Below are 63,952 nucleotides of genomic sequence, written 5' to 3' on the forward strand. Positions count from 1 at the left end.
AAACATTAGGAAACATGTTCAAAAATGCAAACGCTCGCATTTTAAGGACAACTTGTTTAAAGTTTTAATTTCGGTTTCCTAAGTGGGGGAGTGGTAAAGGTTTTTGACAAAGGGGGGGCAAAGTGGATATTAACGTAATTGTGAGTTTTTGCCTCAAAAGTGGGGGGGTGAACCCCCCAGTTGTGCCGCCACTGCGCTTCTGGTTTAAGGCAGTTCGGAGGGGCTGAGTGCACTCAGACAAATGAATAAAAGCTGATGGGCTCTACGGGTATGGACTCCCCGCCCCACTGGCGCGGCCTGCATTCCCTCGGGAGGAGGAAAACGCCAAATGACTTTTGTTTTGATGCATGGCTCCGAGAACCAAGTTCAAAGTAATGTGCCTGTATTAAAGTATTACAGCTGACTCGTTTTCAGTATAAGTATTAAGATCAATGCATAATAAAGAAGTAGGCCATTTTTTTTCTGTGTAAATCAATTTTTGTTTGTTTTTTTGTGATTTATTTGGTTTTATTATTTATTTATTTATTTATTTATTATTTATTTATTATTTATTTATTTATTATTTATTTATATATTATTTATTCACTTATTTATTTATTTATTATTTATTTATTTATATATTTATATATTTATTTATTTATTTAAGAAGTAAAAGTATCACAGACAGCTATACAGTGCTCGATACCAATAAATGGTAGAGCTATTTTAAAAATATAGACACAGATACAGATTTAATAGATAGACGTGACACAGACACAGACACAGATAGATATAGACACAGACACAGATAGACGTGAAACACCGTGTTGTGAAATGTATTAATATCTGTGTCTATATTTTTATTTATTTATTTATTTATTTATTTATTTATTTATTTATTTATTTATTTATTTATTTATTTATTTATTTATTTATTTATTTATTTATTTATTTATTTATTTATTTATTTATTTATTTATTTATTTATTTATTTGGAAGAAAAAACGAGTAGTGAGAAATGAAGTGATTTATAAAATTTGTTATTATTTATACTTTATATATTGTATATTACGATATAGGCGCGGCAATAATGTCAGCCCTGTGCATATCATTACCAATCCGGGGATTTGGGTGAAACCAAGATGGCACCCATCGGCGAGAGATCAAATGCAAACGCTGGCAATATGGAAAACGCAGAAGACGAATCGCAGAATTTATGGTGAGTATGAAGACAATGTTTAAATAGAAAATAAAATAGTGTTTCTATCTGGGAGGATAATTCGGTAATGAGTTATTTCGTTTGTTTTCTTTTTAGGACGTCAATTTTGGGCGAGGTGTCTACACATTCTACTTCCAAATTACCATCCTGCAAATCAATTCTCGTTCTCGGTGAGTATTTATTTTGTCTGATTTGTCCATTTTATGGGAATCGATGGATGGATTGTCTTAATTATATATTGGGTATTTAGCCTGTTGAAGTGGATAACAAGTTTGGACAGGATTGGTGTCTGATTGTTTGTGTAATTTCAATCTGACAGTCATGACATTTTGTTTGTTTTGATTATAATATAAACATGTAAATTATAATGCAGCACACTGAATAATCAATTATTTAGACTGCAGCAGTCTCAGTCCTCACTCCTCAGTGACAGATAGTCAATCATTTACTCTACCTGTTGGCCATTTATGTTTACTGGTATATTATTCATGAATGATGGACCTACCTACTTACATTTACAACATATGCGATCATTCCAGTTCCAATAATTGAAACTCCCGGCTCCGACCGGGAGTTCCAACAGGTACTGGGGGTGTGTTTGTATGTGTTTAATGTGCATTCACATACACACTTAGCCGTCGGTACGAAGAAATCGTTGCTCCAAAAATGACTGCAAATTACACATTTGTAATCATTTTTCACCACAAAATATGATATGAAAACACAGGTGAGCAATGTATGAATATATGGAGAGGTCAAACAGGTTGGTAATTATTGTCAATATTAATATTTTGTGATATTTATAATGAAAACAATTAACACTCCAGACACCCTATGGCACCTTCTACAACTTGAGAACAAGTCCTCAAACGTTCGAAATTTGTAGTTACTACAACTGGCGATCATTCATATACCACCAAATGGCAGCAATCACTTGTTCATGTTGATTGTCCTCGCGACTTTTTGTGATTCAACTGACCCTAATCTGCAGGGTCTGCATTAAGGGGGTACTACACCCCTGTGGTAAATTTGTGACTATTTTTGCATTTTTCTCAAAAATAATAACATACTGGTAAAAAAAGTTGTATATTAATGGGGCAAGGAATCCAATTACTCTACTGAAATTTCAGTGACTCAAGACAAGCAGTTCAGTATATGATAGGAAAAGAGGTACATTGTTGCGGTACCTTATTTCTTATCATAATTTATACAAGCCGCTTGTCTTGGGTCACTGAAATTCTAGTGTAGTAATTGGATTCCTTGCCCCTATAATATACATAACTTTTGTTACCACTGTGTTATTAGATTTTGAGAAAAATGCAAAAATAGACACAAATTTATCGAGGGGTGTAGTACCCTTAAGCAATTTTATTTGTGTAGCAAAAATACTCACCAAATTTGGGAGGGAATGCTTATGAATGTTACAAAATTGCTACACACTCAAAAATTGTGTAGCAAATAATGAAACTTGTGTAGCATTTTGCTGATAATCCGAGAATCCATTCTCGCAAAGATTCTTGTCAACAAAATAGCAAGAATCTAAACCGATTCTCGTAATTATTTCAATTTACCATACAAACAAAGTTATATAGCGAGAATCTATGGATTCTTGCAAAATTCCACTGGGAGAATCCAAAAGGTTTCCCGCACTTTGTTGCAAATTTCTTACCCTGCACATTCACACTGTACTTTGGGCTATTTAATTTATTGAACACATTTTAATCTGAACCCAGAGCAGCCAGCACAGATAAACATTGAAAAAATCCAACCCCAACCCTCCCAAAAAAAAAAAAAAAAAAAACAGTGTAAGTTTCCATGTTTTGTTTTGTTTTTCAATATTTTTATGTGCACTGGCTGGCTGCTCTGGTCCTGGATAAAGATTGAAACTAGCTCATCCTATCAATGTAGAGAACTTGATACCACCGGTACAATAATTTCACAAATAAATGTTATTAAATGAACAGGCATAAAAACTGAATATAAGATGTGTATGGCATTTTTGAATATTGAATTTTTTAGGGAGTTTCTGTTCTTCCCAGTCTTTTCTCCATCCGTGACAGATCATAAATTTGTAAAATCATAAAAATTATGTTTATTTTGTTCATTTTAAAAAATGAAAATTATTTGATATCAGAAAGACATGCTTCGTATTCAGAATGCAATTCGATAGGTCTGAGGTGCTCTCATGTCCCTCAAAAAATACTGTCGAAACGCAATAAACGCTCATTCTAGATCCCTTAAGCCAGCGAAAATGGTAAAAAGACTAAAAGTTCATTTGTGACCCCTCGGCACAACTGAGCCCGGATGTCGCCAGTGCCACTATTGAGATATGCTCCATCGAACTTAACAATAAACAATAGGAAACAAAGGATTTATTGACTGTTTTATCGATTTTTCACCACTTAAATGTCAAGTACCGTACTATAGACATGATATACATCATTTTAAAGCTAATTTCAAGCAGAATGTTTTGGTTGAATATCTCAAAAATGATGATTGGCGACTTCAGGGCTCAGTTGTGCCGAGGGGTCACATTTGTGTATAGTCCATCAAATATTACAGAGTAACACAGAAAGTTCATTTCAGTAACACACTAATTTACTGGATTATTCTTATAACATGAACCTGTATATTTTTTGAACAAAAGCTTTCAGAATTAGACTAACCTGCTTTAGGGACCTTTATAATGTGTGATAATTTGATTGTTTTTCAGGTGACGATGAATCGGGCAAAACAACTCTTATAGCTAGGTTACAACATGCAGAAGATCCTAAGAAAGGCCACGCCTTGGAATATCATTATCTCAATGTCAGAGATGAAGACAGAGATGGTAAGTACTTAAGGCCCGGTCACACAGTGACGAATAGGGGTGAACGGCAAGCGACGTTAAGCTGCGAATTGCAATTTTGAATTTACCGCCACTCATCGTGGGTTGCCGTTAGTTGTCGCTGACGAATCCGTCAGCGACCGCGAGACGGTCGCAATTATTAGTCGGGAAATTTTCAACATGTTGAAAATTTTGTGACGACAAAAAAATAGTTGTGATTCCGTTCAAATTTCGTTGGAGACCGCAACCCTCATTTCTTTGACGTTTCCATACCGTGGGAAGCCGTCTCTAGTCGTTTTGAGGTCGTCACAATTTCGTTGGTAGTCGTTGTCAACGTCCATTGACGAATAACCAACGGCAGGCGACGCCACATCTCGAACCCTGACGACACATCGCGCCAAATTACGTAATTCTAACGATCTTGGTACGACAGTGACTTGCGAATTTTGTCCGGAGAGTGACGGATATTGTTTGCGAGTATCGTTTGCGAGTACCTGCGGCATTGAAACGGTGGTCTGCGATGGGTTACGATTTTTAAAAGATGGTCAACGATTTTAAACTTTTTGTGCGATTCATGAGATAGATATATGCATTTGTAGGATTGTAAAAATTAATCAAGTCTTTTTTTTTTATGGTCGCTGACAACGACTACCAACGAACGAAATTGTGACGACCTCAAACCGACTAGAGACGGCTTCCCACGGTATGGAAACGTCAAAGAAATGAGGGTTGCGGTCTCCAACGAAATTTGAACGGAATCACAACTACTTTTTTGTCGTCACAAAATTTTCAACATGTTGAAAATTTCCCGACGAATAATTTCGGCCGTCTGCGACAACTAACGGCAACTCACGATGAGTGACGGTAAATTCTAATCAAGTCTTTTTGTGCGATGTTTGACGTTTTATTGACGTCAGTTCGATTTCAATAGACTACCCGGCACGATGCAATTTTAAAGTTCATATAAAAGAAAAATAATATCAATAATAATCAAAAATATTAATATTTCTGATTATTATTGATAACAGATGATAGTATTTTTTATCATTATTGATATATTGATATTGATATAATAGTTTGGATTATTATTAATATTGATTTTCATATTTCGATTCCTATTGATATTTATATTAATTTTTTTGATTATTTTTGATATGTGTAAATATTTTTTATTATTATTGATATTGATATTAATATCTTTGATTATAATATGCCTAATTGATATTGATATTAATATCTTTGATTATAATAATTGATATTGATGTTAATATATTATTGATATAGATATTAAAAGTTTAGATTATTATTTATATTGATTTTACTATTTTTATTATTATTATTGATATTTATATTGGTTTTTTATATTATTATTGATATGTGTAATATTTTTGATTATTATTGATATTGATGGTAATATTTTTGATTATTATTGATAAAGATATTAATAGTTTTGATTATTATTGATATGTGTAATATTTTTGATATGTGTAATATTTTTGATTATTATTGATATTGATGTTAATAATCCTGATTATTATTGATATAGATAATAATTTGGATTATTATTGATATTGATTTTACTATTTTTGATTATTGTTGATATTGATGTTAATATATTTGATTATTATTGATATTGATATTTTTTGAGTGGATGATCAGAACGTTGTGAAGAGTGGGAACGCCAAAGGGGACTATACGACCCGCACACACACAGGCTTTGATGTCGGCTGCTGAGTCACGTCATCATCACCGCAATCCACCGTCAGTTGCCGTTCCTTGCCGCGAGCAAATCCGCTGCCAGCCGTCTGACCTCGTTGCTTGTTGTCGGGTTCCGTCGAGACTTCGTCACTCATCGCCCAGACAACGTCCGGATTTGGTCGCTAGTCTCCGGTTCCTGCCGCATCCTCTCGTCCCTTGCCGTCGTGTTGTCGCTAAAGGTCGTTCCCACTCGTCACCGAATCTTGTTTTTGCTCTTTTTGTCGTCGCTTTGCCGTCAACATTTTGTGATTTTCACGTTCGTCACCTTTCGTTGCTTATCGTCCGTCACAGTGTGACCGGGCCTTTAGGAGTATAGGATTTTAACACATGTGATTTTGCAACATAAAGTACATGCCTAAGCGTGTCTATAACATTTTGGATTGATGTAAAATGGCGATTTTTTTAGGAGGAACTGCAACTCGGTGGATATGTGATGTGATCAAGCAAGATCAGTCGAAAGTCGGAAATATTGGTTTTAAGATATAGCCAAACAAAGGAAGTATTTCATATTCCTATTTTAGAAACTCTTTAAGGCCATGTGTCTTGAACTCGCCATCATTTTGCGTTGCGCAGCCTTTTTGAGCTGATTTACGCCTTCCGAGGTTGAAATTGACATACAATTTTAAATATGCACTCCACCCCATACAAACTATACATTTCCTGAAAGGAAATTGCATGAGCAATCCAAATATGCCATTAAAAAATTGTAGGGGTATTGTTTGACCCCACCTTTGCCCTAAAACATAGCTTATAAATACCTCTTTACTTATGGATACTTAAAAAAAAAACTGCAATGCTCATGATGTTGTGACTTCCATAGGGATTGTACAGCCCGCTTCCTCAGCCACCGCCAGAGTCTTAGCCAGAAATCAGAAACCACCCGTCCAAGCAGACACCAAAATTTGACCATAAAATCATCTGTTTTAGAGCTATCACATCTGTAAAATCCATTAAATCCACCCGTCTAAAATTAGTTTAGGCCGTCTTAAAGACAGATGGCTGGCTAAGACCTTGGCCACCGCTTCCTCAGCCACCGCCACCCTGAATATTCCAAAAATAAATGGACATATCTCCAACACCCTAAAACACACATAATGAATTTCGCACAGCATGTACATGTACATTGTAGTATGGAGTTTCAGCTTTAAATTCACAATAAACTTATGTCTGTAGTACATGTGGTTGTCAAGTTATAAACATATTTGGCGAAAGGATCTGGAAAAATGCAACGCCGCCACCCTTTTTGCATGTCGAGTTCAAAACACATGGCTTTAACTGCTCACATCTTTTGAACTGGTCGTCCAAATTCAATGGGGTTTTCTGCGAAATGTAGCTTTGCAAATGCTTAAGAAAATTGAACTGTATTTCCTCGAATAGTCGCCCCCATCAAATAAACGCCCCACCAATTTTTTCAAAAATGCCGATCAGTGTTCGAATTTAGGAAAAATAAATGGTTGTCCCACGGACAACCAGATTACAATTTCTGGTTGTCCGTCTAAGTTTTTAGTTGTCCGTAGGCCTACAAATGTGACTTTTGGCTAGATTTATGGTTGTCCGGCGGACAACCGAATCAGTATTTTTGGTTGTCCGGCGACTTTTTTAGTTGTCCCGGGCAACCGGACAACCAAAATTTCGAACGCTGATGCCGATATTTCCATGCTATCTTGTGTAGTAAGCTTACCAAGTTGCACACATGGTCGCTAATGGCATCGACAATCAGGTCGGAAGTGAACCTGAAGTCAGTGTTTTTAGTTTGTAGTTCGTCATTTCAGCGTGAGTTTTTAAGTTTACCTATTTAATGATTTTATCGGGAATTATCATTCTAAAATGACCTCTAATAAACACCCTTCGTTTGGAAAATGCAACGCCCGGGGGGGGGCGTTTATTCGAGGAAATATGGTATGTCTGACAGACTAATTTTGCTTGATCACACCACATGATTAAATTTTATTTAAATAGTTTTTTTTTAATAAATCATAAATGACTCTATAAATTGGCTCCAGGTCCATGGACTCTCAAAATCCGTTAAAAAAACGGAATTGCAACAACAAAAATTAAATTACATTTTCTCTTTATTTTATTTTTATGTCCAAAAATGCCCTTGGAACCCAAATATGTGATTTGGGCTGTAAAAATGCAATTGAATTTTTAATTTGTTTGCCGGGCTCTATTTCATATACAGTAGGGTTCTTAAAAAACCAACATGGAATAAGAAGGTAATACTATTAAGCTTTTTTTTAAGTATACAATGTAAATGTTTCTTTTCTTGAATTTCAGACACAGCACGTTGCGGAGTATGGATTCTAGCAGGGGACGAGGATCACTATGATCTCTTAAAATTTTCACTCACGCCAGATAATTTTGAGCACACCATGGGAGTAATAGTTATAGATATGGCTGAACCATGGACCATAATGGAGAACTTGAACAAATGGACAGAAGTGCTGAGACGGCACATAGACACACTAAGGTTACACCCAGAAAAGATGCAGGATTTGGAACAAAAATGTAAGTCTTCAAATGAAATTGATTCTCATTGAATAATACTTTGTTCAAACAAGCTATAAATTATACAGCAATCGTGACTCATAATGTGGTGGGATATAGAATGGGGTGCACAAAAGGGATAAAAAGCCATAAGTGATGTACTGGCCTGGCCAGCGATTTTGTGTGTATGAAAAATATATTAGTTTCTCATCCCCGCCCACATTGTTTTTTTTGCTGCTGCATCAAAAAAGGGGTTTTTTTTGTTAACAAAAAAACAAAGATGAAATTTCGATTGATTTTCGCTGTCTAGTCTCATTTGCAGTTAGTTTGTATGAAATAATGAACATTTAAAAACATATGGCAGGGCATATGGAAGTCTGCCAAAAAGACACTAGATCTATCGTCTTTGGAGAAAAACTGTTGTTTTGGAAAAGGCAAAAAAAGTGCCCTTATCCTCCTTTTTGAAAAAAGTTAAGATGAGAAACTAATTGTTTTTTTACTTGGCCTTATGTGTACTCGGATGATTGCGCAATCACATCACAAAGTTCCCAAGCAGTGTACTTACTGTAAAAATGTTGCTTTATTCTGTAGAAGTTAGCCAAATTTCATGAAGTAAAGTTCTACTTCAAAAAGACTAATTCAACAGCCATTACAACCACATCATGACTAGTGCAAAAGCTGTGCTTTTCAAAGCCACATTGTAACCAGTGTTCGATTTACCTGGATTCGCATCGCAAAATGCGAGTCATTTTTTACAAACTGCTACCGGTACTCAACTACACAGACCAGTAGCAAAAAATGCGATCCCAAAAAATTGGGGGAAAATGCCTACTTGCGATCGTGAACCACGCTGATATACCATCATTTGCAAGTTGCCATTTGTCGAAATCAAAAATGTTTCCATAAATTCTATTTCCAAGAAAATAATCCACAAAAATATGACCCAAAAGTCCCTAAATCGTGATGTTTACGCCATTAAACTAAATACAGTATCCTCCCTTGTATGCAAATTTTTTTTTTCCATGACGTGTTGTGTTACAAACTTCCATGTATTACCAGATAACTAAAAACGTGCATATTAATTTTATGACGTCATAGAAGTAGCACTGTTTATATGGTGTATAGTTCAGTGGTGAGATGGAAATATTGTGTGTCCTTGGTGACAATCTTCCAAAATTATACAAAATTTTTAGGATTTCATAGATTCCTCACATTATTTTAATGCTTCAGCTAATAAATTAGTGAGTTTCCTCTACTCAAAAATGTAGGACTTCTCTTGATTACTGAAGGAAAATTTGCGTTTAGAAAGGGCACACGATAATCAGCTTAGGAAGTTTAGGTGCGAATTTTGAACCACATTCGGTCTGCAACACTGCAGTTGCATAACATTTTTTTTTCTTTTTTTACTGGGATTGAGTAATCTGTGAGAAGATAAGAAAATACAAAAAATCTATAAAATATGGTGAAAACAAACTGCTACTCAAAATTTTGGAATTGCTACTCAAATCTGAAAGTGAGTAGCAATTTTTGCTACACAAAAAAATAGATGAAAATCGAACACTGATTGTAACATTTCTATAATAAATAAATTAGTAAAATGTTAATTTTTACTGTCAGTGTCAGATGTCCTCTTTTAATTTTGAGACAAATTTACTACCAGGGCCAATGCGTGTTACTTCGTCAGATGCGCTACGGTACGATCCTTTGATGTGTGTGTATGACCGTCCTGCATGCCATGTACATACTGTGTTATGAACATATTTCCAAACTTTCCCATATTTGAAGATATTTCCATCGTAATAATTTTATTCAAAATCTCGTAATTTGGAAACTACAGCACCTAAAGCAGTGTCTGCAATTGTACATACTTTTTTTGTAGCAGTAGCAAAATGCTACACAATTTTCATCATTTGCTAATGCTATGTGTAGCAAATTTGTACCATTCATAAGCATTCGCTCCCAAACTTGGTTAGCATTTTTGCTACACAAATAAAATTGCTTAATGCGGACCCTGACTTGAATTTTGCAGGGTATCTTAGTTTAAAAGTACATTACAATTGTGTAAAAACCGGAATTAAAAAAAATATTGAGGGTGTCCTCCTCAGCAAATGTTACAATATGGTTTTTGTAAAAAATGACATTCCATTGCAAATGAGTTCACGGATGGACACAGAAATCTTCCAGTCCAATTCATACAGCCAAATATCATTATATTTGACATATTGAAATATTTTGACTATAATCATAATTCAAGGGCAAATTTTTCATTTTTTCTTTTATGTACGTCGGCAATTTTGTTGACGATCTAAAAATAGAACTTTTGTGTTCTGAACTATAGAGGGCATGAGTTTTTTTAATTTGATTTTTTTCCGGCGTTTTTAAAGCGTTTTGTGGCATTCACACTTTTCTCGCTTTTTAATATTTTGAATCTTATTTTTTACTTCTTAAATATTCTGCCTAGGTTTAAGTACTAGTGTTGCATTCTGGGTAGCACATTTTTTTTATTTTCACCCTCCTATATCTAGGTAATTTTAACTGCAGTATGTACAGTGTATTGGTGTATTTTTAAAGGGCCATTTTTAAAGCTGACCCTTGCCTCAGGTGCTCTATCAGATCGCACAACTTTGATGTGAATATTCCAAGGTCCAACTTGGGCTCCCACAGAACCAGATCATTTCTCCCACACTCTTCAGGCATTTGGAATGCCCTATCAAACCTGGATTTACAGCACTTTTATAATTTAATGCATAGATTAGCCTTGATATTTAAAAAAAAAAGGCTAACATGTACATGGATGTGTATGCCTGTGATCACATAGGGCTGGTGACATTACAATCTTCAAGTTTAGTATGTGGCGATGAAGAATACTCTCAAGATGTTACCAGATCCTGATCTGTGTTGTCATCTGTCTATTGGATATAACAAAAAATACAATTCAGGCCTTTCAGTAAATGGTAGATTTCAACCAAACTTAAGGGTGAAGTGTGCAGGGGTCCAACCAGGGTGGAGAGGCAGGAGGCAGATTGCTCTTCAGAAAGGGGGGCTTGAAATACAGATCTTAAAGAATTAAGTTTTCATCAGTTCTCCTAAGAATGTTTATTCATGTCAGGGGAGCAATTTAAAACATTTTAGTTTTATTACAATTGAGCTACTCTCCTGAAATTTAGGAGAGCTTTTAATTTTAGGAGAGTGATTGCTTTTACTCCCCTTAGTCCAGGCATGTCAAGGATTATCAATCTGTACATATATGTACAAGTCCTTTTCTCCAACTGCGTTTTGCTCTCCTAATGATGTTTATTGCTGTAAGGGGAGTAAACATCATGGTTTTATTTACTTTACGCTACTCTCCTAAAGTTTAGGAGAGCTTTTAATTTTAGGAGAGTAATTTTTTTTATTCCAGGCATGTCAAGAATTCAATTGTCAATCTGTCTCTTTTGGTGATGTTTATTGCTGCACCTGAAGTAAATATTTTGGATTTATAGTTAATAGTTAATAGTTGGCTAGTTGCACTACTTTCTTGAAAAAAGGAGAGCTTAAATTAATTCTAGTAGAGCAATTGCTTTCACTGTTTCTGAAGTTTAGGAGAGCCCTCATTCTCCTCAAAAGTCAAGAAATGCCAAGGATTTAGGAGAGCTTTTAATTATAGAGTAAAGTGATAGCTCTCATTCCTTAAAAAAAGAAGTCAAGGAATGGCAAGGATTTAGGAGAGCTTTTATCTTAGAATTTCAAGTGATTGTTCTCATTCCCCTCAAAAGTCAAGGAATGCCAATGATTCAATTCACTGCAATGTCTCTACAGCTACACATGATTTGCTGTATATATTTTAGTTTTATTACAATCTACTCTTCTAAAGTTGAGGAGAGCTAGTTTAATTTTAGGAGAGTGGTTGCTCTTGCTCCTCTCAAAAGTCAAGGCATGCCCAGGATTCAGTTATCATTCAACAGGTATATATGGGCAATTCCAAGCAAAAGTGGACATGACTCAAAAAAATGAAATTGCCAATATATATTTCTTTTAACTTTTATATTATTCCAAACAGATGTAAGGTTCAAGTTATAAACTTTTTTCGCATTTTTCTAACATTTTGGGTTTTTTTAAAGTTTCTTTGGAGAGTGTATTTTAAGTGAAAAACTCCTGTTCAACTTGGATATTTTCCAAGTGGGCCTATTTTATTAAACATGGGCACTTTTCTTTTAAATTTGATACATTTTATATCTCTGAAATATGGTCTTCAAGAAACATCCAACACATTTTAAATAATCCCCCACTAATTTTTTTCTTTCATTTCGTTTTCATAGCACTAAATATGGCGTAGCACGAGTTACCGAAAGATGCATTTTTTTATGTATTTTCAAAATGTTGGCAATGTAATTGATGCTACTTGTTATTTTCCTTCTACTAGTAGTGCCTTGAGTAAAAATAAGAAATTAATATACAAAACACTATCCATCACATAATAATGACCCATTAAAAACTGTAGCACGAGTTACCAGTAGCACGAGTTACCGATGTAGCACGAGTTACAATAGCCCACTTCCCCCTGTACCAGCAAAGGTAATGCAAAATCTACCACTTGGCAGCAATAGAGGATCTCCCAACTACATGAATATGCATTTATATGTGACCATGGTATTGGTAACTATTTTTTTTTTCATCATTATGATGCGTTTTCATAGCACTAAATATGGCGTAGCACGAGTTACCGAAAGATGCATTTTTTATATATTTTCAAAATGTTGGCAATTTAATTGATGCCACTTATTATTTTCCTTCTACTAGTAGTGCCTTGAGTAAAAATAAGAAATTAATATACAAAACACTATCCATCACATAATAATGACCCATTTAAAACTGTAGCACGAGTTACCAGTAGCACGAGTTACCGATGTAGCACGAGTTACCATAGCCCACTTCCCCCTGTACCAGCAAAGGTAATGCAAAATCTACCACTTGGCAGCAATAGAGGATCTCACAACTACATGAATATGCATTTATATGTGACCATGATATTGGTAACAGCTTTCTAGCAGCAGTGTAGCCAGTGTGGGGGGGGGAGGGGGAAGCCTGCCCCATGAGAAACTAGAATTATGCAGTTCGTAATTAAGGTGCCCATACACACACACACAAAGGTTTGTAAATAAAAAATAATATGCAATATGCAAATAAGCTCATTAATATTCATAAATATGCAAATAACATGACACACAATTATACAGCACATCAGGCCACCATATCCAACCAAACCAAGTTTGAAGTTGATTGGTTATTGTGTTTATAATGCTGCAAAGTGGATTAATGAAAATGTAGGCAAAATTTGTAAATAAGCTCATTAATATTCATAAATATGCAAATAACATAACACAAAACTACACAGCACATCAAGCCACCATTATTCTATCACCATACCGGTACCAAGTTTGTAGTTATTGTGTTGGAGCTGTACAGTGGATTAATGAATTTGCTTCCGCCCGGACAGCCAAACAAAGAAAGAAAGAAACAAACAATCAGGCAACCACACATGTGTGGGGGCCAAATATTAAAGAGAAAAGTGACCTCCTGTAGCAGGAAAATTAAAGTAAAAATATGGAAGGCAAAGATAGAGATAAGATTCAAGGAGCCAGTTTCCACCCCGATCATGTGCCAAAATAGTGTAAATTTATTTATACCAAATTTTTGCACACACCAATAAAGTCCTTTTTTTAAGCTCAAAGGCGTTACATTGTACAGTCTCTCTAAAAAACATGCTATTTAGCATATATCCCACTATCAATACCTGGTCAAAATGATGCAACCAAAATTTTTAGCCCTCCACCCCTAGGATCTAGCCTAAGAACCAATCAATTAATATGGGCCTCATGGAAGAACAGAGGATACCTTAAAACATCCACTGAATGAGTAACCGAGGCAAAAGAAGAAATAAAACAAACAAAATAGATACTGGAAATCCTGAGATTAACAGCCACAGTGACATTGTTGATACTGAGATTGGTATAGTTCTGAGATTTGTATTGGAAATTGGTTTGTTGTTGAGTGTAATGAGGCTCATTTTCCAGCTTGGTGAAGTGATTGAAATCGGGCAAACTAGAGTATTTGCACCAAGCAGGAAATGGTCTCAACCAAAAGATGACCAAACATTCTATAACTCAGAAAGCAATTTTTAAAAACTTACAGAGCAAATAACCATGAACATTACAAGTTTTGTGAGGGAATTTAGAGTCAAATAACATGGAAGTAAAAGTTTTATCAATTGTTGACTGTTCAATTTAACTGTTTAAATTTAAGCCCTAGAACAAAATATCCAAACAGGATCAAGCAAGGCGTATGTAAGGCTGGGATGTTTGTATGTAATGTGTGTGGTACATTGTATGCTGGTACATACACTGAATAGTGTTATTTGTACATAGATGGGTTATTTGGGGGGTTATGTGTACATAGATTGAGTTATTTGATCATTACACCAGTTGTTGAGGAATTGTTATCAAAAAAAAATTGACATTTAGATGAACAATACCATTTTATATATGGCCGGACAAACTGTAGCACGAGTTACCGTAGTACGAGTTACCATGTTTTTTGCCAGTCAATGTAAAACTATGAGGGGCACAACTTTTTAAGGTATACCAAAACAAACCTTATTATAGCAATTACTTATCATATAATCAATAAGGCTTTAGTGTTTTTTGTTTTAGCACACCATCAAAATAAAAATGAGTGATTTTTAAGCATGTCCTCTGCTCAGTAGCACGAGTTACCGATTTTACAGCTGTCCCATACATACAAAAGTTGATATCCTGAATTAGCAATACTATGAGGATCTAGCCTTGAATGTTGGGTATTAAAATACAAAAATACAGATTCCAATCAAATCAATTTAAAAGCTGGAGCACAAAGTATGTAAAAGGACGCCATAAAGTGTAGCACGAGTTACCGTGGAATTGCCCATATGTACCTTATAATGATTGTGAGAGCTTCTAAATATGTTTCACATTATGATTCATGAACACCTATTACATGTATCTCCAGCCTTTATATTTCAAGTGTTCACTCCCACCTTACTGTAAATCAGTATGCGAAGGTTTTGCTGTTTTTGGCTTGGCTTCCAATTAGGCCTAGCATTATAGTTGTAATGTTGTATACAGTATAAGGGGGTACTACACCCCTGGCCAATTTTGTGCCTATTTTTGCATTTTTCTCAAAAATTATAGCGCATTGGTGACAAGTAAGGTATATTATATAGGGGCAAGGACTACAACTACTGCACTGAAAATTCTGCAACTCAAGGCAAGGACTTAGTTATTGGATTTATTGATCAAATAATGGTTTTCCCTCATTTTTGACTGTAATAAAATTTCCAGTGCAGTAGTTGTAGTCCTTGCCCCTCACCAATACGCTATATTTTTTTAGAAAAATGCAAAAATAGGCACACAATTGGCCAGGGGTATAGTACCCCCTTAATTCATCTTGGATTTTTAATCAAAACAATGCTGAAAAGGTGTCTTTTTTTTTTAAGTATACATTTTTTATATGTATTTTGTATTAAATTATGTGCAACAGCAGGTTGACATGTATCGGTACATGTTTGTGTGTACATCAGAGAGATGCATGTGCATGTATACTCATCACACATACACAGCTGTGATGGTTCGTTTATAACAGCCCTTGTGTGTGATATCATGTGCTATAAATAGCTCGCTGCCTGCCACTCAACCGGCGGCCGTAGTGATCATGTGATTTTGTATGCGGTGGGTAGCTTGCTGGAGGTAGATAGTTAATAAAGCGATTTATTGAGGTCATTTGTCTTAGATTGTCACAAAGACTAGACATGGAATTTTTATTTGTAGTTATTGTTGATCATGTAAATGAACATATGATAAGTCACCTAATTCTTACAGTTTTATACACTCATATTTTTTCTTAGCATCCGTTAAATATAGACTGTCACAAAATTGCTCTATAAAAGATGATGCCCTTTATCATCATTGATAAACAATTTAGAGAAAATAATTTATTGAGCATGATAACGAAGCATACCTGTGTGCTTAAAAAAAAAGATTTTTAAATTATTATCATGATGAAAAGGTCAAGTCATACCACACAAACATTTGCAATGTTTGTAATTTGGAACTGCGCATGAACTGTTCGTAAATATTGGTAACCGCTGTGCATTGCATTTTAGTATACAGTGACAAAATATCAAAAATAATTAAATTTTATGCTCACTGGCTAACAGAATATGATTGATTATTGTGTAATACTATTAGATTTATAATTGTTTGCCTCTCTGTCTGTCTGTCTGTCCATCTATTTTTCATTGATGGATGCCTAGTCCAGGTACAGATTCATGTGCGTTGATTCAAAATCTCAGTACATTAACACACACTGTCATTAATTTGATATGTGATACCGTGCCTATAATTGTAGCCTATCATGTGTATTAGAGAGCTTATCATTCTCATGGCTTCAACCAGACATACATACATGTACATGTGTACACATGTATCAGATTTCGTCCATTTCAGTCGCAGATCTACGAAAAGATAACTGTAATGATACTTATATATGTTTCATAATATTTCTTACAATACACTATAAACACAATGCATTGACAATTACTGTATGCATCACGATAATTCCCTCAACCCCCTCCCATGTGTGTACACTGTCTAGCTTGTTAGCGAGTTGATAGAAAATTATGATTTGGTTCCCTGCCCTGAGGGATTCCACGGATGGACACAGAAATCTTCCAGTCCAATTCACTCAGTCAATTCCTATAATGCATCTAGGCAGTCAAACAACCAAGTACAGTGTACATGTAAAGTGCCGTCTAGAACTGAAGCGATGCATTTTAATTAAAAATGATAATGTAACCTAATTTTAAAAGCTCTTCTGTCAAAATTACGAAGAAATTTGGACATTAAATAAATTGTGTGTCATTGTCCATAAATAAATTTACATTTTACAGTCAGCGGGTGTAATGATTAAAAGCCCCTACATTTTGTGTACGGTACAATTACATGTAAGTCCTGACTTGCCCCATTTATGCAATGTGTACAATGCAAACAGTGGACCACAGTACAAGTAAGTTAAAGCAATAATGTACGATGTGTTCACAGCGACACCCTCAATTATGTTCTGAATTTCTACGTTTTGCATTATTGTAAAAATACCCAGTGAAAGACCAAGTCTGAAATGTTATAACAATGAATAAACCCTGCATTTGTGCACTGCCGCTGAATACCCAGCAGCAAGTGGGTTTTCTTTAATTTTACCTCATTAATTTGCATCAAGTGTTAAAATGACCAAAAAACTTTCTTGACAGTAAGTTGTTAATAAAATTTATTTTGGTAAAGAAGAACAAAATTAAATTTGGTTGGAATTGTACATTATGTAGGTTAAGAAATAGGATACAGTATCATAATGTTTTTACCTATTTAAGATTCCAATGCATTTGAAATTGTTTTTCAATATTATAAATAATGGCTATAATATTATTGTGATGATAATTTCTGCTTTATGTTAGCAGACCATACAATGACATTTAACAATACAGCAATGGAATACACACACACATTATACTGTATGTGTCTACATGAAGAACCAGGTTCTGGTCAAATTTCAAGACATTTAACTTAAAACTCACATGTTCCCTTTATCTAATGTTAGAATCATTTGAAATTTCTCATTGGTTGCAAGTATTTGAAATTTAAGACAAATTATGTTCCCATGGCATGTGGTCCTTTAGATCTAGTATATCTTATTCCCAAACTCAAAGGTGAAACGTTTGAGTTCAATAACACATTTACAGGTACTGTTGTAATTGTGTAGGAACAGGACTGGTGCTTGAATGTTGAGAAAAATTGTTGAAAATGACAAGTAATTTAGAGGACATTCAACTTTTCAAGGGCCCTCATCAGTGGCTCAGTGGCCTGCCTTATTTCAGATACCAACATTATTTAAATTTCACATAATCACATCACAAAATATGCACTTTTAACCATACCATACTTTGATATAATAATATTGCTATTTTTGGAAACAATTTTGTCAACGTTCAAGTCTTCAATGAAGCTATCTGCGTGGGGTGGATGAAAAATACGTCAATTTACTAACTATGCACCCGTCTGGGAAAATATGTAATGAATAGATTATAAGGAATCATGTGATGATGGTTGGTGCAATGTGAATATGTATACACTATGGACTACAATAGCCTCACCGCAATGGCATAGTTCATTAACCTCAAGTAAACACTCATAGCTCAAAATTTGACCTCAAGTTGCAGAGTATGAGTTTCTGTAACCAAATTTTCTAAGGTCAGTCAATGAATGTACAAATGTATTGGGGTTAAAGAACTGTGCCCTGATAGATGAACATGTTGTGGATCCTAGTGATACATGTAGTACAAATCAACTATATCATGGAAACATTTTAAAGTAAATTATGGAAGGATGGTTCATGGGACTAATTTGGTAGATAGATGATGGCAATTGTGGTCAGTGTGATGAAGATGAGAGAGTGAACATGGGGCAAATCTATAAACTACATACCAATTCATAGAAACATTGCTAAATATGGAAAGATGCTAAAAATGTGGAAAGATGCTATGACATGTTGGTAAAAGCTAAATGGTATACATGTAGGGGATGGTGATAATGATATTGATAACAGTAGATGGTGGGGCAGATGATAATGGAAACGATATGAATGGCAATAATAAATTTTAATTGAGGCTTAAAAGTGGTATTTTTAAACATATGGATTAAATGTTATAATATTTAAATATTGATCATTTATTTTCAATTACTGTTACTGATACCGCATTCCTCAAATTATTTGTAGTAGTGAAAAATGCAGTCTGGATTTTATGTTCATTTTGTGCCAAATGCCATGGTTCTCAGAGTCTCGGGGCCTGACCGACAGAAAGGTGTGAAAAAATACTGTAAATTCAAATGGGTTTATACGTGAGCAGCAGGCAAATTTTCATCATAGACACGCACAAAAAGTTGTCAATAAACTATAGACTCAGTACACCGGTCGATCTTACCGTTTCCGATGTTGATTAAGATACTTCTTGCATCGATCCCGAGATGCGGAAAAACCAATAGTCATTTTGTCCCACATAAATGAATAAATAACAAAACCCCGATCCCCGGTGGACTCACCCAAAAGGTGACGTCACACCATATGATCGACCCTTATCCTCCTTGGTCTCCGACTGACACAGATGTGCCTATCGATTGTTCATAGCACTGTGTATCAATTTCTCGACCAAGGCGAGATATACGGTTGTAGTTTCACACCTTAGGTAAAACCAAACCGGTATTGTTCGGCTGAGGATAGTTTTGACGGCATTTTCTGGCGAAAAAGTGACAAAAAACGATCCAAAACTTAGCTACATATCGTGCCTCCGTCTGTATACGGGACACACGAGCAATTCAAAATGGCCGCTCGTTGACGCCATTCATTTTGTTTCCCACGTAAAACAACCATTGCAGCCTGTAAGTTACAATAGATGTTTGTACATACACATTGTATTTCATGTACGGTAGGTTATTGTTGCTATGTTAGGGTGATTACTCTATCGTTATGTCTTCATTACCGTCCAATAAAGACGAGTTAATCAGATATTCATACGGTGGGGATTGGTAGGGACCCGTCTGACATTTTAGTAATAAAGTTAGCCAGTCCTTACTTTACCACTAACGTTAGCGACCAGCCTCCGTGCTCAGGTTTGCTTACTGGGCTTGAGTCGCGTGTTGGGGGGTAGTGCCCCCTCCCTTTCTCCTCGCTCGCCTCGGCCCTGTCGGGCTTGCCCTGCCCTGGTGACGGCGCGGGACGCGCACCCGCTCTGTTGCACCCACAGGGAGTGCTCACGAGCGTCTAGATGTCTTTCTTTTGCTTAGGACTCTCCGAGTTCCAGCTTGACGATTGGGATAGGCTCCGTCATCGCCATAAGACGAAGAAGAAATCTACCAAGGGCACTGGTAAGGTCGACACGGTGGATTCTGCTGTGACAGCCCCTATGGGTCATGGCAGGTCTGCTTAAGGGGCTCCGGTCCCGGACAAGCAGGCGGTTCCTTCGGGGACTGCTAAGCGCGTCCAAAGGCTCAGCAGCCAGCGAAAGCACTGACTATACGTCGGAGCAAAGTAGCAGGCAGCAGAGCGGTAACCACCAGCTGAAAACCCTAGCGGGTTTTGCAGCAGGAGGATACCAGTCGATACGTCACGGTAGATTCTGCTGTGACAGCCCCTATGGGTCATGGCAGGTCTGCTTAAGGGGCTCCGGTCCCCGGACAAGCAAGGCGGTTCCTTCGGGACTGCTAAGCGCGTCCAAAGGCTCAGCAGCCAGCGAAAGCACTGACTATACGCCGGAGCAAAGTAGCAGGCAGCAGAGCGGTAACCACCAGCGAAAACCCTAGCGGGTTTTGTAGCAGGAGGATACCAGTCCTCTAGCGAAAATCCTCACGGGTTTTTAGCAGGAGGACACCCGTCTGTTGCAGGCATATCTACGGGCTCAAACAGCCACAGTAGTAGCCAGCGACGGGCAGCATGCAAGGGTACCCCGGGCTTGCCTGGGTTGAACCCTAGCATGCATGGGTTCAGCAGAGACGATACCGCGGCTAACGCTGTGGGTGTAGTCTTAGCAGAACCAACTGGGGTTGTCACACGGCAGCGCTTCCATGGCGGGACCGCCGAGTGATACCCTGGGCCCTAGAATAGCTGCTGGCTGTCCACAGGGACTGGCTGGCGATTATTCAGGGGTTGGGCTCGCAGTCTCTCACGGGACAGCGACCCAGGTGCATTCGGTGGCAGCTACAAAGGCGAGCTACGGCTTGACTTCAGTGGTAGCCGCTATGCACCCGCCCATAGCTGCCGTGAGTGGTCCGCCACACACAGCGACCTTGGGCGAAGCTCTAGAGGGTACAGTAAGTAGCTTGAACAGCCTAGCTGATCAACAACCCACTTATGTCCTCGAGAGCCAGCGGAGCGTGGGTGATCCATTACCGTCAATGGGTCAATTACCCTCTCTTGATCGATCACTGTCAAATCAACAGGGCATAGCTCCATTGATTGACGCTGCCTATTCAGGTGGCGAGGTGATTGATCGGGGGTATGCACGCTCAGCTACCCGTGGTACTAGGCAAGCTCCCTCTAGCCAAGGGACAGCCGGTATAACGGGGTACCCATACACACGGCTTGATCCCCTTGCGGGGAACGCAGTGAGGCATGGGTACAGTGGTACACAGCCGGGAGCCCTCACGGGCACCTACACGGGCACCTACGCTAGTACCGCGCCGGTACCACGCCAGCACACAGCTTGATCCCCAAACAGGGAACGCAGTGTGGCGAGGGTACAGCGGTCCACAGTTGGGAACCCTCACGGGTACCCACGCTGATACCGCACCGGTACCGCCGCACCCGCCTTAGTCGCCACAGTCTCTGTGGCAACAAGGGGGAGGCGGTGCTGGTACTGCAGTACCATGGGGTTACCCTGGTGGCGGATCCTTTCAGGGTCAGCTGCCGGCTGGGTATGCCCGTGGTACCCGCCGCAGGGTGTTTCTTCCACGGCCTAGCACCGTGGCAAGTGTCGCCAGCGATGGCCACGCAGTACCAACATCAGCTGTTGACCAGGCCAGCCGGCATGGGGCTAACCCAGATCTTGATCAGGGTAGGCCCGTGCTGCTAGCGCTAGGACGACGGCTGCGCGAGAGCATGCGGACCCAGTGGTGCCATGGCGGATACCTCAGGGTCTTGCGGGAGTACTCCCTCTTCTGCTGGCAGGTAGTCGGCGAGCCACACAGTGGTTATGCCTTCTTACCCGCTTTCAGATGCCCGTCCTCAGTTACCGTCATCATCGGAGCATGATACGGATACTGTGGGCGAGGGAAAGGAGTCGGAAGCTGAGTCCGGTAGTGACATCACTACAATCTCCTTCCCCGCTGCCCCGCGAGGGGAGCAACAGCACTGATCTTCCTCCGGACACCCCCTAAGGGGGAGTCCATGGAGGAGGACCAGGGATCCTTTCAGTAGGATGCTCAGCTGCTGCTTCCTCACAGGGGACGCCTGCACTCTCATTCCGGCAAACCTCACGGGTAGATATCGTGGGGCTGTCGAGCTCAGTAGAGCTATGGCGCCGCGTGCTTGCACGCTTCCTCTGCGTGTAACGCGGGAGGACCACGGGACCTACCTGAGGGGATCCGAGAGGGACCCAGATGTCGTCAAGCGTATCACGCTCAGACAACATCTGAGCTCTTCCGCGAGGTGAGCCTATTAGCGGTGCTAACAGCTAGCCTCAACGAGAGCTCCATGGGCCTAGCCCATAGGGTGTCCACTCAGCGCCGGGGGGAGGGACCTGCCACTCCAATCGCTCAACGCGATGGAAAGGCAGGGTCCTTTTTCTCTTTGGATGCTTCTGCGCTACGGTGGAGGACCGTGCAAAGAAGCTACCAACGGGAGCACTCTGAAGAGGTCGGAAACGGCCCGTCCCATGGGTAGGAGCTCCGACTTCAGCAGGCCGTGCACCACCAACAGTACCCGAGCCCACGACCCCTGCAGCACCCATTTCTGGGAGGCGCAAGGGTACCGCGACCACCGCGGGCAAGCCCCTAACCCGAGCCGGCGCTCTTCCAAGGGAAGCTAGGCAGAGCATTCCTGGGGGCTCAGCGGTTTTTCCACAGGGGATCTCCCAGTGGACGACCGCTTATGGCTTTCACCCAGAGGTGGGAAACCATCTCTTTGAGCGCCTGGGTATGGTCAGTGGTGAGTGGGGGTTACAGACTGGCAACCCAGTCTCCCCACATTCAGCTGCACATTTCAGAGGTCCACAGTAGTGCCGTCAGACGGCCCCCAGCGTCGGGCACTACTGACAGGGATCACACAGCTTCTCACGAAGCGGGCGATTGTCCCGGTCTACCCCCCCCCCCCGTTCTACGGGTGATCTTGGAGCCATTGGCTCCAAGGAAGACAGGCGACGGGAGCCCCATCCGGAACCGCAGGCTGTTGAACACGTTCTTCAGGCCCAAGAGGTTCAGAATGGGGACTCTCGCCTCGGTGCTAGCCTGCCCCATCAGGGGCATGGGAACAACATCGCTAGATCTCTCGGACGCCTATCTGCATATGCCAATCGCCTCTCAAGATCGGAGGCATCTGCGCTTCTAGGTACAGGATCAAAATTACCAGTTTTGATACCGCCATCCGCCTGTCCATCTCTCCCAGGGTGTTTAACACTCTTGGTCAGAGCGGTGGCAGCGTACCTGAAGCACAGGGGTGTCAACATCAGTTGCTACCTGGACGTTTGGCTCATATACGGACGCACTCCACTGAAGACTACGGGTCTCATGGGGTTGATAGTCCGTGGGGTGCGGACCCTGGATTTTTGATCAGCTCAAAAAGTCCAGCGTGGTCCCGACGCAGACACCACTATTTGTAGGGGCCCAGATCACCCTCACGGAGGGGTTCGCGGTGCTCTCACCCGAGCGTGTGACGAGCAGGGTGCGGTGTGCCTGACTCTTGGCCGAGTCTCGGGCAAAACCCGCTGTGGCATGGATGAAGGTGGTAGGCCTAATGGCCAGTATGGTAGACCTCGTACTGTACTGCAGTTTCTACGTTAGGCTTACCCAACTACACCTTCTAGCCTGCTTGCAGGCCCAGTCGTCACCAATATCCCTCGCGTTCCGTTGTCGGAGATCGCGAGAGAGAACTCTGGTGGTGGACCCATCAGCCCAATTTGACCCAGGGTGTCAGGTTTCCTGCACCCCCGGTATGTCACGTAGTGACGACCATAGCGTCAAAACGGGGCTGGGGGGTCCACATCCACGGAGACTCCGTCTCGGGCCTATGGGGGCCATAGAGACACAGAGTTTCACATCAACCTCCCTCGCTTACGAGGAGGGGATCGTGGAATCACATACCGTTGTCCTGACGGATAACATAACCGTGGTAGCCTACCCCAACAGACAAGGGGACTCCGGGCCACCACGATTGAGCCACCACGATTGAGTTCAGGCAGATTACGATGAGAGCGATACACATCGCGGGCGTCACCAGCATCCTCGCGCACAATCTGTCACGAGGAAGGGTGTCGGGACCAGCAGAATGGTCCCTTGCTCAGAGTCGCTCAGACGATCTTCAAGGGATGTACCACCCTCGAAAGATCTGTTCGCATCTCATCGCAATCATCCACTGCCGGTGTACTGCTCAAGGGTCGCGGACCCCAAGCATTCACCGTGGGCGCTCTGTCCATAGACTGGGGAGGATGACAGCTTATGCAGTCCCTCCGATCTCACTACTCATGAGGGTGGTGGCCAAGATCGGGTGGGAAGACTGCATTGTCATTCTGCTAGCGGCAAGGCCGCTGGCACTCCCCGAGGTACCAGATCTACTCCGGATGCCGGAGCGGAGGTACCCAGTCTATCACTAGAGCACCTGCAGTTAGCTGCATGGCCCTTACCAGGGAACACGCAGCGGAGGGATACTTTTCATCAGAAGCTGTTTTTCTCATCGCCGGGGCTAGACGGAAGTCTACCCTCCGTGCGTATAGCCAGAGTCTGGCTCCATACTACGCTTGGTGCAATGAGACAAATAGCTCTCCCGCTAGAGCCTCTGTGCTGCTAGTTCGGAGTTTCTGACAGAAAAGTTCCAAGCAAGACTTCAGCGGGCCACTGGGGCCAGCTATAAGTCAGCTGTCCTCTCCATTCACCGAGGTTTCGAGGCGGGTCGACTATCATAGCCGATGGTTACCTTATTAGTCTACGCCTCGACGGTATGTTCAACGAGTGTCTACCAAAAAGGAAAGTGATCCTCCTAAGGGATCCCAACACAGTCTTAGATTACTTTAAGGGTCACCCTTTTGACCTTCCGTCCAAAGCGACGCTTAAATCGTAACTCTCAAGATGGCTTTCCGGTTTGGCGTTGGCTTCGGACGGCGGTGCTGAGTTGCACACGGTCTCGAGGTTAGCTTCCGTGTTCACAAACACTGGAGCGACACTGTTTCGGCGCTCTGTTCTCGTGACTACTGAACGGGCGCGGTGCATACCGACATTCGTCCCCTCTCCAATCCCCAGGGTTGGGCAAGGTTCGGCTGAAGCCAAAGATAGGCTGGGGTGTCCGATAAGGCGCTGCAGCACTATTTCTTCCGAACACAAGCCTTGCGAGGGACTCACGACCGCATTCATCACCCTTACAGAGCCTTTCGGTCCAGCCGCTGTCGCAATGGCTGGTCCAGGTGTTGGTGGGGTCCGGCGGATGGCGAAGGTTTCGCGTCCCACGACCCACTCGACCTGAGCTATCTCATCATCTTGGGTATACCGTTCGGTTGTCCCTTGAGGAGATCTAGCAGGCGGTGTCCCGGAAGCCACCTTCGCCCTTCTCTACGATACTTCCGCCACGTTAGTAATCAGAGACGGGCGGGAGGTTTACCGGGACATTGTTCGGCGATCATAATACGGTGGTGTACGGGTACCAGGTTTTCAGACTATACAGAATACTCAGCATGGTAAGAACCAGTGTCGCTATTCTTAACCACCAAACTTATTAAGTAAGGAGGTTTATGTCTGTGATCGCGTGGTCTTTTTGTTTCCCGACCGTTGGGGAAAATATTTTCTGACCTCGCGAAAACCATCGTTACCGCTCCCCGATCCCTGATCAGATGCTGACCAATCTTGTACCTCCATCCGTCGGTTACTTGCTAGATCGATCTTTCAGATGTTGATGCAAGAAGTATCTTAATCAACATCGAAGCGGTAAGATCGACCGTGTACTGAGTCTAGTCCCAAACAGAAATGTTTGGTAGACTCATAACCGGTGCGATCTTACCTTTCGATGTTGATTATCCCGACCCCGCCACCCCTACAAGTTTGGTCCGGTAGGGGATCCCAAGTCGGATAAGGGATTTATCATATGGTGTGACGTCACCTTTTGGGTGAGTCCACCGGGGATCGGGGTTTTTGTTATTTATTCATTTATGTGGGACAAAATGACTATTGGTTTTCCGCATCTCGGGATCGATGCAAGAAGTATCTTAATCAACATCGGAAAGGTAAGATCGCACCGGTTATGAGTCTACCAAACATTTCTGTTTGGGACTATTTTCTAGACAGATTAGTCAATTTTGAAAAATACGGAATTATTTCCCCGACATTTCAGGACCTGTGTAGATCTGGTGATGCCAATTTTCTCCTAAGCTTACATCTTTCCAGAGGAGCAGCAACCTGTTTTCCCACCCTGTTGCTAAGTCCTCCCTCAGTCTATACATTTTATGTGGCTCAATTCAAGTTTCGGCAAGAAAATAAGATTTTCTGTATTCACATATTCTATTTCTATATTTTCTGGCTGCTGTTAAAATTGGCCACATATCACACATGTGCAAGAGACTACTAAGTATGTCTGACTTCAGTTAGACTGGTGTGTATTAAACAGCCACAATTTGATATTAATGTTAGCTGCACATATAACATATATAGTATTGATTATAGTTAGGCCCCGGCAAAAAACGCAATTTTTTGAAGTAAAAAACGAGATCCAAAGTATTGAAAAGCGAGATTTCCCCCGGAAAATGGCACAAGAAGCTTTAAAATGCCCCGAAAATACGAATTGATCCGAAAAATAAAAAAATAAAAATACTGTGGCCTGCCCTCTGTTGTTCAGATTAGGTCAATGTCAACAGAACTGAAGTGGGAGGATGTGCTTCCTTTACCGCCTTGTCATCAGTCGGCAAAAAAGTGACAAAAATTTTACCTTGAATTATGTTTTATAGTAGGGATGACCAATGAACCATCAACTTGATTAGAACACTCCCATAGACATGCAGGGAGCTCAACTGTGCACTGCTTGCACAGACATTTCTAAATTGATCCCATTCTTTTATTTTTCAATATTTTTCTGTAAAAATTGGGGAAGTTAATGCCAATTATATTTTGTAACTATCTTGCAAATTACAGCAACATAACCTATTTCATTTTCTTGTAAGTGCGAGTCAAATTTGGTCCATCGCCACAGTGCGCTTAATTGCCAGTGGCTGAGTTCAGCACTGCTCAAGAATGGCACAAAATATTCATGTCAATAATTTCAGGTGAAAAACGTGGCCTACTGAGCTGTAATTTGGCAGAGTTGCCAGTAATACCTCTATCATACCCTCTGTAAAAAAAAAAAAAAAATGAACAAGCAGATCTCGAGTTACAAATTAAATCACCAGCTTCCCTTTGGAATTTCCATACTCCTTTCGAATCATGGTAAGAAGACACCTTTCTGCACATAAATGTGAAGTTTCGTGCCCATTCGATGTATTTTTCACCTGATTTCAACCCTAAACGTTTTCTTATATTTAGGCCTATACCATATACAACTTGCTGCTGGCTATACCTTGTTTAGAACTTTCAAAAGAAGTACCTGAATGTGCAACCATAACTGTTTCAAAATAGCCCGCGAAAGTCATGCAGGTAACCCCGAGGTCATGTATTGAATTGTTTTGAATGATGAATACTACGGGAATCAGCACCTTTTGTTAGAAGTCACACATGAGCATGATGAGTGAAGTGGATAACCTCTATTGTTGTGAATGAGTCAATGACCTTCAATGACACTTAAGATTTAATTTGCATACACCTACTAATTGGTCATATTAAACCCAATAACATTGAAATTTTTGGTTGTGAAAAAAAAAAGTTTACCTGGACTTTGATTTTGCAATTTTGATTTTGTGCCATATCGGCCATCTTGGATGATTTTTGGCAAAATGTTCTCTAAATGCATGATTTCAATGCCTCGGTTTGAAAAAATAATTTATGCCATTGACTAGTAAAGTGCCATTTCATAAGAAACCCCTTTGATACTTTCACAATATGCTTGTTTCATGTTTGCATAAATATGTTAAAATAAAGAAATATATAAAGGTAAATATATGCTTATGCCAATTTTGCTCGAATTGATATTTTTGGACCTTGTCATTTTATTTCGCTCCAATGACCGGTCAGAATGGGAAACTTTGAAAATTCATAATTCAAAAGTTTTTGACCGATTTTGACAATTTAACCACCAAAATACTTCTATTGATGACTTCTATCCAGAAAACAATATTTTGTAGCAATAGGGGCAACATGAAATTTTGATGGTTATCCCTATTTATAGTCAAAATATTCCAATAATTCAATAAATATAACGATATTTGGCCTAAACTTGAACTCATTTGCAATGAAATGTCATTTTTTATTAAGTAAAGCATGGGTTTTGCACAGGCAATGTGGTTGCAATGCTGTTGAATTCTGCACTCTTTTCCGATGTTGAAGTTCATTTCGTGGAATTCAACGAACTTTTATGGCATAAAGCAACATTTTTACAGTAAGTATACTGCTTGGGAACTTTCTTAAAAGCGAGATAATTGGTTAATAGCGAGAATCACGGCGTGAAAAGCGAGATCTTGTTTTTTGCCGGGCCTTAATTATAGTCAGGGTACATTTGTACATTCTTGCAACAGACATTTCCAAAAAAAATGAAAAAGAATTTAAAAACTTGGGAATTACCAACTGCTGAACATAGTAATTAATCAAAGGAAAATTTATAGGGCCCACATCAAACTTTAGCGTTGTCATTAAGTTGCATGCTTTAATTTTAAATGAAGCAAGAGATTTGTAATGATGCTTCAACTGCTCTGATCAGTTAGTGTCATAAAAAGGAAATCTGATTTTGTGGTCTAAATTAGTAAATATTCAGAAATGAATATGATAGTCTCAATATGCGTGGTAAGACCTTTTATCGTGGTATGACCAATTTTCTGGCCTGCTCTTGAACACAGGAAGTCATGATGTCTCTTGACATGGATTAAAATCAGAACTCTGGTTAAATTTAGATGGTACTGCTCTTGAAATAGTAATTTGTTTATTTTCTTTCACAGTAATCAGCCTTTTGTTATAGCATTCTCATTTAAGGTCTTGTTCGTTTGATCGAGGTTTTAACTAATTAACCCCATGAGAACTACCTGCCGATTGGCTAAAATGAATATTATGTCCAATTTTGAACCAATCAAGGAGGGTATTAATAAGATCATCTGCAAATGCAAGTTTGACTATGAATAGTTTAAAAGCCTAGTCGTAATTGGCAATTGAAATGAGCATTTCAAGTTCTCAACCAATCAGAAATGCTGTTAGATCATGTCATGAGTTGATTGCTTACTAATGTTAGTCTCATCTCATTATGAGACCATCAATCATAAGAACTAACAGGTTATGAAGTGGCTAATAAAATACCATTATGAACAGTTTACCCCCGACAAAATGAATGGTATTACCATGATTGCCGCAACATACAAGAGCAATTTAATCCGGAGAGACACAAAATATTGCACAAAATTGAATTCTCGAATCATAAATTGATTAGTCTGTCTGAGTTTGGTGTAATAATCGCAGATATTAAATTGTAAGGAAGGAAGGAAGGGGCAATACGCTTTGTGCAAGACGCTGCTTGCCTCATTTATAAGTAAGCCCAGCTTTGAGATATTAATAAGCGCATGTATATTGGGAAGATGTGGTGAGGTAATTAATGTCTGTGTTGATTCAGTATTTCCGTTAGGGCAAAATAATATAACTTAATACATTCTCAGGTGTTTACTCATTAGGCCTATATGCATACATTTATAAAATGCTTACATTTTTAGAATTTATGTGAGGATGGGGAATCTACCTTACACACTAAGGCTGATAATTCATTACTGATGCAATGCATGATTTTATTTTTGTGGCATATGCTAGGATTTGAAGGCACGTCCCACGATTACACTTCATTTTGTATTGATGAGTTTTTCGTCTACATGTACATCATTAATTTTTTTGATGCGCAGGCTCTTCAAGTGGCCATTGGATGATTAAACAGAACTCAGGCTTTATGTACTATGCAATGCATAAATTGAACACAGTAAAACCACCATTCCTGGAATATTGAGGCTATCATTGTGACTAATGCCAGATGTTAGACCAAGGGTCTTTAGGTGATATAAACATGAAATTACTATCAGCAGTAGCGCACTATGAAATTACTATCAAATTGTAAATTGTCATTTAAATTTGTTTCTATGGCAATAAAATTTTATCCCTGAGTAGAATGTGTGTAAAACTGTCATACTGCCAGAATAAGTACATGTACTCTGTACAGATTTTTATGCTATGAAAGCTAAAAGAGAAAAAATATGTCAAACATGACTGGGAAAAGGTGGGAAACCATAGAAAATTTAAACTTATGGGGGGAAAATTAAATGGGAAATATATGAAATTTGCATCTAGAATAAACATTTTGTGCATGCGTTTTCAGTCTTGTTGCCAATATTCTTGTCAAAAATTAAGGGTGTCAGTAGTGTGTACATTGTAAGAGAGGAGTTAATGAGATCATCAGTGGATGAATGGCCTAATTAATTTTCATCTTTAGACCAGCCTCCCAAACATTTCTGAAAGTTAAGGGGGTACTACACCCCTGTGGTAAATTTGTGACTATTTTTGCATTTTTCTCAAAAAATAATAACACACTGGTAACAAAAGTTATGTATATTAGGCCAATTACAATTGATTCTTAGTTTCCTGTTTCCCGCCCGCGTCCAAAGTAGAGAATTGCAAAATATTTAATTATTTTATTTATATTTTGGATTTTCTCTTTAAAAATAACTTTTAATGACTACCATTTGCTACTTTCTGGTTTTGATCATATCGTTATGAATACGGCAGACGGCCGAATCCAGATTCGGCTTTTGGTAAATTCATTTTACACATGCATTACATTTGAATTCGAGAACAAGGGATCAATGCTATATCTATAGAGGGCAGCATATCGATTTTTAACAGTTGCCGTCGGTGATCGTGACTGTGATGCACCGTCAACTAACCTTGTATGCCGCCTCTTTTGATTACTTATTTATGCTGTTATCATCTGGTCTCCGTTAAAAAATGATATGCTGCCCTCTATCATGTACAGCATTGATCCCTTGTTCTCTAATTCAAATGTAATGCATTCAGAAAATAAATTTACCAAAAGATTTAATCCGGATTCGCCGTCTGCGTATTCATAACGATATCATCTATAATGATGAATAAACATAGAACCTAATTGTACCATTACTTATGTATAAAATCAAACATAGTAGTAAAATAATTAAATGCACGCTCCTTGTCAAAATGGCTTGATGTAGGTTGCGACCACTTGTTTTGAAATAAAGAAAATAAAAGATAATTAATAATTAATAATTAAAAGTCGCCTCATCCCTGGTTTTCAACCATGAAACAGGAAACTAAGAATTAATTGTGAAGGGCCTTTATTAAGAAGAAATCCAATTACTACACTGAAATTTCAGTGACTCAAGACAAGCGGTTCAGTATATATGATAGGAAATGAGGTACATTGTAGCGGTACCTCTTTTCTTAGCATAAATAACGAACCGCATATCTTGGGTCACGGAAATTCAAGTGTAGTAATTGGATTCCTTGCCCCTATAATATACGTAACTTTTGTTACCACTGTGTTATTAGTTTTTGAGAAAAATGAAAAAATTGACACAAAATTATCGAGGAGTGTAGTACCCCCTTAAGCACCAGTAAATAAACACTGTCAAACCATACTGTAGACACTAGGAAACCTGAATAGATTTAAGTGGTTTTCTGGTCGTCCGCGAAAGATAATCAAAACAACTTGCATACAGCATAAAATGACAAAGTGGTTGTCCATCAGACAAGCACACAATTTCTATTTATTTCTTCTTGCCATTTCCAATGAAATTTGAATAACAACTGTTACAAATTACGTAGCATCCAACGCTACCAACAAATCTTTAAACTAGTAGACGGCAGTGTTGTAGGTCTCGAGACCAGGTCTCGGTCTCGAGACCATCTCGAGACCTTTTTTGTAGTGTCTCGGTCTCGGATGTCAAGGTCTCGGTCTCGGAACTCAAAAGTCTCGGTCTCGGACCTCAAAAGTCTCGGTCTCGAACGTTTTTTTGTTCGAGACCTGTCGAGACCTGAAGAAAAAGATATGATTTTCTGTTGTTGTTCATTATTTATTCCTTACCCTAAATTGCAATGAATGTTGAAGAAATTGTTAAGAATAAAGATACAGAAATCAATTTATAAAGTTATAAAAAGTTATAAATGAATCATAAGTGAGCTTGTTCGGATGTGAGCTTCCAATTTCAGTTCATGATTAAACATAGGTGGGCAGGTGGTGGAAGCGAGGATCCCACTTAACTTTTGCAAGGTGAACATTCTCCACAAAAGCAAAATAGATGAACAAATAGTTGCCCTGTGCAGTGTGCATCTTCTTTTCAGCACGAAAAACAAGTGTATTTTGGGCTCAAATATGGTAAAATTGCTCAATTTTGCGTGCTTCACGAACTGGTGTTTCTAGTCCTTCACACACTAGCCTAATTTTGCCTCCACTATCGCCAAAATGTTTGGAATTTTCCCAAAATTTGGAGAACATTTTTAAAAATTAAGACAAAAAGTGTTAACTGCAGGTCCAAATTTCTTGAATAGTTGGTACAACTACAATGATGGGTTCCCTTTCCAATTCTCAGCGGCACACCCCTACCCAAACCAAACTTGAGTATCCCAGGGGATTAAAGCAAGGTCTCGGTCTCGGTCTTGGTCTCGAACTTAGAGGTCTCGGTCTCGGAAGGGGTGGTCTTGGTCTCGGAAGGTTTGGTCTCGGTCTCGGTCTCGATCTCGGACGGGCAGGTCTTGGTCTCGGTCTCGGACATAGAGGTCTTGACTACAACACTGGTAGACGGACTAAGAAATTTAAGAAAACATCCATATTTCAACATTTATTTGTTGTTGTTGTTGTTGTTGTTGTTGTTGTTGTTGTTGTTGTTGTTGTTGTTGTTGTCATTGTTGTTGTTGTCATTGTTGTTGTTATCAATATTGTCATTGGTGAAGCATTATTGATGTATAAATTTCACAGTTTTGATTCAATGATAACACTGTTATGATAACCCAGATCATATAGCAGCAATCCCGGGGATTCATTCAACCCTGAACATATTGCATCAATACTGATTATATTGATTGCGCATATCTGATGTGTTCACCAACAGTAATTATTTTATCAGGAAATATTGATTTTGAGATATTGTCTATAATTATTTACTGTGAAATCTATTCCATAGAATATTGTTGTCAGCAGTTTAATAATATCATAGAATTAGGCCTATAGATGTATTTCGATAGAGTCTCAATCATCTCGATTCAAACATACTTTTTTATCTCTACGAGACGCGTTTCTATCCCGGGTTTCTTTAAAGGCACTAACAGTGATTCGCTATTAAAATCAGAAATTCTAAGAAATCTTAAAAATTCTCAGATTTTGACATATTGTAACTAAAGAGTGGGTGTGCTAAAATATGCTGTAAATGATAAGACCGAAAACAGCATTAGGGAAAAGTTTTAAGCTATTCCTACACCTTTTTATTTGAATGTAGCGGTAGATCACTTTGAAAATGCCAGACTGAAATATTTAATTTCTAAATTCAATTTGAAACAGATGGTTCAATACAAATTAATACAATTTAATTAATTTTTATGGAAAATTTAATTTCACAAGTTTACTTTCAGTTGGTTCACTCTGGTATTAGCGATTGTAAATCTCATTAACATAATATGTTGATATAAACATTGTTTTAAAGCAAGAAAAGCTAGTATAGCAAGCTAATGTACCAATAATTGGTAAAAAGATGAGCGTTGGAAATTCTGTGAAAATAGTAAATTAAATTTGTTTCAAAAGTGAACAGCTCAAAGTATGGAGCCCTGAAGTGGTTGCACAAAATAATGCATTATGCTGATTAAGTCTGAGGATATTATTTTAGTCAATGTAAATTAATTTAACGTTCATTTTAAAGATACATCGGTTGTTTTGTGAGAGACCAGAGCTGGTTCAATTTGCACTCAGCTTATAAAAATTGGATTATTCCCCCAGATGCAAAACACAAGACGTTCTAGTAAAACCAGTGTATGACACAAGAAATCACACAATCAAGTGGTACCTGGCAAGCAAGATCCTTCAGATGCTTGGGTTAAGCTGTAATATGGTCCTGGGGTCGAGATTAGCATCTACATATACATGTAAAGAGTTAAAGTGGATCAGGATTTAGGTCTCAGATGAGGTGCCTGTAGATTAGTAAGAGTTATGGGTTTGGATCAGGACTTGGGCCAAAATTGGATGTTAATTTTGGCACAAGAATTAGGGGTTTGGATCTGGATAATACTAAAGAGTGCTGATCAGGATTGGGACAATGGATTAAACTCCAGATTATTAAAACCTGCTTTTCAAAATTAGTTGAGGGTTGGAACAGGATTGGGACTGGGGGGGAGGTGCTGAGATTAGCATTAATTGTTGGAGACTGTTGGCGAGATGTCAGCATTATCAGGAATGGGGGTGATGTGTAATTATTAACTTAGGGGTGTTTGGATCAGGATTAGGGACAACCCGGGCAAGTGATGAGGTCTGGATCAGAGAAGGGGGGCACAACCACAAATGACATATCTCAAGTTACTCCCTCCATGGAATCAAAACTATGTACGTGTATTTATGTGTCAAAACACTGACTATCGAATAAATTTTCTGTAGTGAAATTGGTTGTTTTCCTACATCAAGCACATATTATGCTATCACCATAAGCTGTTCAATTACTGTCACTATTCTGATTCATATTAACAGTGGCATTGCACTAGTCTTATTTTAGATGTCATTGTCATTTGATACTCTGAGCCGCTGTGGTTTGCTTGTAATAACATTATTTTCACCCTGCTGATATGAAAATGTAATGAAAATAATAAATTCATGAATTCAGTTTTCAATGATAGGAATAACTCTGCCATTTATTATTACAGTGTGATTTACTTGTGTAGGCTTGATATTCAAACTTACAGATCCGGAGCTCTAAAGTCAATAAGATCCTAGACACTATTTTTCCTGTGCTAAACACCTTTCATGGATTGAACATAAATTTGAAAAACAAGCAGCACACACAAGTGTGCATAAAACAATATAAAAAGATGGAAGAAAAAAACCATTCTTCCCATCTGTAGTTTTAAAGTGGAGTAAGTAATGTGATGGGAATAAAGCCAGATGATGTCCAAGATGTTGTGAAAAACCAAGTTTGAGATATTCAAATTGAGAATGCTAATTCTTTTGATTTCAATTATTAGGGCTATAATGATGTATACAAATGTATGTTTTAGAAATTATTGATTGAATTGTCATGTGCATTTCAGTCAAATGTAGTGTTTACAATGTGGTTAAGAAGCCTATGAACAGATCGGGAGGAAAAATTTCTTTTTTATTTTTACCCTAGAGTAAGCACAGTATGGTACAGAAAGACAGAATCAAATACATGTATGGTTGCTATCCAACTCATTTTATAGCGTCATTTTTCCTCAAATAAGCTCATACAAGCTCATTCCATTGAGACAATACAGTCGCATACTGAACAATTTATTAGCAAATTCCTTGATGCAACATTCTCCCATCTGTTATGCCAACATTTGACGAGTCGCTAGGTTTAGGGAAAAAGCATTACTAACTAGGGCAAGGTAGAGCATATGGCATACAAAAATACATGTCACTATGGAGGATGCACATTTGTAATGAACATGTACATACATGTATGTACATTTACATGTATCTGTAGTGTAGGGTATTTGAAATAATTTAAAAATTTCTGATTTTTGTAATGAAATAGACAATAATTGTACATTTTTTACACACTTTCAATAAAATATACATTATTATTTTATTAGCATGGCACTTTGTTTTCCTGAATTTGTATGCCTACATAAAAAATTTGCCCTCTTTAACCTCATGAGAACTACCTGCCGATTGGCCAAAAAGAAGTTTTCATTATCAATTGGCCAATCAGCAACATTGTTAGAATAATTTTACCATGCAAAAAAATTAGGGTGAATTATTGCAAAGCTCCTTTTTGATTGGTGATTAAAGTGAAGATATCATGTAATTGACCACTCAGAGGCAATGTTAGATCGGCAGGTAGTGCTCAGGGGGTTAAATGGGTGTGACCCAATCAACAACCTCATAAAGTATGCACAAATTACAAAATTACGTGAAATTTTACAATTTTAATGGTGTTAAGGTGGATAGATAGTGAGTTGTTTTTGATGAGCGTTTTCATGAATTTGTACAAGTGGTTGTAGAGATCTTGCAAAAATTTAAGCTACAAACAAATTATATTTTTATATGCAAGAGATTTACATATTTTTATGTTTAACATAAATTCTGTGAAATATACAACTAATGGAATTTCCAACAATGTATTGATTGCAAAAAGCAAAAAAACAAAAATAACAGCATTAAAGTATACTTGTGTGTGGTTGTGAGCTGTAAATGTGTGAACTGTAGGTGTTGGTGTTATTGGTTAGCCTGGTTACACCTTTTTCAAAACAAAACAGAGCAGGCAATTGAGGCAAACAATTAAAATAGTTTGATGGTATGGAGACATGCAGTTTGCCAAGGGAGAAGTAATTACAAAGTAAAGTCCCATTCAGACTCCACATCACAGTCCGATATGATGCGATGAAATCAAAATGTACATTTCAATTTCATCGCGCAATACTGCAATGTTTTAAAAGCATGTGGGTCTGCATCTCCTTTTATGGTCATTCTGCCGACCTTGATTTTCCAGTGTGCATGGCTGCAATGTTGAACAAAATCCAACTTCATAGCAGACCGAAATTTCCAATGCGCGATGAGAATTTTCACCACCGAGCTCTTAAAAACCTGGCTCAGATATTCAGATTCAGATTCAGATTAAATTTATTTCAAATTTGTGGCCCGTAGGCCAAATTACATGAAATATTACATTTGCAATGTTTACATTAAAAGACATAAACAACATATAAAATATACATGAAAACACCATAAAATTTATTTAAAAAAAATTTTTTGCACTTGTTGAGGCAAAATCTCAGTCACACAGCACACACACCCCTACATTCTCCACACACACCTTACATACACACACACCCCTTACATACACCCCCACCCGAACTATCAGCCCTCCATATACACACACCCCCCACACACCACAGATGCACTAAAGAATTTAATTTAATAAAACAGTAATTAATAAATAATATAACAATATATATCAGTTTCAAAACATCGCTGCATTGCATCGTGAGTCTGAATCTGCTTTTAATGTAGGATATGAGAAAGGCTATAGGTACAATGCCATTGATAAAACATGGAAATCCCCATATCATTCCTTTTTCAATACTGGCTTATATTTTGCTCAGCTCCAAAGCTTTTAATTGCTAATTAAACCGCTGTTAACAGTTGTTGGCACTGCACATTAATGTACAGAAAGTTTCCTATCTTGCCAAGATTCTGTGTGTTGTATGACATCATAAAATAATTTCACCCAAAATTCATTCCCGTCATCTTCCAATCTTGATGCAATGGAACACTTTTTATTGTGATAGACTTGCGCATCTATGGAGTAATTGCTTTGCGATGACATCTTTGAAGGTGTGTCGATGATGTAGAGCCGGTTCTGAGTGAGCATTTGGGATTTATAAAAGTACTTGTTATTGAATTAAAGGTTTTTCATAACAGGTTGTGTGGACTCAACTACTACTTTCTCATATCAAGGAGCTGATTGTCTGTGTCACTGAATAGATTTTACTTCATGGACAGCATATTGTAAATTGCATAATATTATTATTAGGAACATTTTTCTCCACTAATTTAGGATAGAAAAAAATTTGTACGAGTTTTAAATTGGTTCTCCAGTAATATACCAAGCATGCTAATTACATACATGTACATAGCTACCATTCATTCAGATTCAATAACTGGATTGTCCGGAGACCTGATTTTTCTTTCCCACGGTGAAAAATATGGACCGTCCAGATAAATTTCTAGACATATTAAGAGGACAAAGAAATGTCATTCACACGATAAATCGCTTCAGAATTCATACTCAAAATTATATGCTTCTTGTTCAACGCAAATGGAATGGATTGTCACATTAAAGATTTTTTGAATGACTTTCTCCCAGTAAATCGTTGATGGGATAATATATCATGACTATAGTAATTAGTATGATCAGGTTGTAATCGGCGGGCCTTAAAACATGGCAGAATAATAATCAATATATTTTATTTGGAGAATGGTCTTGTGACATCTCACCAGAAACATCATAAATAATTAATTCAAATCCTATACTTCAAATGTCTACTTTCTTTAACATGCTCGTTATACATGTAGACCAGACAGGTCAACTATCTTACTCTTAATGTTGGTCTACTTTTTGGCGTAATGGTAATTAAAAGCCTAACAATTCCTGTCGATTACGAGTTGATCAAACTGTAGGTGTCCAGATATCAGACTTATCAAAATTGAGGCATGAATGTTTTTACAGATCAAAATAATCATTCATTGTTTATTTTTATCTTTTCTGTGCAGTGGTTAGACAATTCCAAGAATATCAAGAACCAGAAGAAGGAGACGATGCCAAATCACCGAGAAGAACGACAACGTCCAATCCCAGCGGTCCAGGGGGTGCAGGCAGTGAAGAAGATAAAGTTCTCTTACCACTGGGTGACACCACACTCACACATAACCTGGGCATACCATTAGTAGTAGTTATAACAAAGGTTAGTGTGTGCATACATGTGTTTATTCGCTGTCGAAGTGACATATTAAATCGGTTTAACCACCATATAGCAATAGATGAATCCAATTTTGACTATATTGCCCTGCACTACAAGCAGGTTGCACTCATCACCTCATCACAATCATAGATTGAATACAATACCGCTCTTTTCAAAGATACTTATCTTACAGGTGCGAGTGATGATATGGTTCAATGTATAGGTACCGCGTAAACGTCGTGGTGCAAGGCGATATAGTCAAAAATTGTATTCATCCATTGCTATGGTAGTTAATCCGATTATTACGTCACTTGGACAGCGAATTGGGCTATTCTAGTTGAAATCCATACACCCCCTGTGGAAGACATTACCTTAATCTTCCACATATGGATTATGAATTTCAAATAGGGCTTCCTGAATGAGAGATTATATTTGAAATCTAAACCCCCAGTGTGGAAGATTAAGGTAATGACTTCCATAGAGGGTTTATGGATTTCAACTGGAAATCAGTAAAAATTTTGTTAATAAGCATGTGTGCCTACATGTATTAAGGAGTTGCACGGACAAGAACAAATTTGGAAAAGTTTATCAAACTACCCTAAAATTTGTTCTTGTCCGAGCAACTTATGTGCTTATTAACAAATTTTTACTGTAGCCCAATAATTTTGAGTGTTGAGGAGGTAACAAGTTACAGATGTTTTGGGATAGAGCAAATGAATCTTTTACAGCTCAGTTGAGCCACACTTGTGATCGTATAGATAAAGCAGTCACTGCAAGGACAACAAGTTTAGCATTTTGCTATCATATAATTTTGATTGCAACCGATTGCTCTATCAGAAAACCTTCTAGCCAGTATATTGATCAGAAGTCAACAGCAGTTTATCTGTCAATTGCTGACTGCTAGTATGGTAATGTAAGGCATTTACTCAACCTGGGAAAAAATTTACCATTTGTAACAAAGATATGTATACATTTTATATGTTTTTTAATATTTTAAGGAGGATGGGTATGTGATATGGATACATATCATTATCCAGGGATATTTCCAACTGGCTCATTTTTTCATATGAACTACATAACAACACCTGCTTGGACTCAAACTCCTTTCGCTAACTTGACTGCTAACCTTCCATCAATTCTGTTTTTTCACTGCTTAAATAAAATTGAAAAACATTTTATGAACATTACATATTGATGTTGTAACAATGATTGTTTTGTGTTTAATTTGTCTTTGCAGTCCGATGCCATTTCCAGTCTCGAAAAGGACCATGACTTTAAAGATGAACAACTAGACTTCATCCAGCAACATGTCAGAAAGTTTTGCCTAAATTGTATCCTTCATTATTGTGACTTATAGGGAAATTTAGCAATTGTTAGCCATGGGCTCACACTATCATCACACTTTTCCTGATTATTTGCATGTTGATGGTATCATCGTTGGGCAGGATATGTGCTTGTGGCCCCTGAACATGTTTAAAGCAAAACTGCCAACAGGTTACATAGGAGGTTTTGCTTTAAACATATTCAGGGGCCAATGATACATAGGAGGTTTTTCCTGCCCAACGACGTAATGAAAAGGTAAAGGGGACGAACCTGTATTCACAGGCTGAAGTGCCCATCTCTATTTCGCAGCAACTATGACAAGGCTCCTCCTTATGATTTTGCTGCAAGGCAATCGCTACACCTCCTCCACGGCAAGTCAGCTTCCCGGCACTGAATAAAGCTGGTACTTATTCACCATATTATGCACAAGTTGTTTACAAACACACATCTTGCTTTCACCGGCATGCTACTTGTTTTCACTGGCTTTTGGCATTTTCTTGTCGTCGCCTATATTAATTAATGCTTGGAGCAGAAATGCAATAATACTGGTAGTGTTTTTTTGTGTGTGTTTTTTTGCGGAATGTCTCTGTATGTCACTCGCACTTAAAAATTGATTATTTACAATGCAGTTAGAGAACATTTTGTACAAAATGCGCAGAGTGAAAAATTGCCCTTATTTGAAATATGCAATTTGAATAGTCCATGATTTAAATTGGCAAAGTTTGTGTTGTGAAACAATTTTATTTACATGGAGATACAGAACAAGAGGCCCCTCACTTTGCATTAGGTTTTTATTACTAGTCCAGGAATTGTATTTCTCGTAAAGATTTATTCTAAAGCTTACAGTACTTTATTAAGAAGACAATTTGGAATAATAGTAAGAGCTATGTTGCTAAGATTACATCATGACAAGATAAAAGAAGAGCATCATGGCAGGATGAAAGAATAGCAGTCTGTACAGGCTTCCCTTGACAATAAGCCTTGTGGCTAGTCTATTTACATGCCAAGTGAAACTAAAAGCCAAAATGGTTACAGACCTGTCAATTGCACATTGATAACCTGACATATACTGTTAAGACGTGAGCGTGGCGTGACTCTCTGATAACAGACACATGTATATGCTAAGCAGGGTTTTCATCAATTACCCTTAAATTTGTGAATTTTACAACTTAAGTAGGAGAGTACGGTGAATTTATTTTGTATGTAATTAAAAGAACCACCTGCTAAACAAAAATCAGCTCTTTTTATCACTGTTCAACAGATATTGTGTGTGGGTGGTTTCATTATTAGGGCACAGGTGAAATTTGGTGTGGTGTCCTCTTTACATATCGTCGGCCGCATCACATACTGACGTATTTGCAAAATACGCATTTCGAGAAAATCGAACTTGAAAATTTAGCGATTTTCATTTGCCTTATAATCTTGATTAAAATATTATGGTCGATTAAAACCAGGTTAACAGTCATGCAAATATACCATATTTTCAATATAATTCACTTATCACTATCAGAGCATAACTCATTCTGCAAAAATCAATATTAAATAAAATACGTCACTATGTGAAAAAGACTAATGTCAATTTCGCCGTTCAAATGACAAATACGTCTCGCAAATACGTCAGTATGTGAAACAGTTGCGCAAATACGTCAGTATGTGAAAAGGACAAAACAGCAATTTTGCCGTGAAATGACAAAGTCGCGCCAAATACGTTATGCAAATACGTCAGTATGTGAAACGGCAAATTCTTCAAATTGCAGATACGATATACTGGGCTTGCGCATTATAGGTGATCGGCAAATACGTCGTTATGTGATGCGGGCATTTCAAGGTTTTGTAAATACGACATAATTAAATTAATTAATATCTTACCAATTAAGCCATTTTGAGGCATGGTTTTTGGTGAATATATAGATTAGAACATAACAAACTAATATACCAATTTTCTCAAAAATGTTAAAAATGTCGAATACGTCAGTATGTGATACGGCCGACGATATGAAACATTTTTCACCAAGGGTTTAACAATGAAAATATGTATACAAGCAGTTTAAAATGGCTTGGCTCTCTAATAACAGAAAATGCCACAATGAACTAATTGCATTTTGACCCTTTGCCACAAAAGCAAATATTTAATTTTACCTGTATGAATACCTGCAACAATTATTAAATAACATGATCAGAAATTATAATTTCCCTCAAGCTAACCAAGGAAGAAACACTGTTGATTAATGATCAACATGCTTGTTTTGATAGTGCAGTCACTTTGCCTGTGGATTAGACCCAAAAAAAGTTGAAAAGGAAAATTAACTGTTTTCATGTTATCATTGAATTAAGAAGATGGAGTGAATGCAGGGCGGAAGATGATACGAGACACAAATAATATATGCGAGGATCACAAGAATGCGGATCTGAGAAAAGAATAATTAAACACCTTTCTGTTCTTTTAATCTATACCATCTAGGGATTTATTTTCATTGATTTTGTCATCATAAGTCAAATCTATTGATAAATAATATGCATTGACAAGCTCTGTTCTTGGAATAGCTTTTAGTTTCATTGAGTTGTCTCCTACAGCTTCCACAAGTCTACCTTAGCAAGTGAATACATATCATATACTACTTTAATGACTAGCTGATGCTGCCATCAGACCAAATCTTGTTTACTTGTTGAAACTGCATTAATTAAAAACCACATATCTTCCAAGTAAAAAGACAATATGTGCTTTGTTATTAACCAGCAGATATGTCCTTTTATTTTCCGAGTGGACTGATTCAAAATATCTTAATGGAAACAAGGGTACAGGGATGTGCAGCAGATTCAGGGCACATTTTCAGCCATTTTTGGTTGATTGACAGCCCTCAAGGGTATTGTTTCAAAATTGTCTAAAAATTTGCCAATTTCTCATCGTTTTTTTTAGCAAAATTTGCATAATGTTTCAAACAATTGTATAATTTTGATTCTGTTTTCCGTCAAATTTGGGTAGTTTTTCAGAGCCTCAGCTGCACATCCTCACCCAAACCAAAGTTGAGACACCCTCCCCGTTGCAGTATCTATTTTGTTTACTTGTTGAAACTCTTCAAACCCACCTGTCTGTCAAATAAAACGGCAGTGCTCATCTGCTTTCCTATATACATACAAAAGATACTAGAAGTAAATCAAGGAACATAACATAAGAATTACAGAATGTCTCTGACATAAGATGCGTTTTTATCATCTTTTTAAACACGGTTACATTCTCAGTTCTAATATATATGCATAATGCTAGGATTTATTGCAGATATCAGAACTGGGGAGAAATAACTGTGCTTGATTCTTTTTGCATCGGATCAAACTCTTCATTTGCAAATACAATGTTTTATACAGGTTGGTCCATCTCAATTTTTGTGGCTAAATTTGCTCTGAAAGCTAATTGAATATCTCTGAAAATTTAAACAGCTTAATCTGATGCACTCACGCATCATGCACTCATGCACATTAAATCAGTGGTTAAAATCTACCAGATTGTTTTAATAGCTCACATGAATGTTGATTTTAATACCTGCTTGATGCAGGTGACGTAATTGGAAAGCGTTTTAATAGATCAGAGCTAACTTTACAATCACATCTATCTGATTTATATGCTAGGAGTGAACCCAGACTTGACAAGTGTGGTGCTTTGCTACTCATAGATTCAGGGAGTGTGTTAAGTGTGTGCAATTGCAGTGACCTGAAAATTGTAGACGCATATTGCAAAGTATTTCATACAACCATGGACATACATGCACTGGTCAAATGTCTACTCTTTCTCTAGAATGCATAAAATGAAGATGGTTCTTGCCTGTGTTTACTTAAAGTCCCATTTAGTAATCCCAGCGAAAGTGTAAAAAAAATTATTTAGAAGTGAAGGATAATTCATTCAAATAGTCATTTGGTAATTTGGCAAAAAACAAAAGAAAACAGCAGTATTGATGAAGTTGAAGCCCCGTTTTATATATATGGAGCAAATTTATATACTGTCAATATATAAATTAAAGATTCATGTAAATGCCCTATTTTTACACAGCTTTCGGTTGAACCACTAGCATGCTATGTCAGCACACCTATGACAATGACAAAGGCACCAACATCTGATTTTTGCGATTTTTGAGATCGTCCGGATGAGCAAATCACTGAATGGGCCTGGTTGGAGATTACATCAATTGCCAAGGTCCATAGTTTTGTGCGAAATTTCACATCAATATTTGGTGTGTATTTTAATTGACTTAACACCTGTTGCTGGAATTAGTACTTATGAGGAATGCAAGAATGTTGTAGTAAAATGACACAGGAATACAAATACACAACATGCTTGTGTGTGTGTTGGGGGGGGTGGGGTGTGTACATGTATGTTTGAAAAAATAAATCCAACAAAATATTCTTATTTATAACCTGATAATAACAAGACTTACAGACACAGATCTGACCTACTTAAAAAAGATGTGGGCCAGGATATATGAAATGTTAATACCTGTTTCACTGCAATTAACTTGTGGCATTAAAAGCTTAAACCACTTGCAATAGAAAACAAGATGGAAGGGGGGGGGGGGGTAAAAATACCTGATTTTGATGATTGATGGTTCTTTTGTATTCAATTTTTGTGCTTTTGGAAGAAATTTAGGTGGATGTACTGTACTTTGTTTTGATGCTTGGCAGTGTAAATTGATCATTCCATAATTGTGAGTTTTTTCCTTAACTCCTCTGTGTTATCAGATGGTGCCGCCCTGTTTTATGTTTCAGTCAAAGAGAACAAAAACTGTGATTTGTTGCACAAATACCTATTGCATAGGATATATGAATTCCCTTTTAGTTCACCAGCACTGGTCGTAGAAAAGGATGCCCTATTTGTGTAAGTAACATCTTTAATATTTATTATTTATCTCCATGAAATTTGTGCTTAAAATATCGTTATGAACTCGGCAGATGGTCAAATCCGGATGTGGCTTTTGGTAAATTCATGTTACACATGCATTATTTTTAAATTAGAGAGCAAGGGATTTTAGTACAGTCGATACAGGTAAAGCATTAAAATGCTTTACCTGTCTCGACTGTACTGTGATGCACCACTAGCTAAACCTGTATGCCGCCCTCTTTGTATACTTATTACTCTGTTATCATCTAATTTCCGTTAAAAAATTGATATGCTGCCCTCTATTATGTAAAGCATTGATCCCTTGTTCTCCGATTCAAAAATAATTCATGCATAACATAAATAAAAGCTAAATCCGGATTCGGTTGTCTGCCGAATTCATGACAATATAATAGCTGACCATACTTGCTGCTGAGGAACTGAAGTTATAATATTGCAGTAAGTAGTTGCCTTTGAAACCAAGAGATGTGGAGAAGCACACTCTGGGCCAAAGACTCATTTATACTACAAGGTGTATCAAATTAAACTAAACAGTTTGAAAAATACCACTAGATTAACAAACTTGTGTGATGTATTTGGTCAAAATGCTTTAGTTGATAGCTGAATCAACATCTTGTCCTCCCACAACTTTAAATTCACTGGCATGTGACCATTAATAAGGACTCAGTTCCTATTTTTGTGAGCCGAGTAATAATGCACCTGCAAAAAGTCAAATTCTTGGAAGTGGATGGCAAGTATCGTAAAACACCTTGTGACATGCATATCTTGCATGTGATAGTTATAATGAGAGATCATCGATCCTGTCATTGCTGCATACATGTATCATCAATTCTAAATTGCCTAAGACGTTATCTGACATTTGTTTTATTTCCCTTGCAGGCCTTCAGGATGGGACAACCTTCAAAAGATCAGTATCTTGTATGAAAATATGCCTAATATAAATCCAGATCAGCCCTATGAAGATGTCATACACAAACCTATAATTAGAAAGGTAGGCTTCAAAGTTTGTTTTCTTTTGTTTGATGAAACACACATCAACAGTTATACAGTTGTGTAAGTTGTTCTGGTGTCAGTTAGATCAGAATCAGTTGCATGAACAATTCAAGACACCTACCACTGAACAGGAACCTGAACTTAAAAGTTAGCTCATACTAAATTATGATCATCCTCACCAGATACCATTACAACTATTTGAGATGATGACGATGAAGATCAGGATTCAAGGAGCCCATATGGCTCAAACCCACTACCTCTTCATCATGAAGTACCCAGCCATATCAGCTTGTGGAATGTCAGTTGGGGAAAAATGAGGTTGTTAGCTTGTACTAAATTTGATATCTTCCTCACCAGATACCATTACAACTATTTGAGATGGCGATGAAGATGATGATTTAAGGACTCGTTATAGCTCGAACCCACAACCTCTTCATCATGAGGACCCAGTCTCACCAGCTTGTAGAATGTCACTCATGATAAAAATGAGGTTCTTAGCTTGTAATAAATTGTGATCATCCTCAGCCGATACATGTACCATTACTGAGATGACGAGGATGAAGATCATGATTTAAAGAGCCCATATGCTTGAACCCACTACCTCTTCATCGTGAGTACCCAATCGTACCAGCTTGTAGAATGTCAATCGGAGAAAAATGAGGTGAAGCTGCTATTGTGTTGTGTTTAATTTACATGTAATAATTACATGATGTTTGATTGTTATATCATCTTTTCTCTGTATAGCCCTTACAAGATAGTAAAGAGATCAATGCAGAGGATGAGCAGGTCTTCCTGGCAAAGCAACAAACGTTGCTGAGTAAAAGTATCACACCTGGTAAAGGAGCACAGGTAAATGAGAAACCCTTCTGTCTAAAGTGCACGCCTTAAACGGTGGCCATTTTGATGACATCGTCTGCGGGCAATTTTATATAGGCCTATATGAAATGGATAGGACCTAGAGATGATAAAAATGCCAAAATTGGCTGGTATTATGATAGTTGCCACTTCATCCAAAAAATCAGGCTCAATTGGTAGACCTACAGAGTCCTTCTGCATGCATCGGATGTTTATCCAGTCAATGCCTCAGCAAATGGCCCTGTTTGGGTTGTTAGGAGCCTTGTACACTAGAGGCAAGTAACTTTATCACTGTGTGCGATGCTACTCGTATGTCCTTGGTGTGTCTCTCAACAAAGTCCAGAGATGTAAGACTTCCGGAATTTTTTTTCTTTCTTTTTTTTACATTTATGGAATTGGATGATGATAATTTGTCATAAAAAGAGCAAAAAAAAAACTTTTTTAGGATGGGGCGAGGGGGTGAACCCCCACAGGGGCTCTGCCACATGGACCCCCTGTTGCACACCTCGCCTTCAGCTCACATGATTTTCAGGGAGTGGATCATTACCTCACTTACATCTCTGAAAGTCTCATGACTTTCACATCCGTAACTTATGGCGCATACGACGTTTTCTCAGTCAGGATGCATGTCATCATGCCGTCAGAGCACTTGTCTTGTCTCGCATAGACTATGCCAACTCCCTCATGTATGGTGCCCGTGAAATGGACCTAAAACGGCTGCAGCGTCTCCAAAATAAGGCAGCTAGGCTCATCTTTGCATGTGGACGAGACAGGTGCTCTGCCGATTTGTTGAATACCCTCCATTGGCTCCCGGTGAAAGAAAGAATTAATTTCAAAATCATGTTGCACATATACAACTGCATATCAGGTACTGCTCCGGCATATCTACAAGATCTTGTCACGTTTATAATCATCCAGATTCATCTAGAAGCAGTCGCAGGCTTCGCTCATCATCTGACAAAACAAGGCTCTATACAGTTCGCTCCAGTAAAAGAGCCGGGGATTGCTGTTTCACCGTTTTCGGGCCCCAGCACTGGAACAAGCTCCCTGTTTATATCAGAGAAGCGGAATCTGTGGCTGCTTTTAAACGAAGACGTATCTTTTTCCAAATCAGTAATTTCTTGTTGTTGTTTTTATTTTGTTTTTCTTGTGTATTTTGTTTTGGAGCAAAAGCGCTGTGTTATCTGTAGAGCGCTATAGAAATGTCCTTTAATAACAATAATAATGAGGGAGAATCATATCATAGACCATATGAAGAACAGTTGAATAATCCTCAACCAGAATTCCTAAATGTTTTGTCATCAATAAGATCACATTGGCTTGATGTATCTTAATCAAATCCTCGGTTTCAACTCAGTTTTGCTCTCAGCGCTGTAGCCATCTCATGTGGGTCTGGACATGCCTGTGATTGGTTGATGAAATATTCCTATTCCCAATTCACTACCATGTCAGCACTACACAGTCTGGACATGCACACTTCAAAATTGGCTAGTGAGCTTCACTAGCATGCAGCATGGCTCAAAAAACATGTTTTACCATTAATTATTGCAATTAGAGTTCAATAGTTTGATTTGCCTACATTTTGCAATCCTGAGATTGGAGCTCCAAAAAACAAATGACTCAAAAGAGCAATGAAAAAAATGACTGCAACTTTGGTAACATTTATCAAAATACGCTGGGGTAAAGAAACTATTTTGTAGAACTCATTTCACATGTACTAAAAAAGACTACACCGGAATGGTATCGCCATCTGGTTTGCACTGTCAAGTCAATGTTTGCCAATCGGAATTTTCCCAGCACTTTTTTCAGTGCAGTGGTTGTAGTCCTTGCCCCTATAATATACATATCTTACTTGTCACCAAATTTTATTTCAGCACAGACAACAGATGTGGAGTTACAGTCAAAAATGAGGGAAAACCAATATTTGATCAATAAATCAATAACTACTTCCCTTGAGTTGCTGAATTTTCAGTGCAGTAGTTGTAGTCCTTGCCCTATAATATACATATCTTACTTGTCACCAATGTGCTATAATTTTTGAGAAAAATGCAAAGATAGGCACAAAATTGGGCAAGGGTGTAGTACCCCCTTAAGTTTGGCCTTAATTGGCATAATTTGTGTATGTGAAATTCTGTACACAGTTTTGTAAGCGCACAAGCTGATCCCTGTGAATTTTATGGAAATACTAACTTTTAGATCTGTCCAATTGTTACCAATTTTAACAAAGATGCTTATAAATTGCAAAATAGCAGTATTTGACTATCAAATAAATGTTGTTTTGATTGACAGGATCCAAATAGAGGAATGAGAACTCCAGAGAAAGGAGGACGGATACCTTCCATTTCCAATATATCACCGATTAACAAGACCGGCCAAGTTAAGGTACAGTATATCCCTAATTCATTCCCTCTTAGATAGCGAGAACCCGTCTGAGCAAGCGTTAGAAAAATCCAAACCATGCATTGATTGTGTCTAATATGCACTCCCTGTAGTTTGCACATGTTCGCGTCGCATAGGCTTGATTCATTTTTCGGGTGGGTTTATGCATTTATAATTGGTTCTATTTTCCAATATTTTTAGTGATAATTGTATTATAAAATAACAAAATCACAAGTTTCTTTTCTTTTCGTGTATGAAATAGGTTAATGAACAGATATTACTTGCTGGTGGGATTTTTAAGGGAGGGCACTTTTAGTTTGTGTCTAAAATTCCAGTTATGTCAAGGGAGCCCATATCGCCCTTAGACGAATGTCATTTAAGTGTTTCTTAGTTCGTATATATGTTGAAAGAGGCTGGTACAATGTAATTTTGTTGATGTTTTCTATTTGCAGATGGAAGCGGGTAAACCAGGCTCAACAAATGAGGGCGTATTAGCTAATTTCTTCAATAGTTTACTGAGTAAGAAAACAGCAGGATCACCAGGGTCACCAGGAACACCAGCATCACCACAAAAAGGTAATCAATCAATCAATCAATCAATCAATCAACCAACCAGTCAATCAATGAAATGATAACCCCAAATTGGGTAATTGAATCATCTGAGAAAAAAATTCAAAGGTTTAAGTAGCTGCTTTCAAATATAATGACCCTAGGTCCATGGACGAAAGAGGTAACGGACCACGTACAATCAGTCCCCATGCATTGTATGCTTTGAATTCTCGCATATTCATGAGGGCCGATAGTTCGATTGTGCCGTGTCTAACAATCACGCCAGCATTGTGTGCCTTTGCGATTATGCGATGGACCGTAAAAATATGCAGTAAGCGTCTAGCAGTCTCGCCTGTCGCATTTCATAGAACAATCGGCCCTCATTATCGGGTGATGCTGAGACTTTGATTGATTTTACGCGGTCTGTTATCTCTTTCATCCATGCATAGGTCACTCAGAGTTGCCAGGCCTGCGATTTGGTAACCCAGTTAGGCAACTTTTGACGACTTATAACAATTTTCTGTCCCATAAAAACCAATTGATAAAAACAATAATTTGGCGACTTTTCAACATTTGCTCCCATGACTTCCGGTAGTTTCCTGTCCCATAGAAACCAAAGGGGAAAGAGGAAAAATGGGTGACTTTGAAACTTTGTGGCAACCCTGATGTCATTCAATGGGCTATTCCAGTTGAAATCCATACACCCCTATGGAAGACATGATTTTAATATCCCTCACAGGGGGTGCAGACTTCAAATGGAGTCACCCATTCAGGTAACCCCATTTGAAATTCACACTCCCTGTGTGTGAGGTTACAGTCATGTCTTATACAGGGGGTGTATGGGTTTCAACAGGAATAGCCCAATGATGTTGAGGCACAGTCAAAACGAGTGTTGACCTTTTCAACATCTTCAAACCTCAGGAATATTAAATGCACTTTCGATGGCGTTTTCAACATGTCATACCATGTGAATATGGCAGGAAATAAAAAATTGTTGTCATGCCACAATGAATTGATTTAGCTTGAGTTATATGAATTAGGTCATAATGGATGAGAAAACCAACAGCTGGTTGAACAAAACCACAGTTTGTATCCACCTACAAATTGGGCTTGAAAGTTGGCAAACCTAGTTTTGAAATATGGTCCAATAAACATTTTAATTAACAACACAGCTCAATCTATTTTTTTTTTCCCCTTGAAACCAAGTTGCAAGGACATGCAATACATCACTGTAATTTACAGTATAACACTTATTTAAACCGAACTTGCTTGTCCAATAATGCAAAAAGTGAAATGCCAATTTTCTAGCCCATTAATGCCCAATCCCGTTCCATGTGCAACAGCTGTATGTGTGCATTAGTAACTGGTGGTCCATTTCTTGAAGCATGGCTAGTGTCCAAGCTTCCTAAGCCATTAGGCTTAGGCCCAATTAGTCCTATATACCAATGCTTACAATTTCACATCGTGCATCACCTAGAAAGAGAAATCAATAAAGTGGATCCACATTGGTAGGGATAGTCTGCTGGCTTAGGAACCCTGACCACTTAGCCAAGCTTCGAGAAATCGGACCTGGGAGACTTAAAGACAGGTTTTATACATCAGGTGTTGGGTCTGACACCAAACCCTTATTATTATTGATAAATATATTGATCCCAACATTTTAAATGCCTATAATCAGATTCTGGTTTTTTAATTTTGTATCATTTAAGATGATAGCACTTTACCTGAAGAAAACGGGAACTGAAATTTAAATAAAAATAGTGACATGTAAGGAAAGCCGGTTAGTCGGTCATAGTCATCGTAATATGCATGTGCTGCATGTATCACACCTTTGATTCTGTATGCTTGGCTTAATTCAGGGTTGCCACTATTTCATACCAAAGGTGCGGCATACACCAAGTTTCGACCATGTTCAGTAGCCCAATATACAGAAAAACCACTTATTTGGGCGCTTTTACTGAGTATAGTCAAGAAAACACCCAATTGGGTGGATCACTTCTTAATTATCAGCAAAGTGGTCACTTTGAAAGGGCAACACAATCTAGATTTTATGGAGACTCAAAAGGGCTGTGAATATTGACAAATTAAAGGAAATTTTCATATCAAAATTAAAAGGAAATTTTCATTTAAAACTTTCATAAAAAATTGCCATTCTCTTGGTCAAGCTGATGTCACACAAGGGGGGGGGGGAAGCTTTGTGTTACCAAGTGAATGCCTTGATACTTGCAAAAGTAGTCCAATTTTGAGTAAACCTGCTGCTCCGTGGCAACCCTGCTTGGCTTCATGTGGTTACTACTTACAAAGTTTGCACTAATGGCATTGTGGTAGAGAAAACACCATCATTCATTGTGGATCTATAGGTATTAATGGTAAATGATGCAGAAGCATTAGGTGATGAGGAAAAAATCCTGTTCTCTGGGCGGACGGACTTTTTGAAATCCTGTTCTCTGGGCGTAGGGTTGGTCAGTCAGGCGTTTGTTTGTTTTGGGGTGTGTTTTTTTTCCTTCAAAAAATCACCAAAATCCGGTTTATCCTTAGTGTAAGAGAACACAAAATACTAATAGGATTAGGGTTAGGAATTAGGGTTAGGGTAATGGTTAGGGTTAGGGTAGGATTAGGGTTAGGATTAGAGTTGGGATATATTTGGTATTCTCTTACACGAAGGATACACCCAAAATCTGTATAAATTTGAAAAGCAAATATCATACACTAAAAAAGGGAAGCATTCACCAAAAAATGGCTGCTTTTACATGCAACAACCCAAATCTAGGTCAGTTTAGCTCATAGAACAGGTTGTTTTTTTCCCGTCACCTTAGAATCAGGGGTAAATTCTTCAATAATGTGTATCAAGGAATGATAAGTGCAGTTGAGTAAGCAGAGAATAGCCACAGTCATAGTTTATTTCAGAAGAACCAAATAATAGCATTGGATAACAAATTTATATATATATATATAATTTGGTTCACCTCAAGTTCGGTAGTGAAGTCAATGCTTTTTCGCAGTTTGTTTGTTTGTTTATTTCTTCTTTATACTGGGTCCATATTCAGGGAAAATTTAAGTATTCCCCTGTTCTTCCATATGGCGCAGTTGCGCCGCAAGCGTGCCAATGAACTGTCCCTGTATGCGTGCGTGTACACTCAGCGCGTTATCTTTGCACGCGCGATTCGATACTGCGGCAAGCAAAAAACGCACGTACATCACTACCAAACTTGAGGTGAACCAAATTATAGTGTAGTTTGTTCTGGGTGGTCAAAATTTTCAAAAATATTAAAATCATTAAAATACATTAATACGTAATATCTAGATACCAACATTGAATATTAACAAATAAATTGCACAATGTAGAAAATTATTTACTAATTGCATACAACTGCACTTGAAGAAAAATTTATATTAAACATAACTCACACTAGGGAGAAAATTGCATGCAGGACAGTCTATGAGAAGTGAGTAAAAAGACACATCTAATGCAATATATGGAGCGGTACTGTTTTTAAAACGGAGGGTTCTGATCCTGTGGTTCTGATACGCAGCTGCAAGATGTTTATGGCATTGCAAAGACTGGCAGAATGAATCTCTACCCTAGTCTGGTAGGAGGGAGAAGATTTTGAGATGTAGTTGTGGTACAAAATCCCTTCAGCAAACCAGCAATGATTTTCTCTTCTATTAGTAGTGCTGCAGAATTGTGAAACCATTGTTAAATTTTTGTGAAAAGTGTGAAATTTGGCTCAGATGTAGTATTCAGTCTAGTGAACAATTCTAGGGGGAGGGCCAAAAATATTTTGTCCAATATGGCCGCCATAGAGGTCATCGAACTTTATACAGGGAAAAAATTCAGAGTTGTTCAAATTGAGTTATAAACCATACCAACGTGTTCCCCTGGTCACAAGGATCCAGAAAAAGTATAGTTTGACCTATCTGTGATGTATGGTTCTCAAGTTATAAGCAAAAAGGTCAAAGGTCAAGGTTTGAAATCTACAGGGCTCAAATTTGAAAACTTGTTTTTTGCTATGATTCACCATTATGCAGCCCTATAGATATATTCTCAAGCTATGTGCTTGGCATGCAATTATGGGAAAGATCATATAAAAGGGTTCCAATACATGTATACACAATTTAATTTGTAAATTTGGATGTTTTCATGGACATCGCAATCTATTTCTGGAAAATATTTGACCCTCCCAGTGAACTGGTCAGCTGATAGGCAGCTTGGAAAGCTATATAATGGGGTATTCCCTTTGAAATCCTCACTCCCTCTGTGGAATATTTAGCTAAATTCTTCCACAGAGGGAGTGTTTTTCAAATCAAATTGGCTGGGGTAATTAATTTGAAAACCATAATGCCCCTGCGTATGGCTTTACCTATATCTTCCACAACTGGAGTATTTCAAATGGAACTTACACAATTATTGCGTATTCTATTTAAAAACCATACTCCCTCTGTGGAATCTTCCACAGGGGAGTGTGGATGTCAAACAGAATAGCTCAATGCCTGGTCATGTGTGACAGCTGGAAGGGTTGGTCTTTCTTTATGTTGGGTCAGAGAAGAAATTATAATCAACCACAGGTCTGATTTTAATTAATTATTGATCTGATTTCCTCCAACAGTCATTTGCACATCATCTGGCAGATATTTTAAATTGTTCTTAAGGTGGTTCGAAAGGCAAGGTTTAGGGAAATCATGAATTCCAACATTTTTGCAAATATCTCCAAAACCTTTCATGATACAATCTCAAAAAGTGAGTTTGTGCTTATGTAGGGATATGTTGGCCATGTTATGAAGGTAATAAAACCGTTGCCATGGTAACCAAGATTATTCCTTCTGACCAATCACATTAAAAGTTGGTTTTTCCTGTTTTTCAAAGTGAAATCACTTCATTTGTCCCAATAGATATACTCATATGTTGAGTCATGTTCCTACACACCTCCACTGATTTTCCGTAAAAAATCAGTGGAATTCCCCTAGAACATGTCAAAGTGAAAATTTAGTTTTTGTACAGATTCCATGATTTTACAAAACCAACTTTTAATGTGATTGGTCAAAATCAGTAGCGACTGCTTGGTTACCATGGCAACGGTTTTATTACCTTCATAACATGGCCAACATATCCCTACATAAGTACAAACTCACTTGAGATTGTATCATGAAAGGTTTTGGAGATATTTGCAAAAATGTTGGAATTCATGATTTCCCTAAACCTTGCCTTTCGAACCACCTTAAGCTGGCCCAGTGTTTAATCTGGGATTTTGGGTGGTTCAGATGATAAGCTGGTCCAGTTTTTAAATCTTGGATTTTAGGTGGTTTGGTCTGCATTCATACAGCTTTCACACCATTGCTTTATATCTCTTTCTGCATTCCCTGTCAGCTGGCCATCAGTCCAATATGTTGTTGCCTTATGACTTGGACAGTGTCCTTTAGACGCAATGCACCTCCAAAATTGCATGTCCCAATATTTCATCCATTGTACATTTAACAGAGATGAGAGTTTTCCAGAAATCTGTGGACTTTTTTGAGTACATATTTCCCAGCAATTCTATGTTAAGACATTTCTGCATAATTCATGATGTCACCTGTCATTCAGGATATCAGTTATTTTTGTATACTCACATATTTTATAAATTATGTAATTGCATCTTTTATGGCAGAAGAATATAATAGGGTTGCTGAAAACTGAGAACTTTAATTTTGGCCTTGTTCACCTTACAGTGTGCCTAGTTTAGCGTGGAAGTGACTAATTTGAAAAAGCACTTTTTGTGCACCAAGAAGTCAATATTACATGTATGTAAGGGAACAAACCAAAAGATCAGTGACGTCCTATAAACGTAACTAGTTTCGTTTCTCAGCCGATCCCCTCCCTCCCTGCCAGAAACGTAATAATGAAATGTTGAAAATTTTGACATAATAATAATAATAACACATACTTCAGACCGATGTTTTTGTACAAACGTAATCGAGTATTTTTACCCCCTCCCCCCTAAACGAAAATAGTTTCGTTTATAGGACGTCATTAATCTTTTGTTTTGTTTCCTAACATTGATGGTGAATAAGAAAACTAACAGCTGCTGCTGAAAATATTATACAGCAGGTGAAAATGGAAGGAGTTGGAATAAAAGAGAGATTTTCTACAACTTGTTAGGTCCATTTCCATTTTTGCTCCTGACAAATTTCAGAGCAAGGTCCTAGATGAGTTCAATTTGTGAGTGTGGGGGGCATGAGTGTGTGCATGGATGTGGGTGTGTGCTGTTGCTGTTTGTGTCTGTTTTGCCAACATCATGAATATTAGAATTAGTACATCATCAAATGTACAGTGTGCGACCGTGTTGACACTTGTTGACACTTGTTTTGTGTTAGCAATAGACAAGTGAGGTCTGACAGTTTATTGTTTTATTATTATTTATAACCATTGTTGTTTTTGTTAATTTTTGAGTGCTGTGACTCTTGAACTTAATATCAATTATTGATTGTGTCATCAACAACCAATTATTATGTAGATCCCAAATTGCTCTCACTCCTCTCAAAAGGCAGTCCCTGATGTCTAAAAGACATCAATAAATTCCAATCCGTACATCTAAACTATCCTTTTTAAAAATGGAAGAAATTTTGTTTTGACAGAAGATTTGAAAGAAAATGTTCATTATTTAAATGTACAATACTTGCAGCACTGCTTATCAAAGAATGGTGGTGGTATTCCTTCCCCCTCTCCCTCCCCTTTCAATTGTGGTTATTAAGCCACAAAGGTTTGAACCAGAACCAGCCAATATGTGGATCCTGGGTTTTATCTAACGAAAGTCAATTTGACCAAAATTCCTTCCCACAGGGGGATAGGCACAACCAGGGGGAGCGCTAGAACAAAACACTCCAGAGTCCACAGGGACCCCTGAACTTGCAGAAAATTAAAACGTAGGGGGTCTATTTGGTGAGCCAGAGTTGCACAAATGCAGCATAAATAGTATCTGCAGTAGTGCTAGATTGAAAAACTGGGGGGTCTGCAGGGACCCCTGAACTTTCAGAAACTTTAAATATAGGGGTCCGAACTGTATTTTGGTGAGGCTGGGACACCCCTAAAGCAACCTAGTGCTAATCCTGGGCATATCAATATTGCATAACAATAGATACTCAGAGGTTGATCCATTACGCTATATTGTATTGTGCAAAGAAATTTCGGCAAACCGACTTCCCGCAGGGGAACCCTGGATCCACAGATCAAACTGCTATATATTTTGTGAAATCTCAACAACTGAGTTTACAAATAAGATGGCATTAACTTTTGATATTACATTGAAACATTGTTAAATAGATTGAGTTATAAATCACCTCACATTTACTTTCGTTATTCCTTTTATATAATTATTTATCTTACTTTTTATTTATTTAATGATACATTTTTAACTTGCATTGGGAATGAAGATTGGGAATGAAGATTTGTTCAGGTTTCAAAAATGTAACTGGACAGAACAAGATTAGCAAATCTCTCTTAACATTTGACACAAATCATCAGTTAAACTGCCTGATGTAGTCCTAACATCTTTTATCTCTATGCACAAGGCTCATGTTAACACCATGAGAACTACCTGCCTATTGGTCAAAAAGAAGTTTTCATTATCAATTGGACCAATCAGCAACATTGTTAGAATAATTTCTCCACACAAAAAAAATGGGGTGAATTATTTGCAAAGCTCCATTCTGATTGGTGATTAAAGTGAAGATATCACATAATTGACCAATCAGAGGCAATGTTAGATCAGGAGGTAGTGCTCAGGGAGTTGGGGAACAAACCAATATATTGATGAAGTCCTATATACGTAGTTAATTTCATAGCCCCTTCCCTGCCCATCTATAAGAAAAGCGAATATAAGTAAAAATTCCCACTTAACATTGCATGATAATATATTATAAAGAAGTATGAATGGTCTAAAATGCTGTTCAACAATGTTTTAATATAACAACATAATAACAACATTTTGGGCAGTTCATACTTCTTTAAATATGTAATAAAAGCGGAAGTGGATCAAAATAACATGAATGTTTTTTAAGAGCATTGGAAGAAGTGTAATCAATATTTTTAAACCCCTCCTTCATAATAAAACTAGGTATATTTGTAGGACTTTATCAATCATGGTTTGTTCCCTTATACATTGAATAAGCAAAGGATATTGGGCTATTCCATCTAAATTCCACACTACTACTGTGAAAGATTTTTCAAATATCTTCCACAGGGGAGTACGAATTTCAAATGGAATTAACACATTAGACAGCTGCATTAGTATTTCATACACCTTCTGAGAAAGATTGAACCAGAATCATCCACTGAGGGAGGGTGAGTTCTGCCTAATGTGCTTATTCCATTTGAAATTCATACTCCCCCTGTGAAAGATATTTCCAAAATCTTCCACAGGGGTAGTGTGGATTTTAAATGGAATAGCCCATTGTTGATTGCAGTAGTTATAAAGGCTTTATTAGGATTGGAAGTGCATTGAAGTTTTGATCTTTGTCTACCCCAGAAATTATGTGTGTGCTGACATGTTATGCTTTACTCTTACATTTCAGCAGGGGACAAAACCGTTCGAAGCGATGCAGCTGCAGAACTGGACAGAATGAACCGGACCAGAAGACCTGTACCAGGCGTATCTCCCACCACGAACAACGCATCATAGGAAATAAACGTGCTTCGTTGCCAGTCTATGTTTGTACCTAAAATATATAAATATTATATATATACATAGAGCAAGCGCTGTCTGTTCTTATAATATGTCGGTTTTACCCATTCCCTTCTTGCCCGCCCTTCCATCGGACATTTTTCAGTGTATGGATTAGAGAGTAGCATAGCATGCTCAGTAAGGCAGAAGAAATAGCGAAGACATCATCGCTAGCTGATGAAATAAGAGACACAGAAGGGTAGATGCATGACAAGTAGTTGGTTCAGGTTCATCTTATTGGTAGAACTAAATTGGACACAACTTTGCAATGGAATCACTTCGCTCAAAATGCTTACATGCAAGTTGGTACGAGTGGTGTTCTAAACACGGTGTTGTTGAAGTTTATGGTATATGGATTGGAGATGTGCTTCAATGTGACATTTGAGAAACACATGGACTTGGCTCTGGATTTGAGGGTACTTCACCATCGCAGCACTATCTGATAAGCGGGTATCCAAGAACAAGCTGTAAAGGCTAACAAAAAGTGCATGCAGTATAGTGATAAAGTGTACAATGCTTTCTGCTCCGTAGCATGCAAAAGAAGTGTCTATAAGCTTTGGTGAACAACATCAAGAAATGGCTGAGAATTCCCACAGAAATTTGGCTCCGTTGATGATCTTTATTTTGATGTTAATATTTAATTTTCATATTTTAATTTCAATTCTATTTTCAGTTAATTTAAGATTATAATGATAACAAATCAGTTCAAAAGTGTTGTGTCACGTTTTTGTTTTGTTATGTGGGCCAAGTATTGTTTGACTTAACCCCATGGGCACTACTGCCTTTCTTACAGAGCGATTGATTGGTTGATTACATGATATAATCATCTGAGCAACCAATCAAAATAGAGCTTCTAGATATCTCAGCAAGTTTAAGCTTAATCCCCTTCAATCCTACTGGCTATTCTTATCATACCTCTGATTGGCTCAATACGTGATATAGCCCTCTTTATAACCAATCAAAATAGTTCATTGAGCCGGTAGTACCTCTGGGGTTAATGAATGTTATTGATATAGGATGTATTTATTTAAACCTACTTGATAACAGAAAAAAGTGATAACTTGGTAACAATTAGTAAAAACAAAATGGCAAGGAATATCTCCGTAAAGCATGGCATGTAGAATCAATTGCATGATAAACAATCAATCTTGTATAAATTTGGTAGAACTTTGGAAGTTTAAAAGAACATGTTTGGAAATGTCAGTGTTTTGGAACTGATTGAGAGCATTAAAAAATGCTAATATTTATAAAAACATATTCGCAAGACTAAAACGTATAGCTATCATAGTTTAATGACCTGAAATGTTTTTCCCCACATATGTTGAAGTATTTTGTTTTAAAAAATGAAGTGTAGTTTATCATTAAAAAATTAGGGGATAGCATATATTGTCACTTTAGAAAGTCCGTACTATACAACTCAGCCATACCTATTGGAAAATATTGGTATAATTACATAATCCACCCTGTAGTGAATGCTGTATACAGTACCAATGAAAATACCAGAAACTATATTCAATTATTGAGTAACTTTTGCGTACATACCATTAACTCTCTCCACGCTGGTTTCGACTGCAAACGACAAGTTTAATAAAAAAATTCCAGAATTGTAAATTTTCATGACCGTATTTGGAATCAGCATGAAAAATGCATTCAAATGAGTACAAACAAGGCCAGTATTGGTTCAGTAGTTCTCAATATAGTTCTTGATATTTTGAGAAAATATGTCAAAACTTGGAACTTTTTATTAATATGATATGGCTAGCACGCAGAGCATTAAGCACTACTCGACTCACTGCATGGGCAATGTATCTTTGAAGTTAATATGATGCAAACTTTTAAATTTACACCCATATAGCCCTATATCTCCCAATAAGGTCAAGGTATATAGAGTACATGCACATTTTTGGGTATTCCATAAAAAATCCACACTACCCCTGTGGAAGGTTTTGGAAATATCTTCCACAGAGGGAGTATGAATTTCAAATGGAATGAACACATTAGCTGCTCCATTTGAATTTCATACACCCTCTGAGGAAATATTCAACCCGAATCCTCAACTTAGGGAGGGTGTGTTGCAAATGGAGCTGCTAATGTGTTCATTCCGATTGAAATTCTGTTCATTCTCCCTCTGTGTAAGATATTTCTAAAATCTTCCACAGGGGTAGTGTGGATTTTAAATAGAATAGCCCATTTTATGGATCTGTTACAGTGACATTGTTGGTTAGTGGGTGTGCACTTTTTTATGGCCTTCACAGCAACCCATATTTTAAAAATTGTTTCATTGATACTGTAAAACCTCGTCTACAAGCATATATAGTGTTTTTGATGAAAGCTAAATTAATAAGATACATGCGTAAATATGCCAATACAATAGATTGGTCTAACAATAATACTTATTTATATATGCTTGGATCTGTAATTTATTTGCTCAAATTCCATAATGGCGCCTGGATTAATTTAGCGTTCATCAGAAGCACTCTATATGTGATGCGATCAAGCAAAATCAGTCGGAACTCGGAAATAATGATTTTGAGATATAGCCAAACAAAGGAAGTTTTTCCTTTTGTTTCCTCTTGTTTTGGAAACTCTTTAATTGCTCATATCTTTGGAACTGGTTGCTCGATTTCAATGCGGTTTTCGGCAAATTCCAGCTTTGTAAATGGTTTTTACTATCCTATAAGAAACTGAAAATTTATTATTGCCGAGTTCCGACTGATTTTGCTTGATCGCATCGCATATGCTTATAGTCAAGGTTTTACGGTATGTGTCAGTTGAGCCTACTTTCTTACAAAGGCTGCATATTTCCTATAATATATCAATGCTGAATCAAATCATATATTGGCACATATCCGATACATAATCTTATGGTTGATGTGATTCATCCCAATTTTACGATACATGTGCATGGATACAGCTTTTATTAACAGTAAACATGCAAAGTTTCTTTGTCTTGTCATGTCTGATCGTTTAAAAAAAGTACAACATATCATAAGAAATAATGATGTGTTCCTTATATAAGTGTAAAAACAGTATTTTAGATTGTACAGAGTTCTGGTTCATGGGGTGCATGTACAACATGGCTGCACATGGCTCATAAACAATCTTGTTGTATGTGTGTGTAATATATGAACTGGTCAAATATGATTGCATGTAAGCGTTACATGCTCGACAAACAGCAGAGAACACTGTACATTAATGATGCTGATTTTACATTCCAAATCGGAACTAATTCTTAGAAACATTGTAATTAGCCTTGGAAATATAATCAAAATGTTTGCTGGTGTTCAAAAACCAAGACATTCAGTTAAAAGAAACTAGGAAAAGAATGAACTCACAGAAGATATCTACCACTTCCCACAATGCATTTCTTCCCTGTACTGATTTGCTATTCAGTGCAACATGGGTCAATAGTGACAAAAAATACCTTAATTAACAGAACTCATCCAGATCTTGCAATTGAGGAATTTCTTGTCACTATCGACCATGTTGACTGAATAGCAAACCAGTACATGGAAGAAATGCATTATGGGAAGTGTAAGATACCGTGTGTGGAATGAGTTATGAAGGGCATAACCAGGAGGAGGCAGAAAGAGAATAATATTCAGTTAATTGGAACGGGAAAGGTGAAAAATTATTGATAATTTGACCTTTTTCCTCGCCAAATACACTTCCATCTATTTGATGTGACAGGAAATAAGACTCACCCTTGATATACAGAGATTGTAAACGGTTCTCTCTACCAATGTTTGACTTACTTTGATATGTCATCCCATATCCAGGGTATTTCATTAACCCCATGAGAACTACCTGCCGATTCGCCAAAATGAATATTGTGTCCAATTTTGAACCAATCAAGGAGGGTATTAATATGATCATCTGCAAATGCAAGTTTGACCATAAATTGTTTAAAGCCTAGTCATAATTGGCGATCAACCAATCAGAAATGCTGTTAGATACCCAGTAGTGTCCAGGCGGTTAAAGTGAGGTGGAGCGCTAAACATCTATTCATTTGACCCATAGGGGTAACTCCTACCTCGACACACTGGTTGCTCTCCTACATTATATATTTCGTGAACGTCTGGATGTGTAAGGGTTATAAGCAAAGTTACTTTGAATAAGCTATATCTCAAGAGTAAGGGCATTAAGCAAAGTTACTTTGAATAAACTATATCTCAAGAGATTCATGACATTCCAAAGCATGTACTTTGCATAATAATTATATTAGCTATACACTAGGTCAAAGTTGAATACTTGGTGCAGGTATTAGTGTTGTCTTATTTGCAATGGTGCCTATTATTTTGTTAACAGTATCTGCTATTTATGATAACGTCAAGTTGAATTTTTAGGCACACTTCAAAATTCTTTTGCAGCTATAGTAAATACTTCAATTAAGTTTATGTTTGGACCACAGAATTAGAGAAGGAGAACCGGGACTCAACTGCCATCTTCATACAGGCATGGAGCAAAAATTGGGGGTATTCGGTTTCCCTTGGAATGCACTCGAGGCATTCTTTGTCATGTAAGCGCGACATAGATGATGGACTCACTTGAGAGACACACTTGATGCGACCTGCACGCGAGTATCAAAACGCTTCAGATGAGATGCAAAATTGTATTTGTTCGTCTCCGCGCACCATCGGCGAGGACCCGAATACCCCCAATTTTCTCCCCCATAGCTGACAGCGCGATTGTATGTTGCAGTATAGGGAGTCCTGGTTCTCCTTCTCTAATTCTGTGGTTTGGACTCATATTTTTTGACTTCTGCATGCTGTTGCATTTTGTGTGATGCTGTCATGTTTGGTTTGGTATTTATCAAATAAAAATTGATTGGAATTCAAGCATGCACGCACATCCATGTAAATTTTACATGCTGAATTATTTTGTTGTGCGTATTCTGCCTTACCATAACAAAAGGGCACAACTGACTTAACCTATTTTGAGATAATGGACAAATCTGTATTCAGTTAGCATTCACTTGTACATACAAACCAACTATGTAAGGATAACTACAGTTAGGGATTGGGTTTGAATTGAGGGTGTTTCAGATATTCTATAAAAACTACTACCAAGAGAAAGCCATCTACGGTGAAGACTCAATTTCGGCTAAATGGTCAGTTGGCGTCCTTTTGTCATGGTACAGCAGTATGGTCTGAGACAGTATTCCCACTAAGGCTGTATGGCTTACGGCACAAAATTGGTGCAGGCAGTTGACAAATTAGCCCAGAAGAATTAGAGAAAAAAAAAGAAAAGATTCAAAAACAGAAACCTTTAATTACTCTCTGGGCTAATTTTTCAATGAAAGTGTGACACTGTCCCAAGCTTGAAATCTTTAAAGGAGCACTAGTGTGGGAGGTTTTGAAATTGGGTTAT

The 63,952-nt window shown here is 38.0% G+C and overlaps 1 protein-coding gene across 4 annotated transcripts; it reads left to right on the forward strand.

The window, feature by feature from the left end:
- The first annotated feature begins 1,107 nt into the window (after positions 1–1,107).
- On the forward strand, positions 1,108–59,807 carry LOC140135462 (cytoplasmic dynein 1 light intermediate chain 2-like). 4 transcript variants are annotated; one of them, XM_072156970.1, is made up of 13 exons: positions 1,108–1,198; positions 1,295–1,368; positions 3,912–4,028; positions 8,061–8,291; positions 38,715–38,905; positions 40,140–40,233; positions 44,954–45,089; positions 45,990–46,101; positions 46,848–46,952; positions 49,248–49,340; positions 49,790–49,913; positions 51,596–51,653; positions 58,434–58,535. In XM_072156970.1, exons 1-12 carry the CDS (start codon positions 1,122–1,124, stop codon positions 51,628–51,630), a joined length of 1,389 nt encoding a protein of 462 aa, XP_072013071.1. In that variant the 5' UTR covers positions 1,108–1,121; the 3' UTR covers positions 51,631–51,653; positions 58,434–58,535. The 4 variants fall into 4 exon arrangements, with proteins under 4 accessions (XP_072013071.1, XP_072013072.1, XP_072013069.1 ...); XM_072156971.1 differs by having other exon boundaries at positions 58,437–58,533; XM_072156968.1 differs by lacking the exon at positions 51,596–51,653 and having other exon boundaries at positions 58,434–59,807.
- The last annotated feature ends 4,145 nt before the right edge of the window (positions 59,808–63,952 follow it).

This window comes from Amphiura filiformis, chromosome 16, assembly GCF_039555335.1.
Source record: "Amphiura filiformis chromosome 16, Afil_fr2py, whole genome shotgun sequence".
In the NCBI taxonomy this organism is placed as follows: domain Eukaryota; kingdom Metazoa; phylum Echinodermata; class Ophiuroidea; order Amphilepidida; family Amphiuridae; genus Amphiura; species Amphiura filiformis.

Bases quoted from the DNA above. Each gene is read 5' to 3' on its own strand.
- LOC140135462 (XM_072156968.1), top strand. From the start codon at position 1,122: ATGGCACCCATCGGCGAGAGATCAAATGCAAACGCTGGCAATATGGAA. The intron at 1,369-3,911 runs GTGAGTATTTAT...ATTGTTTTTCAG, and splicing joins CAAATCAATTCTCGTTCTCG to GTGACGATGAATCGGGCAAA. The intron at 46,953-49,247 runs GTAAATGAGAAA...TTTGATTGACAG, and splicing joins CACCTGGTAAAGGAGCACAG to GATCCAAATAGAGGAATGAG.